Here is a 72,089-nt window from a genome sequence, read left to right as displayed (position 1 = left end):
ACCCCAAACTGCTAACCCTAACACTAACAGATAACCCTAAGACTAACCATTAAACATTACCCTATTGCTAAACCCTAAATGCTACCATGACCATTACACCTAAACCTAATACTTAACACTAACCCTAACCCTAACACTAAACCGAACCCTAACACCTAACACTAACCCTAAACCTAAACCTATCTCTAACTACAAGCATAACTAGAACACTAATCCTAATCCAAACTCCAACCCTAACCCCAACCTTAACCCACTAGCACTAACCCTAACCCTAATCTTTACTGCTAATCCTAAACCTAACACAACTCTAACACTAACACTAAACCTAACCTAACCTTATCATAACCCTAAACGCTAACCTTAACAGTAACCCTAACCCTAAACCCTAACACCAACCATAATCTGAACCCTAACCCTAACCCTAAACGTCAGCCTAAGCCTAAACCTAACACTAACCCTAACCATAACACTAACGCTAAACCCTAACCATAATGCTAATCCTGACACAAAACCCTAACCTGAACCTAACCTAACCCTAACCCTAAACACTAACTGCAAGCCTAACTTTAAAAGTAACCCTTAACTCTAAACCTACCCCCCTAACACTAACCCTAACCCTCACCTCTAACCCTAAACCTAACACAACCCTAACCCTAACCATAACCTTAACACTAACCCCTAACCCTAAACCAAAACCCTAACCCTAACCCTAAACCCTAACCATAACCCTAAGCCATAAACCTAACCCTAAGCCTAAACAATAACCCTCACCCTAACCCTAATTCTAAACCCAGACCCTAACCCTAAACCAAACCATAACCCTAACCCTAACCCCTAATGGCTAACCCTAACCCTAACCCTAACACTAACCTCTAAACCCTAACCCTAAATGTAACACGAACACTAACTCCTAACCCTTACCCTAACCCTAACCCCTAACCCTAACCCCAACCCTAGCCCTAACCCCTAACCCTAACCCTAACACTAGACCTAACATTAACCCTCACATTAACCCTAGTCCTAGCCCAAAACCTAACTCTAACCTTAGCCCTAAACCTAGCCCTAATTCTAACATTATCCATAAGCCTAATAACCCTAACCCCTAATACTAACAATGACACTAACCCTAACCATTATCCTAATCCTAAAAGCCCTTACCCCTAAACATAACTGTAACACTAACCCTAATGCTAAACCAAACCCTAACCCCTAACCCTAACCACTAACCCTAATCTTAATTCTAACCTTAACCCTAAACATAAACCTAGCCCTAACCCTAACCATAACATTTTCCCTAACTCTAACCATAACCCCTAACCCTAACCCTTACCCTAAACCTTACCCCTAAACCTAACACTAACCCCTAACACTAACCATAAATCTAACCCTAACCATAACACTAAACCTAACCCCAAACACTAACCCAAACCCAAACCCAAATCCTAACAACCATAACCCCTAACCCATACCCCTAAACCTAACCCTAACATTAACCACTCACCCTAACCCTCACCCTAGCCCCTAACACTACCCCTAACCTTAGCCCATAACCCTAATTCTAACCCTAACCATAACCCTAAACCTAACCCCAAACCCTAATGCTAACACTAACCATAACTTCAAACACTTACTGGAACCCTAAACCTAACCCTTAAGCTTAATCTTAACCATAACCCTAACACTAACCCATTACCCTAACACTACCCCTAACCCTAAAACTAACCCTATCCCATACCCCTAAACCTAACACTAAACCCATAACCCGGACACTAACCCCAAATCCCTAACCTTAACACAAACCCTATCCACTAACCCCAAACTTCTAACCCTAACCCTAACAGTTAACCCTAAGATTAAACGTTAAGCGTTACCCTACCCTAACTCTAAATCTAACCACTAACTCTAACAGTAATTCTAACCCTAACCCTAAACCTAAACCTAACCCTAGCCCCTAACCCTAACTCTAGACCCTAATCCTAACACTAAATCTAATGCCAGCCCTAACCATAAACCCTAACCCTAACACTAACCTCTAAGCCTAACCATAACCCTAACCACTAAGCCTAAACCATCCCCTAACCTTAACCCTAACCCCAAAACCTAACATTTACGCTAACCGTGTCTCCTAACCCTAACCCTAACACTATCCCCTGACTGTAATCCTAACCCTAACCCGTAACCCTAAACTTAAACCAAGTCCTAACTCTACCCCTATTTCTAAACCTAGCCCTAGCCCTAGCCTTAACCCAAGACGTGACGCTAGCCCTACCACTAGCCCTAGCCCTATTCATAGCCCTAGCCCTGACACTAACACTAACCCTAAACCTAACCCTAGCCCTAGCTCTAGTCCTAAACCTAGCCCTAGCCCAAACCTAGCACTATTCATATCCCTAAACCTAACCCTAACAACGCTAACTTCTTACACTAACCCTAACCCCAACCCTAACCAAAACCCTAACCCTAACAGCTCTAACCACTAACCCTAAAGTTATGCCATCACCCTCAACTTAACACTAACCCCAAACCTTAAAACTAACCCTAAACCTAACCGCTAACACTAACCCGAAAACTTACCCCTAACCCTAACCCTAACCCCTAACACTCACCCTAATTCTAACGCTAAACCTAAACATTAACCTAATGGTAACCCATAACCCTAATCCTAATTCCTAATCCTAACCCTAAACCTAACGCTAATCCTAATCATAACCCTAACTCTAACCCTAATCCTAATCCCTAACCCTAAACCTAAACCTAAGCCTAAATCACAGCCTTAACCCTAACCCTAACTCTAACCCCTAACCCTAACACTAAACCTAAATGTAACGCTCACCCGAAACCCTAAGCCTAACACTAACCCTAAACCTAACCCTAACCCCTAACCGCTAACCATCACACCTAACCCTAACCGTAACAGTAACCCCTAACTCAAAACCTAACTCTAACCCTAACCCCTAACCCTAACCTGAACCCTAACACTAACACCTATACCTAACACTTACCGTAAACCTAACCACTAACAATAACCCTAAGCCCTAACAGAAACACTAGCCCTAACCCCTAACTGTAACCCTAGACCTAACTCTAACCCTTACACTAACCCTAGCCCTAGCCCAAACCCAAACCCTGACCATAACCCTAACCCTAACCCAAGCCCTAGCCCTAAACTTAACGCTATCCCTTGCCCTAGCCATAGACCTAGCCCTAACCCAAGCACTAGCCCTAACCCTAACATTATGCCTAAACCTAACCTTAACCCTAATAAGTCTAACCCCTAATACTAACCCTAACACTAACCCTAACCCTAACCATAACCATAAAAGCCCTAACCTGTAACCCTAATCCTGACCCTACCCTAATCATAAACCCTAACCCTAAACATAAACCTAAACGATAACCATAATCCTAATGCCTACCCTAACCCTAAACATAAACCTAGCCCTAATCTCTAACCCTAAACCTAACCCTAACATTAACTCTAGCCCTAACCCTAATACTAACACTAACCTCTTACCATAACCCTAACCCCCAACACTAACTTTAACCCTAAACATAACCCCTAACCCTAACACTTACCCTAACCCTAACCCCTAATGATAACCCCAACACTTGTCCCTAACATTTACCCGAACCCTAGACCTCACACTTAAACTTAATCTTAACCATAACCCTAACCCTAGCCCCTAAACCTAACAGTAACCCTTAACCCTAAACCTAAGCCTATCCTTTACCCCTAAACCGAACACTAAACCCCTAACCGTAACACTAACCTTAAATACAAACCCCAAACCCCTAACATTAACACAAACCCTATCCCCTAACCCCAAACCTCTAACCCTAACAAAACAGTTTACCCTAAGAATAACTGTTATACCTTACCCTAACCCTAACTCTTAACCTAACCACTAATCCTAACCCTAATTCTAACCCTAACCTTAAACCTAAACCTAACCCTAACCCCTAACCATAACCATAACCCCTAATCGTAACACTAACCCTAACGCTAATCCTAACCAGAAACCCTAACACTAACAATAACCGCTAACCCTAACCCTAACCCTAACACATAACCCTAACAAATAACCTTAACCCTAACCCTAACCTTAACCTTAACCCCAAAACCTAACACTTACCCTAACTGTGTCCCCTAACACTAAACTTAACCATATCCCCTAACCCTAACGCTAACCCCTAATCCTAACCCTAACCGAAGCCCTAACTCAAAATCTAGCTCTAACGCTAGCCATAGCCTTATCCCTAGCCCTAGCCCTAGACTTCACACTAGGCCAAGCCCTAGCCCTAACCCTGACACTAACCCTAACCCTAAACCTAACCATAGCCCTAGCCCTAACCCTAGTCATAACCCAAAACCTAACACTATCCCTAACCTAACCCTAAAAACCCTAACCTCTTATACTAACCCTAGCCCTAACCATAACCATAACCCTAACGCTAACAGCCCTAACCACTAACCCTAACTCTAATGGCTAACCCTGACCCTAACCCTAACCCTGACCCCTAAAACTACCCCTAACCTTAACCGCTAACCCAAACCCTAATGTTAAACCTAAACCTTACCCCTAACCCTAACTGCTAACCCTAACCCTAACGCTAACCTTAAATCTTCCCCTAACCCTAAACCTAACCCCTAACCCTAACCCTAATTCTAACACTAACCCTAAACTTAAACATAACGCTAACCCCTAATCCTAAACTTAAGCCCTAATCCTATCCCTAATCCTTATGTTAACCCAAACTGTGACCCTAACCCTAAACCTTAACACTAACCCTAACCTTACCCCTAACCCTAACACTAACCTAAACCTAACCCTAATCCTAACACTAGCCCGTAACCCTAAGCTGAATCCTAAACCTAACCGTTAACCATAATCTTAACCATAAACCTAACCCTAACCCCTAACACTAACACTAACACCGAACCCTAAACCTAACTCTATCCCTTACTCCTAAACCTAACACTAACCCCAAACAATAACACCTAAGCCCTAACGTTAACAGTAACACTAACCCCTAACCACAAACTTCAAACACTCACCTTAACATTTAAACCTAAGACTAACTGACAAACCTTATGTAACCCTGATCCTAGGCCTAACCCCTAACCCTAATCTTACTTCTAAACCTAACCTGAAATCTAAACCTAACCCTTGCCCCTCACCCTAACCCTAACTATAACCCCTATTCCTAACACTATCCCTAACGCTCACTCTACCCATAAACCCTAACCGTAACCCTAAACCCTAAACCTAACCCTAACCCTAAGCCCAAACATTAATCCTAACCCTAACTCACCCTAATCCGTACCCTAGCCATAACTCTAACCCTAGCTCTAAACTAGCCCTAGCCCTAAACCTAGCCCTAGACCTCAACCTAGCCCTAGCCCTAGGTCTAGCCCTAACCATAGTCCTAGCCCTAGCCCTGGCACTAACCCTAACCTTAAACCTAACCCTAGCCCTAGGCCTAGCCCAGGACCTTGCCCTATCACTAACCCTAGCCCCACCCTAACACTAACACTATGCCTAACCCTGACCCTAACACTAACAACACTAAGCCCTTACACTAACCTTAACCCTAACCATAAACATAACCCTAACCCTAACAGCTCTAACCCCTAACCCCAACTGAAAACCCTAACACTAACACTAAACCTAACCCTAACTGATAAGCCTAACCCTAACGTTAACACAAAACCTAAACCTAATTCCTAACCCTAACATTAACAATAACACTCACCCCTATCCCTAACCATAATTCTAACACTAACCGTAAATCTAAACCTAACCCTAAACCCTAACCCTAAACATGACCCCTAATCCTAACTCTAAACCAAATCCTAAGCCTAAACCTAACTCCTAACTATATCACTAACCTGAACTATTACTCCTGTCCCTAACCCTAATGCTAATTCTAATCTCTAACCATAACCCAAGCCCCCTAACTGTAACCCTATAACACTAACCCTAACACCTAACACTAACCCTAATCCTAACCTGTAACCCTAAACCTAACACTAACCATGAACCTAAACCTAACCCCAAATCCTAACCCTAACCCTTACCCGAAACCTAACAACCCTAACCCCTAACCCTAATACTAACCCAAACACTAACCCCTAACCCTAACCCTAAACATAACACCTACCCCTATCCCTACTTCTAACCCTAACCCTAATCCTAAACCTAACCCTTACCCTTAACCTTAACCCTAACCCATAACCCTAACCCTAACCCTAACACTAACACTAACAACTAACCCTAAACCTAATCTAATACCTTACCACTAAACCTAAAACTAAATTTCTAAGTCAAACACTAACCCTAAACCCTAACCCATAACCCTTAACTTTAACACTATCCCTTACGCTGAACAACAAACCGCTAACCCTAACCCTAACAGTTAACCCTAAGACTAACCATTAAACATTACCCTAATGCTAAACCCTAAACGCTACCCTGACCATTAACCCAAAACCTAACACTTAACACCAACACTAACCCTAACACTAAACCGAACCCTAACACCTAACACTAACACTAAACCTAACCCTACCCTAACCATAACCCTAACAAGAACACTAACCCTAACCATAACTCCAACCCTAACCCTAAGCTTAACCCACTAACCCTAACCCTAACGCTAACCCTAAGCCTAACCCTAATACTAACCCTAACCGTAACCCTAACCCTAACCCTAAACTAACCCTATCATAACCCTAAACCCTAACGCAAACCCTAACCCTAATCCCATAACACAACCCTAACACTACAACTAACCCTAAGCAGAAGACTAAGCCTATCCTTAACACTAACCATAACCATAACCCTAACCCTAAACCCTAACACTAACCCTAATCTTAACCCTAACCCTAACAATAAACCCTAAACATAAAATTAACCTAACCCTAACCCTAAACACTAACTGTAACCCTTATCCTAAAAGTAACGGTTAACTTTAAACCTAACCCGCTAACGCTAAACCTAAAGCTCAACACTAACCCTAACACTAACCCTACCCCTAACACAACCTGAAACCTAATAATAACCCTAATTCTAACGGCTAACACTAACCCTAATCCTAAACCCTAACCCTAACCCTAAACCCTAATCATAAATCTAATCCCTAACCCTAACACTAAACCGTAACCCTCATCATAACCCTAACTCTAAACGCTAACCTTAAACCTAACCATAATGCTAACCCTAACCCCTAAGCCTAACACTAACCCCACTCTAACCCTAACTCTAAACACTAATCTTAACCCTAAACCTAATCGTAACGCTAACCCCAACCCCTATCCCTAACCTAACCAATAAACCTAACCCTAATCCTAACCCCTAACCCTAAACCTTACTGTAACCCTAACCACTAATGCTAACCCTAACTCCTAACCCTAACACTAGACCTTACACTAACCCTCACACTAACCCTAGCCCTAGCCCAAACCCTAACCCTAACCCTAGCCCTAACCCTAACATTATCCCTAACCCTAACCCTAACACTAACAACCCTAACACATAATACCAACAATGACACTAACCCTAAACATTACCTTAACTGTAAAAGCCATAACCCCTACCCCTAAACCTAACGCTAACCACTAACCCTAATCCTAACCCCTAACCTTAACCCTAACCCTAACAGCAAACCCTAATCCTAATTCTAACCTTAACCCTAAACATAAACCTAGACCTAACCCCTAACCCTAACATTAACCCTAACTCTAAACCTAACCCCTAACACTACACTTATCCCTAACCATAATCCCTCACCGTAACCCTTACCCTAACCCTAACCCCTAACGCTAACACTAACCCCTAACACTAACACAAAACCTAACCCTAACCACTAACACTAACCCCTACCTTAACACTAACCCCTAAGCCTAACTCTAACCCTAACCCCTATCCCTAACCCTAACGCTAAACCTAACGCCAAACCCTAACCCAAACACCAGCCCTACCTTAAAACTATCTCTAAACCTAACCCCTAAAGCTAATGCTAACCCTAACCGTAACACTAAAATTAAACCCCAAATACTAACCCTAATCCAAACCCTAACTGGAACCCTAAACCTAACCCTTAACTTTAATCTTATCCACAACACTAACACTAACCCATAACCCTAACACTGAACCCTAACCCTAAACCTAATCCTAAACCCCGAACCCTAACACTATCCCCCAAAACTAACCCCAAACAGCTAAACTCAACACAACCCCTATCCCCTAACTGCAAACCTATACCTTAAATCCAAATAGTTAATCCTAAGACTAACCATTAAACCTTACCCTAACCCTAACCCTAAACCTAACCACTAACCCTAATCATAAGTCTAATCTTAACCCTAAACCTAAACCTATAACTAAACCTTAACCCTAACCCTAACTCCTAAACCTAAACCTAACCATAACGGTAACCCAAAAATAAAACCTAATGCTAACCCTAACCCCTAACCCTAAACCTAAGCCCTAACTCTAAACTTAACCCTAACCCTAACACCAAAAGCTAACCTTTACCCTAACAGTGTCTCCAACCCTACACAAACCCTATCTCCTAACACTAACCATAACCCTATACCTAACCCTAATGCTATCCCCTAAGCATAAACCTAATACTAACCATAAACCCAAATCTGACCCAAACCCTAACCCTAACACTAACCTGAACCCTAAAAACCCTAACCCCTAATCCCTAACCCTAACCCTAACCTGAACACTAACCCCTAACCCTAAACCTAAAAGTAACACCTATCCCTAACCCTACTTCTAACCCTAACCCTAAACATAAACCTAACACTTACACTTAAATTTAACCCTAACTCATAACCCTAACCATAACCCTAACACTGACACTTACCCCTAACCCTAATCCTAACCTTATCCTTTAACCTTAAACCTAAAACTAAATGCCTAACCCTAACAGTAATCCCAATCCCTAACCTGTAACCCCTAACCTTAACACTATCCCTAACCCTGAACCCCAAATGGCTAACCTTGACCCTAACAGTTAACCCTAAGACTAACCATTAAACATTACCCTAACACTACACCCTAAATGCTACCTCGTCCATTTACCCTAAACCTAACAATTAACACTAACTGCAAACCTAAAAGTAAACCGAACCCAACCCCTAACCCTAAGCCTAATCCTAAACAATAACCCTAACCCTAACCCTACCCTAAACCCTAACCATAACCCTAATCCCTAACCCTACCCTAACCCTAAACCTTAACCCTAACCCTAACCCTAACTCTAAACCATAACCCTAAACTTAAACCTAACCGTAATGCTAACCATAATCCATAAGCCTAATGCTAAGCCTAACCGCTAACGGCTAACTCTAACCCTAAACATAACACAAAACCGTAACCCCTAACCCTAACCCTAACAATACCAGAACACTAAACCTTAACCCTAAACCTAACCCTAACCCTAAACCCTAACAGTAACCTCTAACCCTAACCCTAACACCTGTCCCTAACCATTACCATAACCCTAACCACTAACTCTAACCCTAACATCTAACCTTAACCCTAGCCCTAAACCCTAACCCTAACCCTAGACCTAACACTAACCCTCACACTAACACTAGCCCTAACCCAAATCCTAACCCTAGCCCTAGCCCTAGCCCTAAACCTAACCATAGCCCTTGCCCTAGCCCTAACCCTAGCCCTAGCCCTAACCCTAACATTATCCCTAAACCTAACCTTAACCTTAACAACCCTAAGCCTTAATACTAGCCATAACACTAACCCTAACCTTTACCTTATCCCTAAAAGCCCTCATCTATAACCCTAACCCTACCCCTAACCCAACACTAACCCTAACCCTAACCCTACCACCTAACACTAACTCTAACCCTAATCACTAACCTTAATCTGAATTCTAACCCTAAACCTAAACATAAACCTAGCTCTAACTCCTAACCTTAATCCTGATCACTAACCCTAACCCTAACCTCAATCCTAACCTTAACCGTAATGCGAAACCTAACCATAAAACCTAGCCCTAACCGTAATCGCTAACCCAAACCTTAACCCTAACACCTAACCCTAACCCTAACATTAACCCTTACCCCAAAATCTAACCCTTACCCTGTGTCCCCTAATATTAACGTTAACCCTATCCCCTAACCCTAACCCTAACGCTAACCCCTAATCCTAACCCTAACCTAAGCCCTAACTCTAAATCTAGCTCTAATGCTAGCCGTAGCCCTAGCCCTAGCCCTAGCCCTACACCTCACCCTAGGCGTAGACCTAGCCCTGACACTAACTCTAAGCCTAAACCTCAGCATAGCCCTATCCCTAACCCTAGCCCTAACCCAAAACCTAACACTATCCCTAACCTTAACCCTAACCCTAAATCCCTAACCTCTTATACTAACCCTAGCCCTAACCATAACCATAACCCTAACGCTAACAGCCCTAACTGCAAACCCAAAGGCTAACCCCCAACCCTAACCCTAACCCCAAACTCTAAAACTAACCCTAACCTTAACTGCTAACCCTAACACTAAGACTAAACCTTACCCCTAAACCTAAACCTAACCCTACACCTAATTCTAACACTAACCCTAAACTTAAAACTAATGCTAACCACTAACCCTAACCCTAACCCCTAATCCTATCCCTAACCTTAACGTTAACCCAAACAGTAACCCTAACCCTAAAACCCTAACACTAACCCTAACCTTAACCCTAACCCTAACAATAAACCCTAAACCTAACCCTAACGCTAATCACGACCCTAAACCTAACCTTTAACCACAATCTTAACCATAAACCTAACCCTAACCCATAACACTAACACTAACACCTAACCCTAAACCTAACACTATCCCTTACCCCTAAATCTAACACTAAACCCCTAACCCTAACACTACCCCAAACACTAACCCCTAACTCATAACATTAACAGTAACACTAACCCCTAACCCCAAATCTCAAATCCTAACCCTAACAGTTAACCCTAAGATTAACTAATAAACCTTACCCTAACCCTGACACTAGGCCTAAGCTCTAACCCTAACCTTAATTCTAAACCAAAACTGAAACCTAAACCTAACCCTATCCCCTAACGCTAACCCTAACCCCTATCCCTAACGCTAACCCTACCCATAAAACCTAACCTTAACCCTAATCCCTAGCCCTAACCCTAACCCGAAGCCCAAACCCTAACCCTAACCCTAACTCACCCTAATCCATACCCTAGCCCTAACTCTAAGCCTAGCTCTAACCTAGCCCTAGCCCTAAACCTAGATCTAGACCTCACCTTAGCCCTAGCCCTAGGCCTAGCCCTAACCATAGTTCCAGCCCTAGCCCTGGCACTAACCCTAACCCTAAACTTAACCCTAGCCCTAGCCCTAGCCCTAGCCCTTGCCTTATCACTAACCCTAGCCCTACCCTAACACTAACAGTATCCCTAACCCTGACCCTAACACTATCAACACTAAGTCCTTACACTAACCCTAACACTAACCATAAACATAACCCTAATCCTAACAGCCATAACCCCTAACCCTAACCAAAAACCCTAACACTATTGCTAAACCTAAGCCTAACCCTAACGCTAACACAAACCCTAAACCTAATTCCTAACCCTAACCATAACTCTAACCCTAACCCCTATCCCTAACCATAACTCTAACACTAGCCCTAAACCTAAACCTAACCCTAACCCCTAACCCTAAACATAACTCCTAATCCTAACCATCAGGCTAAGCCTAAACCTAAATCCTAACCAGATCGCTAACCCGAACCCTAATGCCTAACCCTAACCCTAACACTAACTCTAACTCCTAACCCTAACCCTAACCCCCCTAAGCGTAACCCTAACGCCTAACCCAAACCCTAACACTAACCTTAACACCAACCCTATCCCTAACCCTAATCCTAACCTTTAACCCTAAACCTAACACTAACTGTAAACATAAACCTAATCCCAAATCCTAACCCGAAACCTAACAACCCTAACCCCTAACCCTAACCCTAGCCTAACCCGAACACTAACCCCTAACCCTAACCCTAAACCTAACACCTATCCCTAACCCTACTTCTAACCCTAACCCTAAACCTAAACCTAATCCTTACCCTTAACCTTAAACCTAACCCTAAACCTAATACCTAATCCTAAACCTAAATCTTATCCCTTACTCCTAAACCCAAAACTAAATCCCCAACCCTAACACTAAACTCAAACCCTAACCCCTAACCTTAACACTATCCCTTACCCTGAACAACAAACCACTAACCCTAACCCTAACAGTTAACCCTAAGGGTAACATTAAACATTACCCTAATGCTAAACCCTAAATGCTATCCTGCCCATTAACCCTAAACCTAACATGTAACACCAACCCTAACCCTAACACTTAACCGAACCCTAACACCTGACACTAACCCTAAACCTAACCAGATCCCTAACCATAACCCTAACAAGAACACTAAACCTAATCCTAAATCCAACCCTAAACCGAACCTTAACCTACTAACACTAACCCTAAACCTAATCCCTAAACCTAACCGTAACCCTAAACCTAATACAACACTAACACTAACCCTAACCCTAACCTAACCCTATAACTCTAAAACCTAACCCTAACCCTAATGCTAACTCCTAAACCCAACCCTAACCCTAACCTTAACCCTAAGCAGATGCCTAAGTCTATCCTTAACACCAACCCTAACTGTAATCCTAACCCTAAACCCTAACACTAACCCTAAACTTAACCCTAAACCTAACACTATACAGTAAACATAAAATTAACCTAACCCTAACCCTAAACACTAACCATAACTATAACCCTAAAAGTAACCCTTAACTCTGAACCTAACCCCCTAACACTACCCCTAATGCTCACCACTACCCTAACACTAACCTGAACCCTAACACAACCTGAAACCTTACAATAATCCTAACCCTAACGCCTAACACTAACCATAAACCTAAACCCAAACCCTAATCCTAGCCCTAAACCCTAACCATAACCCTACTCCCTAAACCTAACACTAAGCCCTAACCCTCACCATAACCCTAACTCTAAACCCTAACCCTAAATTACCAATAATGCTAAAAGTAACCCCTACGTCTAACCTTAACCTGCACCCAAGCCCTAACTCTAAACCCTAATCCTAACCCTAAAACTAATCGTAATGCTAACCCTACCCCTATCCCTAACCCTAACCCCTAATCCTAACCCTAACCCTTACCCCTATCCCTAAACCTTAATGTACCCCTAACCACTAACTCTAACCCTATCCCCTAACCCTAACACTAGCCCTAACCCCTAACCCTAACCCTAACTCTACCTCTAACCACTAACCCAAACCCTAACCGCTGATCCTAACCCTAACAATTAGCCCTAACCCTAGCCCTACCCGTAACCCTATCCCTAGACCTAATCTAACCCTCACACTAAACCCTAATCCTAAACCTAACCCTATCCCTTACCCCTAAACCTAACATGAAACCCCTACCCGAACACTAACCCCAAACACCTAACCTTAATAAAAACCCTATCTCCTAACCCAAAAACCTCTAACTCTAACCCTAACAGTTAACCCTAAGTCTAACCATTAAATCCTACCCTAACCCTAACCCTAACCCTAACTCTAACCACTAACCCTAACCCTAATTCTAACACTAACCTTAACCCTAAACCTAACCCTAACCCCTAACCCTAACACTAAATCCAAATCCTAACCCTAACCCTAGCCACTAACCCTAACCTTAACCATAACCATGAACCTAACCCCAGAAACCTAACCCTTACCCTAACCGTGGCCCCTAACCCTAACACTCATCCTAACCCCTACCCTAAACCTAACCCTAACCACTAACTCTAACCATAACCGAAGCCCTAACACTAACCCTAGCTCTAACCCTATCCCTATCCCTAGTACTAGCCCTAGACCTCACCCTGCCCTAGCCCTAGCCCTAACCATAGCCCTAGTGGTAGCCCTGACAGTAACCCTAACCCTAAATCTATCCCCAGAGCTAGCCCTAGCCATAGCCCTAGCACAACCCTAGCCCTAGCCCAAACCCTAACACTATCCTTATCCCTAACCCTAACCCTAAAAACCCTAACTTCTTACACTAACTCGAATCCTAACCATAACCCTAACCCTAACCCTAACCGTAACTCCAAATTCTAAAACTAACCCTAAACCTAACCGCTTACCCTAACCCTACTGATAACCCTAACCCTTACCCCTAACATTAACCCTAACTGTAACACCGAACCCTAACCCTAATTCTAACCATAACACTAAACGAAACCTAACGCTAATGCCTAACACGAGTCCTAACCCCTAATCCTAACCCTAACACTAATGCTAACCCTAACCCTAAACCATAACCCTAACCTTAATCGTAAAGCTAACCTCTAACACTAACCCTAATCATATCCCTAACCCCTAACCTTAAACCTAATGCTAGCACCTAACCCCTAACCCTAACCCTAACCCTAACCTCTAAACCTAACTATAACCATAACCCTGGCCCTTGCCCTAAACTTAACACTAACCCTAGCCCTAACCCTCAACCTAACCCTAGTCGTACCTGTAGCCCTAGCCCGAGTCCTAACCTTAAACTTAAATCTAAACCTAGACCTAACCCTAAACCTAACTCTAAGCCTAGCCCTAAATTTAACCACATTCCTAAACCTAAATCTAGGCCTAGCCATAACCCTAGCCCTAGCCCTAACACTAACTCTATCCCTAACCCTAAACCTAACCATAACCTTAGCACTAGCAATAATCCTAGCCCTTGCGCTAGCTTTAAACCTAAACCCAAACCAAACACTAACCCTAGCCCTAAACCTAGCCCTAACCCTAGCCCTAGCTCTAGCCCTAGCCCTAACCCTAACCCTAGCCCTAAGCCTAACACAATCCCCTAACCCTAACAACCCTAGATGCTAACACTAAACCTAACGCTAATCCTAACCATAACCCTAACACTAACAGCCCTAACAACTAAATCTAACCCTAACCCTATCCCATAACCCTAATCCTAACCTCAAACCCTAACACTAACAGTAACTCTAACCCCTAACCTTAACTCTAACGTTAACCCTAACACTAACACCTAACCCTAACACTAATCCTAAACCTAACCCCTAAACCAAATTCTAAATCTAACCCTAAACCTAAACCTATCCCCTAACCATAACCCTAAACCCTAATCCTAAGTGTAACCCTAAAACCTAACCTTAACCCTAAACCTAACCTCTAACCTTAATCCTAACCTTAACCCGTAGACCCTAACACTAACCCTAACCCCTAACCCTAACACTAACCCTAAAGCTAAGAATAACCCTAACACTATCCTTAACCCCTAATCCATAACAGTAAACCTAACCCTAACCCTAACCATAGCCCTAAACCTAGCCCTAGACCTAGCGCCAACACTACCACTAACCCTATCCCTAACCCCAACCCTAACACTAATCCTAAACCTAACCCCTAAACCAAATTCTAATTCTAACCCTAAACCTAACCTCTAACCTTAATCCTAACCCTAACCCATACACCCTAACCCCTAAACTGTAACACTAACCATAACCCTAACACTAACACTATCTCTTAACCCTAACCCTAACCCTAAAGCTGAGACTAACCCTAACATTATCTTTAACCCCTAATCCGTAATCCTAACCCTAACCCTAACCCTAGATCTAGACCTAGCCCTAGCCCTTACTCTAACTTTAATTCTAGCCCTAGCACTAACCCTAACCCTAGCCCTAATCCTAGCCCTAGCCCTAACCCTAACTCTAACCATACCTCTAACCCTAACCCTAACATTGAAACCTAATCCTAAGCCTAACCATTAACCCTAATCTTAACCCTTTACCCTAACCCCAACTTCTAACCATAACACTAACCCCTAACCGTAAACCTAACCCTAACCCTAACTGCTAAATCTAACACTTAACCCCTTAACCCTAAAACTAACCCAAAACTCTAACCTCTCACCCCTACCCTTAACATTAACAGTATCCCCTATCACCAAACCCCTAACCCTAACCCTAACAATTAACCCTAAGCCTAACCATTAAACCTCACCTTAACACTTAAACCTAACACTTAACCCTAAACTTATCCCTAACCCTTAACCCTAACTGTAACCTTAACCCTAACCCTTAACCCTAAACCCTGCCCTAACCGTTAAATCTAACCTTAACCCTTAACCCTAACCCTAACCCTTAACCCTAATACTCACCCTTAACCGTGACCACAAACCCTAACCCTAACGCTTAACCATAAACCTATCCTTAACCGTTAAGCCTAACCCTAACAAAAACACTTAACCGTAATACTAACCCTCAACCATAACCCTAACCTTACCCTTAACCCTAATTCTAAATCTTCACACCTAACCCTAACCGTAAACCTTACCCCTAACTCTAACCAACACTCACCGTAGCCCTTAACACTCACCCTAACCATAACACTTAAACCTAACCCGAATAATTAACCATAACTGTAACTCTAACCCTTAACCCTAATCCTAACCCTTACCCCTAACCCTAACCTAACCCCTAGTCCTAACCCTAACATTAACCCCTAGCCCTAAACCTAACCACAAACCCCTAACCCTAACCCTAACACTTAACCCTAAGGCTAATCATTAAACCTTTTCCTAACACTTAACCCTAATCCTAACCCTAACCTTAAACATTAAAGCTAACCTTGCCCCTTAACCCTAACCCTAACCCAACCCCCTAACCCTAACCATAAGCCCTAATCATAATCCTAACCATGAACCCTAAACCTAACTCTAACACCTAAACCTACAAATAACCCTTAACCCTAACCCTAATGCTAACCCAAAAAATTATCCCTTACACTAAACTCTAACCCTAACACTTAACCCCAACCCTAACCCTTAATCCTAACCCTAGTCCTAACCCTAACACTTTACCCTACCCCTAAACCAAACTCCTAACCTTAACCGTAAACCTTGCCCTTAACCCTAAATTTAACTGTAAACTTTAACCATAACACTAAACTTTAAGCCTAACGTTAATCCTAACCCTTAAATCTAATCTTCTTAACCCTAACCCTAAACCCTAACGCTAACACTAAACACTAAACCTAATCCTAACCCTAAGCCTATGCCCTACACTAACACTTAAACCCTAACCCTGACATAAACCCCAAACCTTAACCACTAACCCCTTACCCTAACAATAACCCTAACCCCTAATCCCAAACCCTTAATCCTAACCCTAAATGTTAACACTCACCCTTACCCTTAACGCTAACCCTAACCCTCACATTTAAACCTAAGACTGTTAACCCTAACCCTAACCCTGAAGCCTAACTCTAACACTTAACCCTAATCTTAACCCTAACCGTTAACCCTAACACTAATCCTTAACCCTAAACCTAACCCTAACCATTAACCTTAACCCTAAACCTTAACCCTAACACTAACCCTAACCCTAAACCCTAATACTATCCTTTAAACCTAACCCTTTATCCTAATCGTAACCCTTAACCCTAACCACTAACACTAACTCTAACCCTTAACACTTACCCTAACCGTTAACACTCACCCTAAACCTTAATTCTAACCCTAACCCTATCACTTAACCCTAAGCCTTAACCCTAACCCTAACACCTACTGCCTTAACCTAACACTAACCCTAACCCTTAACCTCTAAACCCTAATGCTAACACTAACCCTAACTCCCTAACAGCAAACCCCTAACCGTAACCATAAACCATAATTCTCACACTTCTTCTATTCTCAGAGTTAAGCAAACCTACAATCATTCCATGCCATGCGTGAAAGGAGGCTCTGTCACTGTGTCTTGCATGAAACCCACGGGGCCATATCCAGTGTAGAATAGATGGGGTTCCTGGCGACAATCCCAGTCCCGTAACCCAACACCCTAGTGCAGCCAGGACCAGTGCCTTAAGCATAAACACTACGCCTAACCCATAACCCTACCCCCAAACCTAACATGTAACCCTAAATCTGTTGCTCACCGTAACTCCTAAACCCTAACCCCAATAACGTAGCTTTTTCTAAACTGTAGTTTGGAAGAAGTTCGAGAGTCATATATAGGAACGATTTCATTCATTCAGAGAAAGTAATTACAGGGAGTTTATTTCTAGGCTTGCTAAGCTCTACTTTGGAGGAAGTCAAGAGTCATATATAGGAAGGCTTACATTCACAGAAAGCATCTATGCGGGCGTGATTTCTAAGCTTCCTAAACTCTAGTTTGGAAAAAGGGGAAAGTCATTTATAGGAACGCTTACATTCACTTAGAGGAAGGAAGTATCTGCGGGGATTTGCAGTATTGCTAAAATCTTAGATTGGAAAAATTGCGGGAGTCATATATAGGAATGTTAACATTCACTTAATGAAAGTAACTATCAGGGGGTGGTTTCCAGGTTTGCTATACTCTAGTTTGGAAGAAGTGCGACAGTCTTATATAGGAAGGCTTACATTCACTAAGAGAAAGCAAATATGGGTGGGTGCATTGTAGACATGCTGAACTCTAGTTTCGAAAACTTTTGAGACCCATGTATAGGAAAGCTTACAGTCACGTAGAGAAAGCAACTACCGGGGGTGGAGTGTAGGCTTGCTAAACTCTAGTTTGGAAGAAAGGTCATAGTCATATACAGAGAGGCTTAAATTTATTCAGAGAAAGCAGCTGTCGGGGATTGGTTTGTAGCCTTCCCGAACTCTAGTTTGGAGGAAGTGCGAGAGTCATATATAGGAAGGTTTACATTGACTCAGAGAAAGCTACTATGGCGGTGCTTTGTAAACATGCAAAACAATAGCTTGTAAAGCATGTGACAGTCATACATAGAAATACTTAAGGCCGGGAGCGGTGGCTCACGCCTGTAATCCTAGCTCTGGGAGGCCGAGGCGGGTGGATCGCTCGAGGTCAGGAGTTCGAGACCAGCCTGAGCAAGAGTGAGACCCCGTCTCTACTAGAAATAGAAAGAAATTATCTGGCCAACTAAAAATATATATACAAAAAAATTAGCCGGGCATGGTGGCTCATGCCTGTAGTCCCAGCTACTCGGGAGGCTGAGGCAGTAGGATCGCTTAAGCCCAGGAGTCTGAGGTTGCTGTGAGCTAGGCTGATGCCACGGCACTCACTCTAGCCCGGGCAACAAAGTGAGACTCTGTCTCAAAAAAAAAAAAAAGAAATGCTTAAATTCACTCAGAAAAAGCAAGTACGGGAAGGGTGTTTGTAGGCATGCTAATCTCTACTTTGGAAGAAGTTCGAGAGTCACATGCACGAAGGCTTATATTCACTCAGAGAAAGCAACTATGGGGGGTGTTATTTTGGCATGCGAAAGTCTAGTTTGGAAGGAGAACGAGAGTCATATAGTTACGCTTACATTCACGCAGAGAAAGAAACTACAGGGTGGTGTTAGGTAGGCATGTTAAATACTAGTCTGGGAGAAGTTCCAGAGTCCTATGTAGGAAAGTTAACAGCCACTTAGAAAAAGCCAGTGTGGGTGGGTGGTTTGCAAGCCTGCTAAACTATATTTTCAATGAAGTGTATGTGTCACATATGGGACCGCTTGGTTTCACTCACAGAAAGCAATGTTGGGGTCGTCGCTTGTAGGCAGACTAAATTGTAGTTGGGAAGAAGTACGGGAGTGATACATAGACACACTTACATTCACGGAGAGAAGGCATCTATGGGGTGGTTTTTTTGTAAGAATGCTAATTTCTAGTTTGGAAGATGTTCAAGAGTAATATATAGGAAAGCTTACACTCATTTAGAGAAAGCAACTCTCAGGGGGTGATTTGTAGGCCAGCTAAACTCTGCTTTGGAATAAATGCCAGAGTCATATATGGGAACGCTTACATTCACTCAGAAAAGCAATGATGGGGTGGAGGTTTGTAGGCACAATAAACTGTAGTTTAGAAGAAGTACGAAAGTCATGTATAGGGACGGTTACATTCACGCAGAGAAAGCAACTGTGCGGTGGTGTTTTCTAGGTATTCTAAACTCTAGTTTGGATGAAGTGTGAGAGTCATATATAGGAAAGCTTAGAGTTACTTAGAGAAAGCAACTGTCGGGGTGTGGAATGCAGGCCTGCTAAACTCTATTTTGGTTTAAGTGTGAGAGTCATATTTGGGAAAGCTTACATTCACTCAGTGAAAACAAAGATGAGGTGGTGGTTTGTAGGCATACTGAACTGTAATTTGGAAGACGTATGCGAGTCATAGGTAGGAATTCTTACATTGACGCAGAGAAAGCAACTATATGGTATTGTTTGCACGCATGTTAATTACAGCTTTGAGAAATTTCGAGAGTCATATCTAGGGAAGCTTACAGTGACTTCGAAAAAGGAACTCTAGCGGAGGGGTTTCTAGTCCTGCTAAGCTATTTTCCATGAAATGTAAGAATCATATATGGGAATGCTTACATTCACCCATATAAAGCAACGTAGGAGTGGTGGTTTTTAGGCACACTGATCTGTAGTTTGGAAAAGGTAGGAGAATCTTATATAGCAATGCTTACATTAATGCAGAGAATTCAACTATGCGGTGGTGTTTTGTAGGCATGCTAAACTGTAGTTTGGAAGAAGTTCGAGAGTCTTATATAGGAAAGATTACAGTCACCTAGAGAAAACAAAACTCTGGAGGTGGTTTGCAGGCCTGCTAAACTCTAATTTGGATAAAGTTTGAGCGTCATACGTGGAAACGCTTATATTCACTCAGAGAAAGGAACGTCGGGTAGTGGTGTGTGGCCATGCTAAAGTCTAGTTTGGATGAAATGTGAGAGTCATATATGGGAATGCTTACATTCACTCTGACAAAGCAACCATGGGGTGGAGTTAGGTAAGCAGGCAAACTGCTAGTTTGGAAGAAGTTCAAGAGTAATATATAGGAAAATTTCAGTCACTTAGATTAAGGAACTCACAGTGGGTCCTTCGTAGCTCTTCTCACTTCTATTTTGGAAGAAGTGTGAGAATCTTATATGGGAACTCTTACATTCATTTAGAGAAAGGAACTATGCGGTGGTGTTTAGTAAGCGTGCTAATCTCTAGTTTGGAAGAAGGTCAAGAGTAATATACAGGAAAGCTTACAGTCACTTAGAGAAAGCAACTCTCATGGGGTGGTTTGTAATCCTGATAAAGTCTACCTTGGAAGAAGTGCGAGAGTCATATAGTGCTTACATTCACTCAGAGAAAGCAATGATGGGGTGGTGTTTCGTAGGCTCAGTAAACAGTTGTTCTGAAGAAGTATGTGAGTCATATATTGGAACCCTTACATTCACGCTGAGAAAGCAACTGTGGGGTGGTGTTTTCTAGGCATTCTAAACTCTTGTTTGGATGAAGTGTGAGAGTCATATATAGGAAAGTGTAGAGTTACTTAGAGAAATTAGCTCTAGGGGTGTGGAATGCAGGCCTGCTAAACTCTTTCTGGTTTAAATGTGAGTCTCATATATGGGAACGCTCACATTCACTTAGAGAATGCAATGATGGGGTGGTGTTATTTAGGAAATAACAGGCAGTTAGAGAAAGGAAGTGTCGGCTGGTGGTTTGTACGCCTGCAAAACTCTATTTTGGTTGTAGTGGGAGTCATATAAGGGAATGCTTACATTCACCCACAGGAAGCAACGATGGAGTGGTCTTTTGTAGGCATACTAAACTCCAGTTTGGAAGACGTACTAGTCATCTATAGGAAAGCTTACATTTATGCAGAGTATTCAACTATGGGGTGGCGTTTCTAGGTATGTTAAAGTGTAGTTTGGAAGAAGTTCTAGAGTCTCATATAGGATAGATTACAGCAACATAGAGAAAGCAACTCTAAGGGTGGTTTGCAGGTCTGCTAAACTCTTCTTTAGAAGAAGTGCGAGAGTCATGTATGGGAATGCTTACATTCACTCAGAGAAAGCAACGATGCAGTGGTTTTTTTGTAGGCATACTAAATTCTAGTTTGGAAGACGTACGAGTCATATATGCCAACGCTTACATTCACGCAGAGAAAGCAAATTTGTAGTGGTGTTTTCTAGGCATCCAAACTCTAGTTTGGATGAAGTGTCAGAGTCATGTATAAGAAAGCTTAGAGTTACTTAGAGAAAGCAACTCCCGGTGGCAGGAATGCAGGCCTGCTAAACTCTATTTTGGATTAAGTGTGAGGACTCATCTATGGGAACGCCTGCATTCACCGTAGAGAAAGCAATGAGGGGTGGTGGTTTGTAGGCATACTGCTCTGTAGTTTGGAAGAAGTACGAGAGTCATATATAGGAGCCCTTTATTCACGCAGAGAAAGCAACTATGGGGTAGTGTTTGTACACATGATATACTATAGTTTGGAGAAATTTCGAAAGTCATATCCAGGGCTGCTTACAGTGACTTAGAGAAAGAAACTTTTGGAGAGTGGTTTCTAGTCCCACGAAACTCTTTCAATGAAATGCAAGAGTCATACATGGGAATACTTACATTCACTCAGTTAAAGCAAGGTTGGATGGTGCTTTTTAGGCATATTGAACAGTAGTTTGGTAAAAGTAGGAGAATCATATATAGGAACGCTTATATTCATGGAGAGAATTCAACTATGGGGTGGTGTTTTGCAGGCATACTAAAATGTAGTTTGGAAGAAGTTCGAGAGTCTTATATAGGAAAGATTACAGTCAACTAGAGAAAGCAACTCTCTGGAGGTGGTTTGCAGGCCTGCTAAACTCTACTTTGGATGAAGTGTGAGAGTCATATATGGGAACACTAACATCCACTCAGAGAAAGCAACGATGCAGTGGTTTTTTTGTAGGCATACTAAACTCTAGTTTGGAAGACGTACGAGTCATATATAGGAATGCTAACATTTACGCAGAGAATTCAACTATGGGGTGGGTTTTTTCTAGCATCCTAATCTGTAGTTTGAAAGACGTTCAAGAGTAATATATAGGAAGGCTTACAGTCACTTAGAGAAAGCAACTCTCGGGGTCATTTGCAGGCCTGCTAAACTCTTCTTTGGAAGAAGTGCGAAAGTCATATATGCGAATGCTTACATTCACACAGAGAAAGCAATACTTAGTGGTGTTTTCTAGGCATTCTAAACTCTAGTTTGGATGAAGGGTTAGAGTCATATATAAGAAAACTTGGTGTTATAGAAAGCAACTCCCGGCGTCTGGAAGGCAGGCCTTCTATACTCTATTTTGGTTTAAGTGTGACTCACATATGGTAACGCTTACATTCACTTAGAGAAAGCAATGATGAGGTGGTGGTTTGTAGACATAGTGAACTGTAATTTGCAAGAAGTAAGAGAGTCATATACAGGAACGCTTATATTCACACATAGAAAGGAACTATGTGGTAGTGTTTGTACACATGCTAAACTATAGTTTGGAGAAATTTCGAAAGTCATATCTAAGGCTGCTTACAGTGACGTAGAGAAAGAAACTCTCGGAGAGAGGTCTGTAGCAACTAAGGAGTGATGTTTTTAAGCATGCTAATCTCCAGTTTGGAAGAAGTTCAAGAATAATATATAGAAAAGCTTACGGTCACTTAGAGAAAGCAACTCTCGGGGGGTGGTTTGTAGTTTTCTAAACTCTACTTTGGAAAAAGTGCGAGAGTCATATATAGGAATGCTTACATTCACTCAGAGAAAGCAACGATGGGGTGGTGGTTTGCAGGCACACTAACTTGCAGATCGGAAGAAGTACAAGTGTCATACATAGGAAAGCATACATTCAGGCAGAGAAAGCAACGGTGCGGTGGTGTTTTCTAGGCACTCTAAACTCCAGTTTGGATGAAGTGTGTGGGTCATATATAAGAAACCTTAGAGTTACTTAGAGAAAGCAACTCTCAGGGTGTGGAATGCAGGCCTACTGAACTCTATTTTGGTCTAAGTGTGCGACTCATATATGGGAACGCTTACATTCACTTAGAGAAAGCAATGATCGGGTGGTGGTATTCAGGAGAGATATCAGCCACTATGAAAATGGAAGTTACGGCGGGTCGTTTGTAGGGCTGCAAAACTCTATTTTGGTAGAAGTGTGCATCATATGTGGGAACGCTTACATTCACAGAGAAAGCAATGATGGGGTGGTGTTTTTGTAGGCTTACTGAACTGCAGTTTGGAGGAAGTACGAGCGTCATATGTAGGAAAGTTTACATTCACGCAGAGAAAGCAACTATGTGGTAGTGTTTGTATGCATGCGAAACTGTAGCTTGGAGAAATTTCGACAGTCATATCTAAGAAAGCTTCAAGTGACATAGAGAAAGGACCTCTCGGAGAGTGTTTTCTAGGCCAGCTAAACTGAATTTTCAATGAAATGTAAGATTCATATAGGGGAACGCTTACATTCACTCTGAGAAAGCAGCTATGGGGTGGTGTTCAATAGGCAGGCAAATCGCTAGTTTGGAAGACGTTCAAGAGTAATAGATAGGAAAGCTTGAGTAACGTAGATTAAGGAACTCACAGGGGGCACTTAGTAGGTCTCAATTCTATTTTGGAAGAAGTGTGAGCGTCGTATACGGGAACTCATATTAATGCAGAGAAAGCAACGGTCCCGTGGTGTTTAGCAAGCGTCCTAATCTCTAGTTTGGAAGAGGTTCAATAGTAATATATAGGAACGCTTACAGTCACTTAGAGAAAGCCACTCTCAGGGAGTGGTTTGTAGGCTTGTTAAACTCTACTTTGGAAGAAGTGCGAGAGTCATATATGGAAACGCTTACATTCACTCAGAGAAATCAACGATGGTGTGTTGGTTGGTAGGCATCCTAAACTCTAGCTTGGAAGAAGTACGAGTCGTATATAGGAACGCTTACATTCATGGAGAAAAAGCAACTTTCTCTGAGTGAATATACCAGTTGTCATATATGAGTCCTACACTTCATTGAATATAGAGTTTAGCAGGCCTACAAACCACCGCCCGAGAGTTGCTTTCTCTAAGTGACTGTAAGCTTTCCTATATATTACTCTTGAAATTCTTCCAAACTAGAGATTAGCATGCCTACAATACAACATCCCATAACTGCTTTCTCTGCGTGAATGTAAGGGTTCCTACATAATGACACTCGTACTTCCTCCAAACAACAATCCAGTATGCCTTCAAACCACCACCTGAACTTTGCTTTCTCTGAGTGAATGTAAGCATTCCTATATATGATTCTCTCACTTCCTCCAAAATAGAGTTTACCAGGCCTACAAACCATCCCCCAAGAGTTGCTTTTTCTAAGTGACTGTAAGTTTTCCTACATATGACTCTTGAACTTCCAAACTAGAGTTTAGAATACCTAGAAAACACCATCCCACAGTTGCTTTCTCTGCGTGAATGTAAGCGTTCCCATACATGACTCTCATACTTCTTCCAAAGATAGAATTCAGAAGACCTACCAAGGAACCGCGAGAGTTGCTTTCTCTAAGTGACTCAAGCTTTCCTATATATTACTCTTGAATTTCTTACAAACTAGAGATTTGCATGCCTACCAAACACCACCCCATAGTTGCTTTCTCTGACTGAATGTAAGCCTTCCCTTGTATGGCTGCGACAATTCATCTGAACTAGACTTTAGTACACCTACTAACCACCACCCCGACTTTGCTTTCTCCGAGTGAATATAAGCCGTCCCATGTATGACTCTCACACTTCATCCAAATTAGAGATTAGCAGGCCTACAAACCACCTCCAGAGGCTTGCTTTCTCTAGGTGACCGTAATCTTTCCTATATAAGACTCTCGTACTTCGTCCAAACTACCCTTCAGCATGCCTACAAAACACCACCCCATAGTTGAATTCTCTGCGTGAAAGTAAGCCTTCCTATATATGATTCTTCTACATTTTCCAAACTACAGTTTAGAATGCCTACAAACCACCGCCCCATCGTTGCTTTATCTGAGTGAATGTAAGCATTCCCCTATATAACTCTTAAACTTCATTGAAAACAGAGTTTAGCAGGCCTACAAACCACCCCGAGAGTTGTTTTCTCTGTCACTGTAGGCTTCCCTAGACAAGACTCCCGAAATTCCTCCAAACTATTGTTTAACATGCATAAAAACACTACCCCATAGTTGATTTCTCTGTGTGAATGTAGGCGTTTCTATATACGACTCGTACTTTTTTCCAAACTAGAGTTTAGTATGCCTACAAACCACGACCCCAAAGTTGCTTTCTCTGAGTGAATATAATTGTTCCCGTAAATGACACATACACTTCAATAGAGTTTCGCAGGCCTACAAAGCACCCGCCGACACTTGCTTTTCCTAAGTGCCTGTTACTTTTCCTAAATAGGACTCTGCAACTTCTCCAAGAAAGAGTTTAGCATACCTACCTAACACCACCCCATAGTTGCTTTCTCTGCGTGAATGTAAGCGTTCCTATATTTGACTCTCGTTCTCCTTCCAAACTAGAATTTACCATGCCAAAATTACACCCCCCCATAGTTACTGTCTTTGAGTGAATATAAGCCTTCCTATGTGTGACTCGAATTTCTTCCAAAGTAGAGATTAGCCTGCCTACAAACATCCTGCCCATAGTTGCTTTTTCTGAGTGAATTTAAGCATTCCTATGTATGACTGACGCACGCATTACAACCTTGAGTTTCGCATGCTTACAAATCACCCCCATAGTTGCTTTCTCTGAGTGACTGTAAACCTTCCTATGTATGACTCTCGCAGTTCTTCCACACTAGAGTTGAGTAAGCCTACAAACCAATCCCCGACAGCTGCTTTCTCTGAATGAATTTAAGCATTTCTGTATGACTATGGCCTTTCTTCCAAACTAGAGTTTAGCAAGCCTACACACCACCCCCGGTTGTTGCTTTCTCTATGTGACTGTAAGCTTTACTATACATGGCTCTCAAAATTTTTCGCAACTACAGTTTAGCATGCCTACAATGCACCCACCCATAATTGCATTCTCTCAGTGAATGTAAGCCTTCCTATATATGACTGTCGCACTTCTTCCAAACTAGAATATAGCAGACCTGGAAACCACCTCCTGATAGTTGCTTTCATTAAGTGAATGTTAACATTCCTACATATCACTCCCACGATTTTTCCAATCTAAGATTTTAGCAATACTGCAAATCCCCGCAGATACTTCCTTCCTCTAAGTGAATGTAAGCGTTCCTATACATGACTTTCCCCTTTTTCCAAACTAGAGTTTAGGAAGCCAAGAAACCACTCCTCATAGGTGCTTTATGTGAATGTAAGCCTTCCTGTATATGACTCTTGACTTCCTCCAAAGTAGAGCTTAGCAAGCGTACAAATATACTCGGTATAATTGCTTTCTCTGAATGAATGAAATCGTTCCTATATATGACTCTCGAACTTCTTCCAAACTAGAGTTTAGCAAGCCAAAAAGCAGCCCCCATAGATGCTCCCTCTAACTCAATGCTAACGTTCCTGTATAGGACTCACCCACTTCATCCAAACTAGAGTAAGGCAAGCCTACAAAGCACACATAGTTGCTTCCTATAAGGATTTGTAAGCATTTCCTATAAGGAAATGTAAGCAACCCTATATATGACTATTTCAAGTCTTCCAAACTGGAGTTTAGCAAGCCTACATACCCACGGACCCCACTCCATCGTACTATGGGCATGGGCCTGTTACGCAGGACTCAGGCAGAGCGTCATCTCACACATGGCATGGCTGCAGTGTAGGCTTCCTTAACTCTGAGAATGGAAGAAGAGTGAGAATTAGGGATAGGGTTAGGGGTCGGGTTTGGTATAGGGTTAGGGTTAGTGTGAGGGTTAGGGGTTAGGTGTTAAGGTTGCGTTTAGGGTTTGGGTTAGTGTTAGGGTTAGGGTTAAGAGTTAGGATTAGGCTTAAAAGTTAGGGTTAGGGTTAAGGGTTAGGGTTAGGGTCAAGGTTAAAGGTTAGGGTGAAGGTTAACCGTTAGGGTGAGGGTTAAGTGTTAGCATTAGTTTTAAGGGTTACTGATAGGTTTAGGATTAACAGTTAGGGTTAGGTTTAGGGTTAAGGGATAGGGTTAGGGTTTGTGGTTTAGTTTTAGGGTTACGGCTAAGAGTTCGGTTTAGGGTTAGTGTTAGAGCTAAGGGTTATGGTTAGTGTTAGGGGTTAGGGTTAGGATGAGGGTTCCAGGTTATTGTTAGGGTAAGGGGTTAGGGTTAGGGTTATGGGTTAGGTTTAGGTTTAGGCTTAGGTCTAGGCTTTAGGGTAAGGGTTAGGGTTTAGGTGTTACGTTTATGAGTAGGAGTTAGGGTTACAATTGTGGGATAGGGGCTGTTGTCAGGGTAAGTCATGCATTAATGTAAATTTAAAGTTAGGGTTATGTTTGTGTGTTATGGTGAGCAATAGATTTGGGGTTAGTTGTTATGTTTAGGGGTAGGGTTATGGGTTAGGGGTAGTGTTTATGCTTAGGACATGTGTCCTGCCTGCATTAGGGTGATGGTTTATGTGGCTGGGATTGTCACCGGGAACCCCCTCTACTGTACACTGGGTATGGGCCAGTGGGTTTCATGCAGGACACAGCGGTAGAGCCTCCCTTCACTCATGGCATGGGATGATTGCAGGTGTACTTAACTCTGAGAATGGAAGAAGTGTGATAATTATGGTTATGGTTAGGGTTAGGTGTTTGTGGTTAGGGATTAGGGTCAGTGTTAGTGTTAGGGGTTAGAGGTTAAGGGTTAGAGTTAGTGTTAGGTTTAGGCGGTAGGTGTTAGGGTTAGGGTTAAGGATTAGGGTTAAGTGATAGGTTTAGTATTAGGGTTAAGGTTTAGGGTGAGTGTTAATGGTTAGGGTTAGGGTTAAGTGTTGGGGTTAGAGCTAATTGTTAGTGTTAAGATTTGGATTAGCGTGAAAGAGTAAGGTTAGAGTTAAGGGATAGTATTAGGGTTAAGTGTTAGGGTTAGTGCTAGGGTTAAGGTTTAGGGTCCTAACCCTAAACCCTTATTGGTTAGGGTTAAGGTTTAGGGTTAGGGTTATTGGTTAGGGTGAGGTTTAGCATTAAGTGTTAGGGTTAGGATTAAGGTTAACGGTTAAGGTTAGGGGTTAGGGTTAGGCTTAAGGGTTAGGGTTAGGGTTAAAACTTAGACTTAGGGTTAAGTGTTAGGGTTAGGGTTAGGCTTAAGCGTAAGGGTGAGTGTTAACAGTTAGGATTAGGGTGAGGGGTTGGGTTACTGTTAGGGTTAAGGGTTAGTGTTTGAGGTTAGTGTTAGGGTTGGTGGTTAAGTGTTAGGTTTAGGACATAGTGTTAGGGTTAGGATTAGGTTTAGGGTTTAGTGTTAGTGTTAGTGGTTAGGGTTAGGATTAAGGGTGAAGATTAGATTTAGGGGGTATGGTTAACATTAGGTTTAAAGGTTAGTGTTAGGGTTACCATTTGCCGTTAGGTTTAGGGTTAAGGGTGAGGGCTAGGATTAATATTAGGGGTTTGGTTTAGGGGTAGGATAAAGTGTTAGGGTTAGGACTAGGTTTAGGGTTAAGGGTTAGTGTGAGGGTTAATGGTTAGTCTTAGGGTTAAGTGTTAGGTTTAGGGTTGGGGTTTGTGGTTACGTGTTAAGTTTAGTGTGAGGATTAGGGGCTAGGTGTTAGGATTAGGGTTAGCATTTAGGGTTAGGTTTATGGCTAGGGATTAGTGTTAGGGATAGGACTAGTGTTAGGGATAGGACTAGGTTAGTGTTAGGGTTAGGGGTAAGGGTTAGAATTAGGATTAAGGGTTAGTGTTAGGGTTACAGTTAAGTGTTAAGGGTAGGTTGAAGTGTTAGGGTTAGGGTGAGTGTTAATGGCTAGGGTGAATGTTAAGGGTTAGGGTCAGAGGTAAGGTTAACGGTTAGGGTTAGGGGTTAAGGTTTAGGATTAGGCTTAAGGGTAAGGTTAGGGTTAGTTTTAAGTGTTTGTTTTAACATTAAGTGTTTGTGTTAGGGCTAGGCTTAACGGTTAGGGATAGCTTTATGGTTAAGTGTCAGGGTTAGGGTTTGTGGTTATGGTTAAGGGTGAGGATTAGGGTTAAGGGTTAGGGTTAGGGTTAAGGGTTATGTTTAGGGTTAAGGGTTAGTATTAGGGTTAAGGTTTAGGGTTAGATTTAGGGTTAAGGGTTAGGGTTAGGTTTAACAGTTAGGGTAGGGTTTAGGGTTAAGGGTTAGGGTTAAGTTTACAGTTAGGGTTAATGGTTAGGGTTAAGTGTTATGTTTAAGGATTAGGGTGAGGTTTAACAGTTAGTCTTAGTGTTAATTTTTAAGGTTATGGTTAGCGGTTTGTTGATAGGGCATAGGGTTAGTGTTAAGGGTAGGGGTTAGGGGTTACAGTTTTGGGTTAGTTAGGTTTAAGGGTTAGAATTAGGATTAGGTTTAGGGGTAGGGGTTAGTGTTAGGGTTAGGGGTTAGGGTTAGGGTAAAGGGTTTAGATTAGGGTTAAGGATTAGGGATAGGTTTAAATGTTAGGGTTAGGGTTAGGGTTAGAGGTAGGGTTAGAGTTAGGTTTAGGGCTAGAGCTAGGGCTAGGGCTAGGGTTAGGGTTAGGTCTAGGGCTAGGGCTAGGGTTTGGGCTAGGGCTAGGTTTAAGGTTAGGGTTAGTATTAGGCCTAGTGTTAGGGTTAGGGTTAGGTTTAGGGCTAGGGTTAGGTTTAGGTTTAATGTTAGGGCTAGGACTAGTGCTAGAGCTACGGGTAGGGTTAGAGTGAGGGTTATGGCTAGGGTTGGGTTAGGAATAGGGCTAGGGCCAGGCGTAGGTTTAGGTTTAGGTTTAGGTTTAGAGGTTGGGGTTAGGGTTAGTGGTTAGAGTTAGGTTTAGTGTTAGAGTTAGTGCTAGGGCAAGCAATACAGCCAGAGCTAGTATTAGATTTCAGGTTAGTTTTAGTGTCGGAGCTAGGGCTAGGGTTATGGTTAGGTCTAGGTCTAGGGCTAGGGCTAGAGTTATGTCTAGGTGTAGGGCTATGGCAAGGGCTAGGGTTAGAGGTAGGGTTAGAGTTAGTGCTAGGGTTATGGTTAGTTTTAGGTGTTAGGGTTAGGTTTAGGGTTAGGGTTAGGTTTTAGGGTTAGGGTAAGTGTTACCGTTTGGGGATAGGGTTAAGGTTAGGGTTAGGGGTTAGGTTTAGGGTTAGGGGTTAGGTTAAGGGTTTTGGGTTAGGGTGAGCGTTAGGGTAAGGGTTAGGATTAGGGGGTAGGCTTAGGTTTAGGGGATAGGGTTGGGTTTAGGTTTAAGCTTAGGGTTAAAATTAAGGTTGGGGTTAGGTGTTATGGCTAGGGTTAGTGTTAGGGTAAGGCTTAACAGTTAGTCTTAGGGTTAACTGTTAGGGTTAGGATGTGAAGTTTGGGGTTAGGGGTAAGGGTTAGCGCTAAGGTTAGGGGTTAGGATTTGGTGTTACTGTTAGGGTTAGGGGTTTAGTGTTAGTTTCAGGGATAAGGGATTGGGTTAAGTTTAGGGTTAGTGGTTAGTGTGGGGTTTAGTGGTTAGGGTTAGGTTTTTGGTTAAGATTAGGGTTAAAGGTTAGGGTTAGGGTTCGGGTTAGGCTTAGGGGCAAATGTTAGTTGTTAGGGTGAGGGTTAAGGGTTAGGATTAGGGTTAGGGTAGAAATAGGGGTTAGAGTTAGGGTTAAGGGTTAGAATTTTGTTTATGTTTAGGATTAGGGTTAAAATTAGTGTTAAGGATAGTGGTTAGGGTTAGGGTTATGGTTAGGGGTTAGGGTTAAGCTTAGAGTTAGCATTAGGTGTTAGCAGTTAGTGTTAGGGTTAGTCTTAGCGTTACGGTTAGGATTAGGTTTAGGGTGTTGTTTTAGTGTTAGGGTTAAGGTTAAGGTTACGGGTTAGGGTTAGGATTAAGGTTAGGCGTTAGGGTTAGGGTTAATGTTTGGGATTAGGGATTAGGGTTAGGGTTAGCAGTTAGAGTTAGAGTTAGGGTTATGGTTTGGGGTTAGGTTTATTGTTAGGGTTAGGGGTTCTGGTTGTTAGGGTTAAGGTTATGGTTAGGGATAGTGTTAGGGTTAGTGTTAGGGCTAGGGTTAGGGCTAGGGCTATAGCTAGGGCTAGGGTTAGGTCTAGGTCTAGGGTTAGGGCTAGGGTTAGGTTTAGGGCTGGGGTTAGGGTTAGGGTGAGGGTTAGGGTTAGGGGTTAGTGGTAGTTTTAGGGTTAGGGTTTAATGTTAGGACTAGGATTAGTTTTAGGTTTAGGAATAGGGGTTAGGGTTAGGGTTTAGTGTTAGGTTTATATTTATGGTTAGGGTTAGAATTATGATTAGGTTTAGGGGTTAGGGTTAGGGTTTGGGGTTATGGTAAGTTTAGTTTAGGGTTAGGGTTAGGGTTAGTGTAAGGGTTGTGTTAGGTTTAGGGTTAGGGTTAGGGTTAGGGATTAGGTGTAGGTTTAATGTTAGGGAGTTAGGCTTATGTTTGGGGTTAGGGGTTAGGGTTAAGTTTAGTGTTCTGCTTAGTGTTATGGTTAGGGTTGGGTTAGGTTTAGCATTAGGGTTAGGTGTCAGGGTTATATTTAGAGTTAGTGTTAGGGCTAGGGATAGGGCTATGATAAGGGCTAGGGCTAATGCTATGGCTAGGGCAAGTGTTAGGTCCAGGTTTGGGTTAGATCTAGGGTTAGGCTTAGGCCTGGGGTTAGGGCTAGGATTAGGCATTAGGGTTATGGGTAAGGTTGAGGTTAGTGTTATGTTTAGGGTAAGGGGTTAGGGTTAGGTTAAGGGTTAGGGTTAGGCCTTATGGATAGGGTTAGGTTAGTGTTAGGGATTAGGATTAGGGTTAGAGGTTAGGGTTGGGTTTAGGGTTACGGTTAGGGGTTAGTGTTAGGGTTAGGGTTAGGGTTTAGTGTTAGGGCTAAGGTTAGTGTTAGGGTTAGGATTACGGGTTAGGGTTAAAGTTTAGTGTTAGGTTTATATTCAGGGTTAGTGTTAGAATTAGGATTGGGTTTAGGGGTAGTGTTCGGGTTTGGGTTAGGGTTAGGTCTTAGAGTTATGGTAGATTTAGGTTAGGGTTAGGGTTAGGGTTAGGGTTAGTGTAAGAGTTGTGTTAGGTTTAGGGTTAGGATTAGGGTTAGGGATTATGGGTATGTTTATTGTCAGAGGATTAGTGTTAGGGTTCGGGTTAGGGGTTAAGGTTAGGGTTAGTGTTCTGGTTAAGGATAGGGTTAGTGTTCTGGTTAAGGATAGGGTTAGGGTTAGGTGTTAGGGTTAGGTTTAGGGTTAGTGTTAGGTTTAGGATTAATGGTTAGGGTAGCGTTTTGGTTTATGGGTTAGCGTAAGGTTTAAACTTTAGTCTTAGGGTTAACTGTTATGGTTAGTGGTTTGGGGTTCAGGGTTAAGGATAGCGTAAGGTTAGGTGTTAGGGGTTAAAGTTTGGGGTTAGTGTTAGGGTTAAGGGTTTAGTTTTAGGTTTAGGGGTATAGGATAGGGTTTCGTTTAGTGTTAGGGGTAAATGTTAGTGTTCAGGTTTGGGTTAGGGTTATGGATTAGGGTTAAGTTTAAGGGCAACTGTTAGGTTTATGTTTATGATTAAGGTTAGAAGTAGGGTTAGGAATAGGTGTAAGGTTTAGGGCTAGGGCTAGGTCTAGTGGTAGGATTAGGGCTAGGTCTATGGTTACGGTTAGTGCTAGGTTTAGGGTTAGTGTTAAGGTTAGGGCTAGGGTTAGGGCTAGGTTTAATGTTAGGCTTAGGTTTAGGGTTAGGGTTAGGTTTAAGTGTTAGGGTTAGTGGTTAGGGTTAGGGTTTGGATTAAGATTAGGGGTTAGGATTAGGGTTAGGGTTAGGTTAGGGATAGGGTTACGTTAGGGTTATGGTTATGGTTATGTGTTAGGCCTATGGTTTGGTATTAGTGTTAGTGTTATGTGTTAAGTGTTAGGTTTACTGGTTAGGGTTAGGGTTATGTTTAGGGCTAGAGGTTAATGTTAGCATTAGGGTTTAGGGTTAGTGTTAAGGTTTAAGATTAGGGTTAAGAGTTAGTGTTATTGCTAGGTTTAAAGGTTGGTGTTAAGGTTAATGTTTACGGTTAGATTTAGGGTTAAGGGTAAGGTTTAGGTTTAAGGTTAGGGTTTAGGATTACGGTTAGGGTTAAGTGTTAGGGTCAGGGTTAGGTTTAGGGTTAGGGGTTAGGGTTAGGGATAGGGTTAAGGGTTAGGGTTAGGGTTAAGGGTTAAGGGTTAAGGGTTAGGGTGAGGGTTAGGGTTAGGGTTAAGGGTTAGGTGTTAGGGTTAGGGTTAGGGTTAAGGGTTAGGGTTAGGGTTAGGGTTAGTGTTAGTGTCAGGGTCAGGGTCAGGGTCAGGGTTAGGGTTAGGGTCAGGGTCAGGGTCAGGGTTAGGGTTAGGGTTAGGGTCAGGGTTAGGTTTAGGGTTAGGGTCAGGGTTAGGGTCAATGTCAGGGTTAGGGTCAGGGTCTGGGTCAGGGTCAGGGTCAGTGTCAGGGTCAGGGTCAGGGTCAGGGTCAGGGTCAGTGTCAGGGTCAGGGTCAGGGTTAGGGTCAGGGTCAGGGTCAGGGTCAGGGTTTAGGGTTAGGTTTAGGATTAGATTTAGGGGTTAGGGTTACGATTAGGGTTAGGGGTTAGGGTTTGGTTTTAGGTTTAGAGTTAGGGTTAGTTCTTAGTGTTAGAGTTAGTGTTAGGTGTTAGTGTTAGGGTTAGGGGTTCTGGTTAGGGTTAGGGTTAGAGGTAAGTTCAGGGTTACGTTTAGGGTTAAGGGTTAGGATTAGGGTTAGGTTTAAGTGTTAGGGTTAGCGTTAGGGTTTGGGGTTAGGGTTAAGCTTAGGGTTTGGGATTATCATTAGGGTTAAAGTTTAGGATTAAGGGTGGGGTTAGGGTTCGGGGTTATGTTTGGGGTTAAGTTTAGGGTATAGTTAAGGTTATGGTTACGCATTAGTGTTACAACTTTGCAATATGGTTTAGAGTTAGGGTAAAGTTTAGTGTTAGCTTTAGGGTTAAGTGTTAAGGGTTAGGGGTTAGGGGTTATGGTTATGGTTAGAGCTAGTGTTAGGTGTTACAATTAGGGTTAGGGTTAGGGTTATGTGTTAGTGATAGTTTTAGGGTTAGGGTTAGGTGTTAGGGTTAGGGTTAGAGTTAGCAGTTAGGTTTACGGTTTGGGGTTAGCGTTAGGGTTAGGGTTAAGGTTTAGTCTTAGAGTTAGGGTTAGGTTAGGGGTTATGGGTTCTTGTTGGGGTTAGTGTTAGGGTTAGGTTAGGGTTAGGATGAGGGTTAGGGGTTAGTATTATGGTTAGGTTTAGGCGTTACAGTTAGGATTAGGTTTTGGGGTTAGGGTTATAGTTAGGGTTAGGGGTTAGTGTTAGGGTTCAAGGTTAAGATAAGGGTTAGGATTAAGGGTTACGGTGAGGTTTAACAGTTAATGTTATGGTTAAGTTTTAGGGTTAGGGGTTTTGGTGAGGGTTATGTTTTCAGGTTAGGATTAGGTTTAGAGTTAAGTGTGTTGGTTCTGGATAGGGGTTTAAGGTTAGGTTTAGGTTTCAGGGTTAGTGTTAGGTTTAGGGGTAAGGTTAGGGTTAGCGTTAGTATTTAGGTTTAGCATTATGGTTAGAGCTTAGTGTTAGTGTTCAGGGTTAGGGTTAGGCTTAGGTTTAGGGCTAGGCATTAGGGTAAGGGTTAGGGTTAGGGTTAAGTATTAGGGTTAGTTTTAAGTGTTAGGCTTAGGATTAGGGTTTAATGTTTGTGTTAGGGTAGGGTGTAGTGTTAGGGTTAATGGTTAAGGGTTAGGTTTAGGTCTAAGCATCAGGGTTAGCGTTAGCTTTTAGGGTTAAGTTTAGTGTTTAGAGTTAGTGTTGGAGGTTGGCTTCAGGGGTTAGGTTTAGGATTTGGGTTTAAAGTTAGTGTTAGGGCTTAGATTTAGCAGTTAGTTGGAGGGCCCAGGACCTGTATAATCTATGTTGAGAGGGGTCCAGACAGGGTCACTGTGACACCACACCATCATACACTGGGCCTTGGACCCTAACTGTCATGTAGCACTCAGGTGGAGCCTGATCTCACGCTTGGCATGGATGGATTCTAGGCATGCTTAACTCTGAGAATGGAATAAATAAATAGGGTTAGAGTTAGGGTGAGGGGTTAGGGGTTAGGTTTAGGGTTAGGGTTAGGTGTTAGGGTTATCATTAGGGTTAGGTCTAGGTGTTATTTTTAGGGTTAGGGTGAGGGATTAGGCTTTCAGATTCAGGTTAAGACATGGGCCCTATATGAGCTATCAGTGGTGGGGAACTGGGAAGACCGCCTGGGCCCCACTCCATTGTACACATGGGCATGAGCCTCAGCCTTTCCTGTAGGACTCAGGGACAGAGCCTCATCTCATGTATGGCATGGGTGGATTGTAGGCTTCCTTAACTTTTGAAATTGAAGAAGTCTGAGAATTAGATTTAGGGTTAGGGTAAGGGGTTAGGATTAAGGTTAGGGTTAGGTGTTAGGGACTAGGATTAGGTTTAGGGGTTACAGTTAGAGGTTAGAATTAGGGTTAGTGTTACTGTTAACCTTAGGGATTAGGACTATGTTTAGTGGTTAGGTTTAGGTTTAGGGTGAGGGTTTATGGTTAGGGTTAGGGATTAGGTTTAATGTTAGCAGTTAGACTCATGGGTTATTTTTAGGGCTAGGGATTTGGGTTAGTGTTAGGATTAGGGCCTATGTTTACTGATTAGTGTTAGGGCAAGGGCCCTGTCTAATCTATGGGGCACTGGCGGTGTGGAGCATGGCTGCGTCCCCACTCCATTGTACCCTAGGCCTTAGGTTCTGACTGTCACGCAGGAATCAGGCAGAGCCTCATCTCATGCATGGCATGGCTACATTGTAGGTTTGCTTAACTCCTAGAATGGAAGAAGTGTGAGCAATAGATTTAGGGTTAGGATTAAGGTTAGGGTTTAGGATTAGGTTTAGTGTTAGGGTAAAGGGATAAAGTTAGGAATATGGTTAGGGTTTGGGGCTAACGTCAGTGTTACGGCTAGGGTTTTGGGTTAGGGGTTAGGGTTAGGGTCGTTATTTGGTTAGAGTTAAGGTTAGGTTCATTGTAAGGGGCAAGGTTCAGGTTAGGGTTGTAGTTAGGGTTAGGGTGAGCATTAGCATTTTAGGGTTAGTGTTAGTGGTTAAGTATTACACTTTTGGTTACGGGGTTGTGTTAGAGTTAGGGGTTTGTGGTTAGGAATAGTGTTAGAGTTAGGGATGAGTGTTAGTTTGAGAGGTTAGGGTTAAGCTTAGTGTTAGGTTTAGCCTTAGGGTTAGAGTTAGGGGTTAGAGTTAGGCCTTAGGGTTAAGGCATGGGACCTATATGCTCTATGCAGAGTTGGGACAGGGAGCATGGCCTGTAACCCACTACTTTGAACCCAGGTCATGAGACGCTGGCTCTCATGTGTGATACGGGGGTGGAGCATCATCTCATGCATGGCATGTGTTGGTTGTATTCTTGTTTATCTTTGCTAATGAAAGAAGTGTGAGAATTACATTTAGGGTTAGGGTAATGGGTTAAAATTATGGTTAGGGATAGGTTCTGTGGTTAGGGTTAAGGTTAGGGTTTAGAGTTAGTGTTAGGGGTTAAGGTCAGGGGTTAAGTTTAGGGTTAGGGTTTAGGGTTAGTGTTAGGGCTTAGATATAGTGGTTAGTTTAAGAGCAGAGGACCTGTATACTCTATGGTGTAACGGATGCGGACAGGATCACCGAGACACCACACCATCATACACTGAGCCTTTGGCCCTGACCCTCATGCATGACTCAGGCAGAATCTAATCTCATGCATGGCATGGCTGGGTTGTAGGCTTGCTTAATTCTGAGAATGGAAGAAGTGTGAGAATTAGGGTTAGGGTTAGGGCTTTGGGGTTGGGGTTAGAGTTAGTGTTAGAGTTAGGGGACAGGGGTTAAGGGTTGGGGTTAGTGTCAGGGTTAGGAGTTAGGTGTTAGGTTTGGGGGTTAGGGTTAGGGTTAGGTTTAGGGTTAGGGGGTTAGTGTTAGGGTTAGGGTTAGTGTTAAGGGTTAGGATTAGGGGTAAGGGTTAGGGATAAGGTTAGGTTTAAAACTTAGGGTTAGGGTTAACAGTTATGGATAGTTTTAGGGTTAAGTGTTAGGGATACGGTTAGGGTAAAGGGTTAGGGTGAGTGTTAACAGTTAAGGTTAGGTTTAAAAGTTAAGGTTAGGGTTAGTTGTTACGGTTAAGGATGAGAATTAGGTTTAAGGGTTAGGGTTAGCATTAGGGTTAAGCGTTAGTATTAGAGTTAAGGCTTAGCTTTAGGGTTAGGATTAAGGGTTAGGCTTAGGGTTAACGGTTAGTGTTCAGTTTAGGGGTAAGGTTTTGGGCATAGGGTTAGAGTTAGGGTTAACGGTTATGGTTAGTTTAGGGTCAAAGTTTAGGGTTAGGGTTTGGTTTAACAGTTAGGGTTAAGTGTTAGGTTTAGATTTAGTGGTTTGGGGTTAGGGATTAGTGTTATTGTTAGGGTTTGCAGTTAGAGGTTAAGGTTCAGGGTTAGTGTTTTGTTTAGGGGTTGTGTTAGGTTTACGAGTTATGGTTAGGGTTAGGTTTAGGTTTAGTGGTTAGTGTTAGTGTTAGTGGTTAGGTGTTAGTGTTAGGGTTAAGGGTTAATGTTCCGCTTAAGGGTTAGAGTTGGGATTATGTTTAAAGTTTAGGGTTAGGTTTAGGGTTAAGGGTGATGTTTAGGGTTAAGGTTAGAGGGTAAGGTTAGGTTTTGGGTTAATTGTTCCGGTTAGGATTAGGGTTAGGTTTAAGTCTTAGGGTGAGGCTTAACATTTAGGGTTGGGGTTAAGGTTTTGATTTATCGTTAGGGTTGGTGTTAAATGTTATTTTTAGGGTTAGATATTAGGGTTAAGTTTAGGGTTCGGGTTAGGGTTAGGGTTAGGGGTTAGGATTAGGGTTAGCGTTAAGGGTCAGGGTTAGATATAATGGTTTGGGTTGGGGTTAGGGTTAAGATCTAGTGTGACATTTAATGGTTAGTCTTAGGTAAGTGTTTGGGTTAGGGTTAGCGGTTTGAGGTTAGGAGTTAGGATTAGTGTGAGGGTTAGAGGTTATGTGTTAGGGTTAGGGTTAGGTTTAGGGTTAGCAGTTAGTGTTAGGGTTAGGACTAGGGGTTAATGTTAGGTTTAGGTGTAAGAGTTAGGATTAGAGTTAAGAGTTAGTGTTAGGGTAACGGTTTAGTGTTAGGGTTATGGTTAAGGTTTAGGGTTAGGGTCAGGGTTATGGTTTAGGGTGAGTGTTAGCGGTTAGGGTTAGAGGTAAGTGTTAGGGTTAGGATTAGTGGTTAGGGTTAAGGATTAGGATTAGCGTTAAGGGTTAAGGTTAGGTTTAGGGATAAGGGTTAGTATTAAGGTAAAGGTTTTGCGTTAGGGTTAGAGTTAAGGGTTAGTGTTAGGGTTAATGGTTATGGTTAGCTTTAGGATTAAGGGTTAGGGTTAGGATTTGTGGTTTAGTTTTAGGGTTAGGTTTAAGCATTCAGTTTAGGCTTAGTGTTAGAGTTAAGTGTAGTTGTTAGGCTTAGCGGTTAGGGTTAAGATCAGGGTTCAGGGTTAGTGTTAGGGTAAGAGCTTAGCATTACAGGTGGGGTTTATGGTTAAGGTTAGGGTTAGGTCTAGGCTTTAGGGCAAGGTTTAGGGTTTGGTTGTTACAATTATATCAGGAGTTCTGGTTAGAATTATGCGCTAAGGGTTGTTGTCATTGTAAGTGTTATGCATTATAGTTAGGTTAAGCAGTTAAAGTGACGCTTACTGTTGGGTTTACTTGTTAAGGTGAGAAATAGGGTTAGGGTAAGGTGTTATGTTTAGGGTTAGCGTTATGGGTTAGGGGTAGTGATTATGCTTAGGGCATGGGCTCTGTCTGCACTAGGGGTGGTTAGGGTGCTGGGATTGTCACCAGGAATCCACTCTACCATACTCTGGGTATGAGCTCCTGGGTCTCATGCAGAACACAGTAGCACAGCCTCCTTTCATGCATGGCATGGGAGGATTGTAGGCTTTCTTAACTCTGAGAATCAAGAAGTCTGAGAATTAGATTTAGGGTTAGGATTATTGTTAGGGTTAAGGATTAAGTTTAGTGTTAGGGTGAGGGTCTGAGGTTAGTGGTTAGGGTTAGGATTAGGGTACTTGTTTCTTTAGGGTTCAGGCTAGAGATGTTGTAAGTGGTAGTGTTAGGCTTAGGGTTGTCATTAGGCTTAGGGTTAGTGTTTTACAATTAGTGTTATGGTTTAGGTACCGTTATGGTTATGGGTTAGGGTTAGATTTGGGGGTTAGTGGTTGGGTTTAGCATTAGGGTTAGGGTTAGGGTTAGCAATAGGGTTAGAGTTAGGTGTTATGGTTAGGGTAAGGGGTAGCGGTTAAGTTTAGGGATAAGGGTTAACGCATGGGTCTTATCTGCTCTACGCAGGGTGTGGAACAGGGAGGATCAAAGGGACCCCACTCCATTGTACCCAGGGCATGGGACCCTGCCTCTCACTTGGGATACTGGGGTGGAGCCTCATTCTCACGCACGGCTTGGGTTGGTTGTAGGCTTGCTTATGTCTCGAATGGAAGAAGTGTGAGAATTACATTTAGGATAATGGTAAGGGGTTAAGATTATGGTTAGGATTAGGGATTAGGAGTAGGTTTAGGGGTTAAGGTTAGGGTTAGGGGTTACAGTTAAGGTTAGGGGTTAGAGTTAAGGTTAGGGATTAGAGTTAGGTTTGGCTGTTAGAGTCAGGGTTTAGGTTTAGGGTTAGGTGTTAGGGTTAGTGTTAGGGCTTTGATTTAGCAGTTAGTTTAAGGGCACAGGACCTGTCTATCTATGGTGAGAGGGGGGTGGGCAGGGTCACTGCGACACCACTCCATCGTACCCTGGGCCTAGGGCCCTGACTGTCATGCAGCACTCAGGTGGAGTCTCATCTCATGCATGGCATGGCTGGATTGCAGGCTTGCTTAGCTCTGAGAATGGAAGAAGTGTGAGAAACAGGGTTAGGGTTAGGGTTAAGGGTTAGGAATTAGGGGTTAGGGTTAGTGTTAGTGTTAGGGGTTAGGGGTCGTGGTTTGCATTAAGGTTAGGGTTTAGGGGTAGGGTTAGTTTTAGGGGTAGGGTTAGGATTAGGGTCATTGGTTAGGGTTACCATTAGATGTTAGGTTTAGCATTAGGGTTAGGGTTGGGTTTAGGGCTAGAGTCAGGGATTAGGTTTACGGATTCGGCTTAGGACATGGGCCCTATATGACCTATCAGGGGTGTTGAAATGGGAAGATCGCTGGGGTTCCACTCCATTGTACCCTGGACCTTGGGCCCAGACCTACATGCAATACATGGAGCCTCATCTCACGCATGGCATGGCTGTATTGTAGGCTTCCTTAACTCTGAGAAGGGAAGAAGTGAGAGAATTAGGGTTAGGGTTATGATTAGGGGTTTGAGGTTAGGGGTCAGGGTTGGTGTTAGGGTTAGTGGTTAGGGGTTAGGGATTGGGGTTAGTGTTCGGGTTTGGGGTTAGGTTTTAGTTTTAGGGGTATGGTTAGGGTCAGGTTAAGGCGTTAGTGTTAGGGTTAGGTTTAGGGCTTAAAGTTAGGGTTAGGGTTAAGGGCTAGGATTAGGGTTTAGAGTTAAGGTTAGCATTAAGTTTAAACGTTAGTGTTAGGGTTGATGGTTACTGTTAGGTTTAGAAGATAGCTGGGGCCCCACTTCATCATATCCTGGGCCTTGGGCCCAGACCTACATGCAAGAATACATGGAGCCTCATCTCACACATGGCATGGCTGGATTCTAGGCATGCTTAACTCTGAGAACGGAATAAGTGTGAGAAATAGGGTTAGGGTTAGGGGTTAGGGGTTAGGGTTAGTGTTAGGGTTAGGGGTTAGGGTTTATGTTTCGCATTAGGATTAGGGTTTAGGTTTAGGGTCAGGTTTACGGGTAGGGTTAGGGTTAGGGTTAGTGTTAGGGTAAGGTGTTAGGGTTAGCATTAGGTTTTTTGGTTAGCGTTAGAGTTAGGATTAGGTGTTATTTTTAGGGTTAGGGTGAGGGATTAGGGTTTCAGATTCAGGTTAAGACATGGGCCCTATATGAATTATCTGGGATGGGGAACTGGGAAGATCGTCTGGGTCCCACTCCATTGCACACAGGGCATGGGCCCCAGCCTTTCATATAGGACACAGGGGCAGAGCCTCATCTCATGCATGGCATGGGTGGATTGTAGTCTTCCTTAACTTTTCGAATTGAAGAAGTCTGAGAATTAGATTTGGGGTTAGAGTAAGATGTTAGGATTAAGGTTAGGGTTAGGTGTTAGGGACTAGGATTAGGTTTAGGGGTTATGGTTAGAGGTTAGAATTAGGGTTAGTGTTACTGTTAAGCTTAGGGATTAGGACTATGTTTAGTGGTTAGGTTTAGGTTTAGGATGAGGGTCTATAGTGAGGGTTAGGTCTTAGGGTTACTGTTAGGAGTTAGGCTCATGGGTTATGGTCGGGGCTAGGGGTTCGGGTTAGTGTTGGGGTTAGGGCTCAGTTCTACTGATTAGTGTTATGGCAAGTGCCCTGTCTAATCTGTAAGGCATTGGCGGTGTGGCTGCGTCCACACTCCATTGTACCCTGGGACTTAGGCTCTGACTGTCACGTAAGACTCAGGCAGAGCCTCATCTCACGCGTGGCATGGCTAGATTGTAGGTTTGCTTAACTCCTAGAATGGAAGAAGTGTGAGCATTAGGTTTATGGTTAGGATTAGGGTTAGGGTTTAGGATTATGCTTAGTGTTAGGGTAACGGGATAGTGTTAGGAATATGGTTAGGGTTTGGGGCTAACATTAGTGTTAGGGCTAGGGTTTTGGGTTATGGGTTAGGGTTAGGGTCATTGTTTGGTTAGGGTTAGGGCTAGGTTCATTGTAAGGTGTAGGGTTCAGGTTAGGGTAGTGTTTAGGGTTAGGGTGAGGGTTAGCGTTTTAGTGTTAGTGTTAGTGGTTACGCTTTTGGTTACGGGTTTGTGTTAGAGTTAAGGGTTTGGGGTTGGGATTAGTGTTAGGGATAGGGTTAAGTGTTAGTTTGAGAGCTTAGGCTTAAGCTTAGGGTTAGGTATAGGGGGTTGGTTTAGCCTTAGGGTTAGAGTTAGGGTTAGAGTTATAGATTAGGGTTAAAGCATGGGCCCTATCTGCTCTATGCGGTGTCGGGACTTGGAGCATGGCCGGGAAACACTCCTTTGTACCCAGGTCATGGGACCCTGGCTCTCATGTGGGATACAGGGGCAGAGCGTCATCTCAGGCATGTGATGTGTTGGATGCAAGCTTGCTTATTTCTTTGAATGGAAGAAGTGTGAGAATTACATTTAGGGTTAGGGTAACTGGGATTATGGTTAGCGATAGGGTCTCCGGTTAGGGTTAAGGTTAAGGTTTAGGGTTAGTGTTGGGTGTTAGGGTCAGAGGTTAAATTTAGAGTTAGGGTTTAGGGTTAGTGTTAGGGCTTAGATTTAGTGGTTAGTTTAAGGGCACAGGACTTGTCTAATCTAAGTGAGAGGGATATGCGGACAGGATCACCACGACACCACACCATAGTACCCTGAGCTTTTGGCCCTGACCCTGATGCATGACTCAGGTGGAGTCTAATCTCTCGCATAGCATTGCTGGGCTGTAGGTTTGCTTAACTCTGAGAATGAAAGAAGTGTGAGAATTAGGGTTAGGGGTTTGAGGTTCGGGGTTAGGGTTAGGGGTTAGGGGTTGGGGTTAGTGTTAGGGTAAGGGTGGTTGTTTGGTTAGGGTTAGGGCTAGAGATGTTATAAGTGGTAGGGTTAGGCTTAAGGTTGTCATTAGGGTTATGGTTAGGGTTAGTGTTTTATAGTTAGTGTTATGGTTTCGGTACTACAGATATGGTTATGGATTAGGGTTAGAGTTAGGGATTAGAGGTTTAGTTTAGTGCTAGCGTTAGTGTTAGTGTTAGCAATAGGGTTAGGTTTAGGTGTTATGGTTAGGGTTGGGGTAGCGGTTAGGGTTAGAGATTAGGGTTAACGCAAGTGCCGTATCTGCTCTATACTGGGTTGGGAACAGGGAGCATCACCGGGACCCCATTCCATTGTACCCAGGGCATGGGACCCTGACTGACTTGGGATACTAGGGCAGAGCCTCATCTCACACATGGCTTGGGGTGGTTGTAGGCTTGTTTATATCTGCGAATGGAAAAAGTGTTAAACTTACATTTAAGATAAGGGTAAGGGGTTGGGATTATGGTTAAGATGAAGGATTAGGAAGAGGTTTAGGGGTTAGGGTAAGGGTTAGGGGTTAGGGTTAACATTAGTGTTTAGAGATACTGTTTGGGGTTACGGTCAGGGGTTAAGATTTGGGTTAGGTGTTAGTGTTAGGACTTAGATTTAGCGGTTAGTTTAAAGGCACAGGACCTGTTTATCTATGGTGACAGGGGGGCGGGCAGGGATGCTGTGACACCACTCCATCGTACACTGGGCCTAAGGCCCTGACTGTCATGCAGCACTCAGACAGATCCTCATCTCATGCATGGCATGTCTGGATTGCAGGCTTCTCTAACTCTGAGAATGGAAGAAGTGTGAGAATTAGATTTAGGGTTATAGTTAGGGTTAGGGGTTGGGTTAGGGTTAGGGTTTAGGGTTCGGGTTAGGGTTAGTGTCAGGGGTTAAGGGTAGCATTAGGGTTATGGTTAGGTGTTATGTTTAGAGTCAGAGTCAGGGTTTAGTGTTACGAATTCGGGTTAGGACATGGGCCCTATCTGATTTATCAGTGGTGGGGAACTGGGAAGATCGCCAGGGCCCCACTCCATTGTAGCCAGGTCATGGGCCCCTGCCTTTCATGTAGGACACAGGGGCAGAGCCTCATCTCACACATGGTACGGGTGGATTGTAGGCATTCTTATCTTTTCAAACTGAGGAAGTCTGAGAATTGGATTTGGGGTTAGAGTAAGGGGTTAGGATTAAGGTTAGGGTTAGGTTTTCAGGACTAGGATTAGGTTTAGGGGTTACGGTTAGAGGTTAAAATTAGTGTTAGCATTATAGTTACGGTTAGGGATTAGGATTATGTTTTCTAGTTAGGTTTACATTTAGGGTGAGGGGTGATGGTTAGATTTAGGAATTAGGGTTACTGTTTGGAATTAGGTTGATGGGTGTCAGTCAGGGTTTGGAGTTCGGGTTAGTGTTAGCTTAGATTTACTGATTAGTGTCAGGGCACAGGCCCTGTCTAATCTATGGGGCACTGGGTGTGTGGAGCTTGATTTCATCCCTACTCCATTGTACCCTGGGCCTTGGGCTCTGACTGTCTCACAGGACTCAAGCAGAGCCTCCTCTTACACATGGCATGACTAGATTGTAGGCTTGTTTGACTACTATTATGAAAGAAGTGTGAGAATTTGATTTATGGTTAAGATTAGGATTAGAGTTTAGGATTAGTTATAAGGTTAGTGTAAAGGGTTAGGGTTAGGAATATGGTTAGGGTTTGGGGATAAGGTTAGTGTTAGGGCTAGGGTTTAGGGTTAGGGGTTAGGGTTAGGGTCGGTGTTTGGTTAGCGTTAGGGCTAGGTTCATTGTAATAGGTAGGGTTAGGAGTAGGGTTGTGGTTAGGGTTATGGTGAGGTTTAGCTTTTCAGGGTTAGTGTTAGTGTTTAGGTATTACGTTTTGGTTATGCGTTTGTGTTAGGGTTACGAGTTAGTGATTGGGGTTAGGGTTACTGTTAGGGATGAGGGTTAGTTTGAGAGGTTAATGTTAAGCTTAGTGTTAGGTTTAGGAGTAGGTTTAGCAATAGGTTTAGGGTTAGGGGTTAGAGTTAGGGATTAGGGTTAAGGCATGGGCCCTGTCTGCTCTATGCAGCGTCGGGACTGGGAGCGTCACTGGGACCCCACTCCATTGTACCCAGGTCATGCGATCCTGGCTGTCATGTGGGACACAAGGGCAGAGCGTCCTGTCACGCATGGCATTTGCTGTTTGTAGGTTTGGTTATTCCAGTGAATGAAAGAAGTGTGAGAATTACATTTAGGTTTAGGGTAGTGGGTTAGAATTATCGTGAGGGATAGAGTCTGTGGTTAGGGTTAAGGTTAGGGTTTAGAGTTAGTGTTGGGGGTTAGGTTCAGGGATTAGGTTGAGGGTTAGGTGTTAGGGTTAGTGTTAGCGCTTAGATTTAGCAGTTAGTTTAAGGGCAGAGGACCTGTCTAATCTATGGTGAGAGGGATGTGGAAAGGGTCACCATGACAGCACACCATCATACACTGGGTCTTGGGCCCTGACCTTCATGCAGGACTCAGGTGGAGTCTAATTCCACGCATGGCATGGCTGGATTGTAAGCTTGCTTAACTCTGAGAATGGAAGAAGTGTGAGAATTAGGGTCAGGGTTAGGGTTAGGGGTTAAGGGTTGGGGTTAGTGTTAGGGTTAAGGTTAGGTGTTAGGGTTAGGTTTAAGGTTAGTGGTTAGTGTTAGGGTTAGGGTTGGGGTTAACGTTAGAGTTAAGGGTTAGGATTAGGGTTAGGGTTAAGTGTTATGGTGAGGGTTAACCGTAAGGGTTAAGGATACCTGTTAGGGTTAGGTTTTATGGTTAGGGTTAAGGGTTCAGGTTAGCATTAGGGTTAGAGTTAAGGGTTATAGTTAGGATTAAGGGGTTAGAGTTAGGTTTAGGGTTCATAGTTAAGGTTAGGGTTAGGGGTTAGTGTTAGGTTTAGAGGCAGTGTTAGGTCTAGGTTTTAAGGTAAGGGTTAGGTTTAGGGTTAAGTGTTTGGGTTAGGTTTAAGGGTTAGGGTTAGGATTAGGTTTAAGTGTTAGTGTTACACTTAGGGTTTAGGGTTTAGGGTTAGGGTTAAGGGTTAAGGGTTAGAGTTAGGGTTAGGGTTTAGGGTTAGCATTAAGGTTAAAGTTAGGGTTAAGTTTAGGGTTTTTCTTAGGGTTATGTTTAGGGTAATCAGTTTCGGTTAGATTTAGGGTTTAGCAGTTACAGTTATGGCTAGAATGTAAGGTTAGTGTTATGAGATAGGGTTTGTTGTTAGCGTAAGGGTTATACACTAACGTTAGGTTAAGGGGTTAGGGTTAGGGTTATGGTTAGGGTTATGTTTTAAGGTGACCCAGAGGGTTACAGTTAGGTGGTACGTTTAGAGTTAGGGTTATGAGTTAGGGGTAGTGTTTATGCTTAGGGCACGGGCCCTGTCTACACAAGGTTGGTGGGTTAGGGAGCTGGGATTATCGCTGGGAACCCCTTCTATTGTATGCTGTGTATGGGCCCATAGGTTTCATGCAGCACACAGTGGCAGGGCCTCCTTTCATGCATGGCATGGGAGGATTGTAGTCTTGCTTAACTCTCAGAATGGAAGAACTGTGAGAATTATGGCTATGGTTTGGGTTAGGGGTTTGGGATTAGGGGTTAGGATTAGTGTTAGTGTTAGGGGTTAAGGGTTAAGGTTAGTGTTAGGGTTAGGGGGTTAGGTGTTAGGGTTAGGGTTAAGGGTTAGGGGGTTAGGTGTTATGGTTAGGGTTAAGGGTTAGGTTTAGGGTTAATGGTTAGGGTTAGTTTTAAGTTTAAGGGATAGGGTTAGGGGTTAGGGTTAGGGTTAGTGTTAAGTGTTCAGGTTACGTTAGAGTTAAGATTTATGGTTAGGGTTAGCGGTTAGGGTTAGGATCAGGGTTCAGTGTTAGTGTTAGGGTAAGGGTTTAGGTTTGGATTTAGGGGTTAGGGTTAGGTTTAGGGTTAGGTCTAGGCTTTAGAGTAAGGTTTAGGAAATAGGTTTTATGGTTATGGCTAGGAGGTAGGGTTAGAATTATGGGATAGGGGTTCTTCTCAGGGTAAGTGTTATGCATTAAGGTTAGTTTAAGGGGTTAAAGTTAGGGTTACAGTTAGGTTTACATGTTACAGTGAGCAACAGATTTAGGGTTAGGTGTTATGTTTAGGGTTAGGGATACGGGTTAGGGGTAGTGTTTATGCTTAGGACATGGGCTTTGTCTGCACTAGGGGGGCACGTTAGGAGGCTGGGATTGTCGCTGGGAAGCCCCTGTATCCTACGCTGGGTATGGGCCCCTGTGTTCCATGCAGGGCACAGTGGCAGAGCTTTCTTTCTCACATGGCATGGGAGGTTAAGGGTAAGCTTTCTTAATTCTGAGAAAGCAAGAAGTCTGAGAATTAGATTTAGGGTTAGGATTATGGTTGGGGTTAGGGATTAAGATTAGTGTTGGGGTGAATGCTTAGTGTTAGGGGTTACAGTTAGGACTAGGGTTAAGTTTTGGGTTCATGGTTATGGTTAGGGACACGGGTTAGGGTTACAGTTAGTGGTTAGGGTTAGGGTCAGGGATAGGTCTAGGCATTGGGGTAAGGGTTAGGGTGAGGGTTAGGGTTAAGGTTTATGGATACCGTTAGGTATTAGGATTATTGCTAAGGGTTAGGGTTAGGCTTAGGTTTTAGGGTTATGGTTTAAGGTTAGGTTTAGAGTTTTTTGTAGGGTTAAGGTTAGGATTAGCGGTTTAGGGTTAGGGTTAGGGTTTAGGTGTTACGGTTATGGCTAGGAGGTAGGGTTAGAGTTATGGAATAGTGGCAGTTTTTAGGGTAAGGGTTATGCATTAAGGTTAGGTTAAGGGTTGGGTTAGGGTTAGGGTTATGGTTAGGTTTATGTGTTAAGGTGAGCAATAGGGTTAGGGTTAGATGTTATGTTTATGGTTTGGGTTATGGGTTAAATGTCGTGTCTATGCTTAGGGCACTGGCCCTGTCTGCACTAGGGGCATGGGTTAGGGTGCTTGGATTGATGCCAGGAACCCACTCTATCGTATGCTGGATATGGGCCCTTGGGTTTCATTTAGGACACAGTGGCAGAGCATCCTTTCACGCATGGCATGGGATGATTGTAGGCTTTCTTAACTCTAAGAATGGAAGAAGTCTGAGAATTAGATTTAGGTTTAGGATTATGGATAGGGTTATGGATTAATGTTAGTGTTAGCGTGAGGGTGTAGGTATAGAGGTTAGGGTTACGGTTAGGGTGGTTGGTTAGGGTTAGGGCTAGAGATGTTATAAGTGGTAGGGTTAAGCTTAGGGTTATCATTAGGGTTAGGGTTAGGGTTAGTGTTTTACAGTTAGTGTTATGGATTAGGTTATGGTTACGGGTAAGGGTTAGAGTTAGGGTTTAGAGGTCGAGTTCAGTGTTAGGGTTAGGGTTAGTAATAGGGTTAGGGTTAGGTGTTATTCTTAGGGTTAGGGATAGCGGTTAGGCTTAGGGATTAGGGTTAACGCATGGGTCCTATCTGCTCTATGCGGGGTCGGGAACAGGGAGCATCACCGGGATCCCACTCCATTGTACCCAGGGCAAGGGACCCTGCCTCTCACTTGGGATACTGGGGCAGAGCCTCATCTCACGCATGGCTCGGGTTGGTTGTAGGCTTGCTTATCTCTGTGAATGGAAGAAGTGTGAGAATTACATTTAGGATAATGATAAGGGTTTAAGATTATGGTTTTGGTTAGGGATTAGGAGTACGTTTAGGGGTTAGTGTTAGGATAAGGGGTTAGGGTTAAGGTTGGGGTTTAGAGTTAGTGTTGGGGGTTAGGGTCCTGGGTTAGGTTTAGGGTGAGCTGTCAAAGTTAGTGTTAAGGCTTAGATTTAGCGGTTAGTTTAAGGGCACAGGACCTGTCTATGTATTGTGAGAGGCGGGCAGACAGGGTCGCTGTGACACCAATCCATCGTACCCTGGATCTAAAGCCCTGACTGTCATGCAACCTTCAGGTGGAGCCTCATCTCACGCATAGCACGGCTTGATTGTAGGTTTGTTTAACTCTGAGAATGGAAGAAGTGTGAGAATTAGACTTAAGATTAGGGTTAAGGCTAGTGTGTTAGTGTTAGGGTTAAGGAAGTATGAGAATTAGACTTAAGGTTAGGGTTAAGGTTAGGGTTAAGGTTTAGGGTTTAGGGTTTGGGTTAGGGTTAGGGTCAGGGGTTAGGGTTAGCATGACGTGTTAGAGTTAGGGGATTCAGGTTAGGACATGGGCACTATGTGATCTATCAGGAGATAAGGAAATGGGAAGATCGCCAGTGCCCCACTCCACCATACCCAAGGCATGGGCCCCTGAGTTTCATGTAGGACACAGAGGCAGAGCCTCATCTCACGCATGGCATGGGTGGATTGCAGTCTTCCTTAACCTTTCAAACTGAAGAAGTTTGAGAATTACATTTGGGGTTAGGGTAAGGGGTTAGGATTAAGGTTAGCATTGGGTGTTAGGGACTAGGATTAGGTTTAGGGGTTATGGTTAGAGATTACAATTAGGGTTAGGGTTACTGTTAGGGTTAGGGATTAGGACTATGTTTAGTAGTTAGGTTTAGGTTTAGGGTGAGTGGTTATGTTTAGGTTTCAGGATTAGGGGTTACTGTTAGGATTTAGGTTCCTGGGTTACAGTTTGGGCTAGGGGTTTAGGTTAGTGTTAGCTTAGGTTTAATGATTAGCTTAATGATTAGCGTTAGGGGTTAGGGTTAGGTTTAGGGTTTTTCATTGGGTTAACGTTCAGGTTACTGGTTTAGGGTTAAGGTTAGGCTTTAGGTGTTATGGTTATGGCTAGGAGGTAAGGTTAAAGATATGGGATAGGTATTTTTGTTAGGGTAAGGTTTATGGATGAAGGTTAAGGGGGTAGGATTAGGGTAACATTTAGGTTTATGTGTTAAGGTGAGCAGTAGGGTTAGGGTGAGGTTTTATTTTTAGGGTTAGGGTTATGGGTTAGGGGTAGTGTTGATGCTTACGGCACCGGCCCAGTCTGCAGTAGAAGGGTGGGTTAGGGGGCTGGGATTGTCGCCGGGAAGCCTCTCTATCATATGCTGAGTATGGGACCGTGGGTTTCATGCAGGACACAGTGGCAGAGCCTCCTTTCACGCATGGCATGGGAGGATTGTAGGCTTGCTTAATTCTGAGAATGGAAGAAGTGTGAGAATTAGATTTAGGGTTAGGGTGAAGGGTAGGGTTAAGGTTAGGGTTTAAAGTTTGGGTTAGGGTTAGGGTCAGGGTTTAGGGTTAGCATTATGTGTTAGGGTTAGCATTAGGGTTAGGGTTAGGTGTTATATTTAGGGTTAGAGTCCGTGGTTAGGGTTACAGATTTGGGTTAGGACATAGGCCCTATCTGATCTATCAGCGATGGGGAAAAGGGAAGATAGCTGGGGCCCCACTCCATTGTACTCAGGGCATGGGCCCCTGCCTTTCATGTAGGACACAGGGGCAGAGCCTCATCTCACACATGGCATGGGTGGATTATAGGCTTCCCTAACTCTGCAAACTGAAGAAGTCTGTGATTTACATTTGGCGTTAGCGTAAGGGTTAGGATCAAGGTTAGCACTGGATGTTAGGGACTAGGATTAGTCTTAGGGGTTACGGTTAGAGGTTAGAAATAGGGATAGATTTACACTTATGGTTAGAGATTCAGATTATGTTTAGTAGTTAGGTTTATGTTTAGGGTGAGGGCTATGTTTAGGTTTCGGGATTAGTGTTACTGTTAGGAGTTAGGTTTCTGGGTTACTATTAGGGCTAGGTGTTCGGGTTATTATTAGCTTAGGTTTAATTATTAGTGTCAGGGCACAGGCATGTCTAATCAATGGGGCACCAGGGGTGTGGAGAGTGGTTGCATCCCCACTGCACCATACCCTGGGCCTTGGCTCTGACTGTCACGCAGGACTCAGACAGAGCCTCATTTCACGTATGGCATGGCTAGATTGTAGGCTTGCTTAACTCCTAGAATGGAAGAAGTGTGAGAATTAGATTTAGGGTTAGGATTAGGGTTATGGTTTAGGTTTAGGGTAAAAGGTTATGGTTAGAAATATCAGGGTTAGGGGCTAACGTTCGTGTTAGGGCTGGGTTTAGGGTTAGGGTCATTGTTTGATTAAAGTTAGGGCTAGGTTCATTGTACGGGATTGGGTTAGGGTTAGGGTTATGGTTAGGGTAAGGGTTAAGGATAGCGTTGGGGTTAGTTTTAGTGGTTAGGTATTATGGTTTTGGTTATGGGTTCATGTTAGAGTTAGAGGTTGTGGTTAGGGCTAGAGTTAGGGATGAAGGTTAGTTTGAGACGTTAGGGTTAAGCTTATGGTTAGGTTTAGGGGGTTGGTTTAGCATTAGGCTTGGGTTATGGGTTAGAGTCAGGGATTAGCGTTAAGGCATGGGCCCTATCTGCTCTATTCGGGGTTGACACTGGGAGCATCACTGAGTCCCCACTCCGTTGTACCCAGGTCATGGGACCCTGGATCTCATGTGGGACACAGGGGCAGATCATCATCTGACACATGGCATGGGTTGGTTGTAGGCTTGCTTATTTCTGCGAATGGAAGAAGTGTGAGAATTACATTTAGGGTTAGGATAATGGGTTAGGATTATGGTTAGGGATACGGTCTGTGGTTACTGTTAAGGTTAGGGTTCAAAGTTCGTGTTGGTGGTTAGGTTCAGGGGTTAGGTTTAGGTTTAGGGGTTAGGGTTAGTGTTATGGCTTGGATTTAGTGGTTAGTTTAAGGGCACAGGACCAGTCTAATCTATGGTGAGAGGGGTGTGAAGAGGGTCACCGTGACACCACATGTTTGTACCCTTGCCTTGGGCCCAGACCTACTATGAAGGCTCAGGTGGAGCCTCATCTCACGCATGGCATGGCTGGATTTTAAGGTTGCTTAACTCTGAGAATGGAAGAAGTGTGAGAATTAGGGTTACGGTTAAAGTTACGGGTTGGGGTTGAGGTTGAGTTTAGGATTGTTCTTAGGGTTCGGGTTAGGGGTTAGGTTTAGTGTTAGGGGTTAGGGTTAGGGTTAGGGTTTAGTGTTAGGGTTAAGGTTAGGGTTAATAGTTAGGGGTAGAGTTTAGGGGTAGGGGTAGGGTAAGGTTAGGGTTATTGTTTAGTTTTACTGTTAGGGTCATTGTTATGGTTAGGGTTAATCCTAATGGGTTAAGGATAAGGTTAGTGGTTTTGATAGTGTTAGGGTGAGAGTTTTTGAGTTAGTGTTAGAGTTTAGGTGTTACGGTTATAAATAGGGGTTAGTGTTAGTGTTAAGGGGTAGGGTTTGGGCTTAAGGTTAGGGTTACTTTTAGGGTTAGGTTTAGGGTTTGGTGTTAGCATTAGGGTTAGGATTAGGTGGTATGGGTAGGATTAGAGTGATGGGTGAGAGCTAGGGTTTAGGGTTAGGGAATGGACACTATCTGCTCTATGGGGGGGGAGTCAGGAACTGGGAGCATTTCTGGTACCTGACTACATCGTATGGAGGGCAAGGGTCCCTGCCTTTCATGTGAACATAAGGGTGCAGTTTCATTTCACGCTTGGCATGAGGGTATTGTAGGCTTGCTTAACTCTGATAATGGAAGAAGTATGAGATTTAGATTTAGGGTTAGGGTTAGGGGTTAGGATTTGGGTTAAGAATAGAGTTAGGTGTTAGGGTTAGGGTTAGGAATTAGGATTAGTTTTAGGAGTTAGGGTTAGGGTGACCAATTACTGTTAGGATTAGTGCTTAAGTTTAGTGTTAGGGGTTAGAGTCAGTGGTTTGGTGAGGATTATGTTTAGGGTTAGTGCTTAGGTTTAACGTTTATGTTTAGGCTCGAGCCCTGTCTACTCTATGAGGGCTCGGGGGCAGAGAGCGTCACAGGGATCCCAATCCAGCGTACCCTAGCTATGAGGCCCTGACTGTCACGCAGGACATGGGCAGAGCTTCATCTCACAAATAGCATGGCTGGATTGTAGTCTTGCTTAACTCTGAGAGTGGAAGAAGTGTGAGAGGTTCTGTCAAACACAATGAAGAAAGAGTCATTTCATAGGAAGAGGGTAACTCTTAGCTTGAGAGGAGTCATGAACCAGAACCCTTACATTCACGGAGAGAAAGCCACTATAAAGAGGTGGATTGTGGGATTGACCTGATGCCTAACACTAACCCTAACCCCAACCCCTAATTTGAACCCTAACCCCAATCCCAACCTACACCCGGACTCCAACCCCTAACCCTAACCCTAACCCAAACCCCAACCCTATCCCCAACCACAACTCTAACTTTAACCCTAACCCTTACCCTAACCCCAAACCCCATCCTAATGCTAAACTTAACTGTAACCCCTAACACTAATCCTAACTGTAACCCTACTTCCTAGCCATAACCGTAACACCTAAACCCTAACCCTAAACCATTAACCCTAACCACAACCCTACAAACAACCCTAACCCTAACTCTCACCCCTAGCCCTAACACTAACCCCTAAACCCTAAACCTAAACCCAACCCTAACCCTCACCCTAACACTATTCCTAACCCTAACATTAACCCTAACCATTAATCCCTAACCCCTAACCCTACCACTAACCCTAATCCCTAATCCCAATCCCCTAACCCTAACTCTAACCCTAATTCTCACACTTCTTCCATTCTAAGAATTAAGCAAGTCTAAAATCCAGCCATACCATGCATGAGATGAGGCTGCACCTGAGTCTTGCATGTAGGTCTGGGCCCAATGCAGGGGTAAAATGGGGTGGTGTCGTGGTGATCCTCTCCATACCCCTCTCACCATAGATTAGACAGGTCCTGTGCTCTTAAACTAACCACTAAATCTGAGCCCTAACACTAACCTTAACCCATAACCCTGAACTTAACCCCTGACCCTAACCCCAACACTAACTCTAAACCCTAACCTTAACCCTAACGACAGACCCTATCCCTAACCATAATCCTAACCGGTTACCCTAACCCTAAATTTAATTCTCACACTTCTTCCATTCGCAGAGGTAAACAAGCCTACCACCAACACATGCAATGTGTGAGATGACGCTCCACCCCTGTATCCCACATGAGAGCCAAGGTCCCATGAACTGGGCACAACCAAGTGAGGTCCCGGCGATGATCCCAGTCCCGACCCCACATAGAGCATATAGGGCCCATGCCTTCATCCTAATTCGTCACTCTAACCCCTAACCCTAAGCCTAAAGCTAAACCTAAGAACTAAACCTAACCCTCAGCTTAACCCTAACCTCTCAAACTAAACCTCATCCCTAACCCTAACCCCAACCCCTAACCCCTAACACTGACACGAAGCCATAGCCAAAACTGTAATACATAAACAATAACACTAACCGTAAAACGCTATCCCTAACTCTTACCCTAACCACATCCCTAACCCTACCCCTACCCCTTACAATGAACCTAAACCTAACCCTAACCGAACAACGACCCTCACTCTAACCCCTAACCCTAAACCCTAGCACTAACACTAACTTTAGCCCCTAACCCTAATGATATTCCTACCCTAACCCTTTACCCTAAACCTAAACCTAAACCCTAACCCTAATCCTAACCCAAAATATAACTTTCACACTTCTCCCATTCTAGAATTTAAGCAAACCTACAATCTAGCCATGCCATGCATGAGATGAGGCTCTGCCTGAGTCCTGCATGACAATCAGACACAAGACCCATGGTATGATGAAGGGGAGACGCACCCACGCTGCACACCCCCAGTGCCCCATAGATTAGACAGGGCCTGTGCACTGTCACTAATCATTAAACCTAAGCTAACACTAACACGAATCCCTAGCCCTAACAGTAACCCATGAACCTAAATCCTAAAAGTAACCCTAATCCTTAACCCTAACCATAACCCCTCACCCTAAACCTAAGCCTAACTACTAAACATAATTCTAATCCTTGACTGTAACTGTAACCTTAACCCTAATTCTAACCTCTAACCATAACCCCTAAATCTAATCCTAGTCCTGAACACCTAACCCTAACCTTAATCCTTAACCTATTACCCTAACCCCAAATGTAACTCTCAAACTTCTTCAATTTGAAAAGTTAAGGAAGCCTACAATCCACCCATGCCATGCGTGAGATGAAGCTCTGACCCTGTAGCCTACATGAAAGGCAGGGGCCCATGCCCTGTGTACAATGGAGTGGGGCCCAGGCGATCTTCCCAGTTGCCCACCACTGATAGACCAGATAGGGCCCATGTCCTAACCTGAATCCATAACCCTAAACCCTGACCCTAACCCTAAACATAACACCTAACCATAATCCTAATGCTAACACTAACACCTAATGCTACCCCTAACCCCTGACCCTGACCCAAACCCGAAGCCTTAACCCTAACCCTAACCTTAACCCTAACCCTAAATCTAATTCTCACACTTCTTCCATTCTCAGAGTTAGACAAGCCTGCAATCTAGCCATGCCATGCATGAGACTAGGATATGCCTGAGTGCTGCATGACAGTCAGGGTCTTTGGCCCAGTGTACGATGGAGTGGTGTCACAGCGACTCTGCCTGCCCCCCTCTCACCATAGATAGACAGGTCCTGTGTCCTTAAACTAACCGCTAAATCTAAGCCCTAACATTAACCCTAACACCTAACCCTAAACCTAACCCCTGTGCCTAACCCCCAACACTAACTCTAAACCCTACCTTAACACTAACCTCTAACCTTAACCCTAACACCTAAACCTACTCCTAATCCCTAACTCTAGCCATATTCTTAATCCCTTATGCTTATCCTAAACGTAATTCTCACACTTCTTCCATTCGCAGAGATAAGCAAGCCTACAACCAACCCAAGCCATGCGTGAGATGATATCCACCCCAGTATCCCAAGTCAGTCAGGGTCCCATGCCCTGGGTACAATGGAGTGGGGTCCCGGTGATACTCCCTGTTCCCAACCCAGCATAGAGCAGATAGGGCACATGCATTAACCCTAATCCCTAAGCCTAATCACTACCCCTAACCCTAACCATAATATATAACCTAACCCTACTGCTAACACTAATTATAACCCTAACACTAAACCAAACCTCTAATCTCTTACTCTAACCCTAACCTGTAACCATAACCATAGTACCTAAACCATAACACTAACTGTAAAACACTAACCACAACCCTAACCCTAATGACAACCCTAAGCCTAACACTACCACTTACAACATCTCTAGCCCTAACCCTAACCAAACAACCACCCTAACCCTAACACTAACCCCTAACACTAAGCTCTCACCCTAACACTAACGTTAATCCCTAACCCTAAACATAATCGTAACCCTAAATATAATTCTCAGACTTCTTCCATTCTAAGAGTTAAGCAAGCCTACAATCCTCCCATGTCATGCGTGAATGGAGGCTCTGTCACTGTGTCCTGCATGAAACCCACGGGCCTGTATCCAGTGTATGATACAGTACGTTCCTGACGACAATCCCGGCCCCCCAACTCACCACCCTAGTTCAGCTAGGGCTCATGCCCTAAGTATAAACACTACCCCTAACCCATAACCCTACCCGTAAACATAACACCTAACTCTAAAGCTCACCATAACATATAAACGTAACCCTAACCCTAACATTAATCCCGTAAACTAAACTTAATGCATAAGACTTACCCTGAAATCTACCCCTATCCCATAACTCTAACACTAACTCCTACCCATAAACGTAACACCTAATCTCTAAACCTTACCCTAAGGCCTAGACCTAAACGTAAACCTAACCCTAACACCTAATCCTAACCCTAACCTCTTACACTAACTTTGAACCCTGATCCTAACCCTAACTGCTAAGCCTAACCATAATCCTTAACTATAACACTAACCCTAACCTGAACCCTTAAACCTAACGCTAAAACTAAACCACAAACCCTAATCCTAACCCTTAACCCTAAACCTAACCCTAACCATTAACCCTAAACTTAACCCTCAAACCTAACACTAACACAAACCCTTAACACTAATACTAACCCTTAACCTTAACCTTAACCCTGAATCCTAATCCTAACCCTTAACCCTAATGCTTACCCCAAGCCTAACCATTAACACTGACCCTAACCGTTAACCCTGACCCTAACCCTAAACCTTAACGCTAACACTTAGCCGTAACTCTAACCCTAACTCTTAACCCTAATCCTAACCCTTACACCTAACCATAACGCTAACCCCTAGTCCTAACCCAAACACTAACCGCTAACCCTAAACCTAACCCCTAACCCTCATACTAACCCTAACCCTTAACTCCTAACCCCTAACCCTAACCGTAACCCTGTTTCTCACACTTCTTCCATTCTCAGAATTAAGCAAGCCTACAATCCAGCCATGCCATGCGTGAGATGAGGCTCTGCCTGAGTGCTGCATGACAATCAGGGCCCTAGGCCCAGGGTACGATGGAGTGGTGTTGCAGCGACCCTGCCCGCCCTCCTCTCACTATAGATAGACAGGTCCTGTGCCCTTAAACTAACCTCTTAATCTAAGCCATAACACTAACCCTAACACCTAACCCTAAAGCTATCCCTGGACCATAAACCCCAACCCTAACTCTAAACCCTAACCTTAACCCTAACCCCTAACTCTTACATTAACCCCTAAACCTAGTCCTAATCCCTAACCCTAACGGTAATCCTAACCCCTTATTCTTATCCTAAATGTAATTCTCACACTTCCATTCTCAGACATAAGGAATCCTACAACCAACCCAAGCCATGCATGAGATGAGGCTCTGCCTCAGTATCCCAAGTGAGAGGCAGGGTCCCATGCCCTGGGTACAATGGAGTGGGGTCCCGGTGATGCTTCCTGTTCCTGACCCGTCATACAGCAGATAGGGCCCATGCATTAACCCTAATCCCTAATATTAACCGCTACCCCTAAACCTAACCTTAACACCTAAGTCTAACCCTATTGCTAACCCTAACCTTAACCCTAACCCTAACACTAAACCCAATCTCTAACCCCTAAATCTAACCCTAACTCATAAGCATAACAGTAGTACCTAAACCATAACACTAACTGTAAAACACTAACCCTAACCCTAACCCTAATGACAGCTGTAAGCCTAACACTACCACTTACAACATCTCTAGCCCTAACCCTAACCAAACAAGTCCCCTAACCCTAACCCTAACCACTAACCTAAGCCCTCACCCTAACACTAACGTTAATCCCTAGTCCTAACCATAATTCTAACCCTAAATCTAATTCTCAGACTTCTTGCTTTCTCAGAGTTAAGAAAGCCTACAATCCTCACATGCCATCCGTGAAAGGAGGCTCTGTCAGTGTGTCCTGCAGGAAACCCAGGGACTCATACCCAGGGTATGATAGACTGGGTTCCCGGCGACAATCCCAGCACCCTAACCACTCCCAGTGCAGAGAGAGCCCATGGCCTAAGCATAATCACTACCCCTAACCCATACCCTAACCCTAAATATAACACCTAATCTAACCCTATTTGTCACCTTAACACGTAAACCTAATAATAACCCTAACTTTAACCCCTTAACCTAACCGTAATGCATAACAATTACATTGACAACAACGCGTATCCCATGATTCTAAACCTAACTCCAAGTTATAACCATAACAACTAAACCCTAAACCTTACCCTAAAGCCTAGACCTAACTGTAACCCTAACCCTAAATCCTAAACCTAACCTTAACCTCTTACCCTAACACTAACCGTGAACCCTGATCCTAATCTTAGCCACTAAGCCTAACCATAACACTTAACTCTAACACTAAGCATAACCTGAAACCTTAAAGCTAACCCTAAAACTAAACCACAAACCCTAACCCTAACCCTAACTCTTAAACCTAAAGCTAACCATAGCCGAAACCCTAACTCTAACATAGAACCTAACCCTAACACAAATACTTAACCCTAATACTAACCCTTAATCCTAATCCTAGCCTTAACCTTGAACCCTAATTCTAACCCTGAACCCTAACCCCTAAAACTAACACTAACGCTTACCCCCTGATCCTAACCCTAAACCTTAACCCTAACAGTAACATTTAACCATAACCCTAACACTAACTCTTAACCCTAATCCTAACTCTAAGACCTAACCCGAACATTAACCCCTAGTCCTAACCCTAACACTAACCGAGAACGCTAAACCGAACCCTAAGCCATAACCCTAACCCTAACACCTAAACCCTAACAACACCTAAACCCTAACGCTCACACTAACCCTAACTCCTAACCCAAACCCCTAATCCTAACCTTAACACTTAACCCTAAGACTAACCATTAAACCTCAGTCTAACCCTTAGCCCTAATCGTAACACAAACCATTATACCTAACCCTGACCCTGAACCCTAACCCTAACCCCTAACCCTAAACCTAACCATGAACCCTAAACCTAATCCTAATATCTAACCCTAAAATTAACCCTTAATGCCAAATCTAATGCTAACCCGAAACCTTAACACTAACCCTAAACTCCAAACCTAACCCTTAACCCTAGTCCTAACCATTAACCCTCACCATAAGCTTTAATCCTAACCCTAATCCTAACCCTAACAATTAACCCGAAACCTAAACATAACCTCTAACCTTAACCCTAAAACTCACCCTTAACCCTAAACCTAACCGTAAACTTCAACCCTAACACTAAACTTTAAACCTAACCCCAACCCTAACCCTTATCCAGAATATTAACCCTTAACCCTAACCCTAACACCTAACCTGAGCACTAACCCATAAACCTAACAAATAACCTGTAAACCTAACACTAACCCCAAAGCCTAACCTCTAACACCTACCCCTAACAAAAACCCTAACCCAGTTCAGGGTTAGGGTTTGTGGTTAGTGTTAGGATTAGGGGTATAGTATTAGGTTTAGGGGTAAGGGATAGGGTTAGATTTAGGGTTAGGGGTTAATGTTAGGGTTAGGGTTTGGGTTAGGGTTAAGCTTAAGGGTAAGTGTTAGGTTTATGTTTAGGGTTAGGTTTAGAATTAGGGTTAGGGATAGGTGTTAGGTTTAGGGTTAGGGCTAAGGGTTAGTGTTCGGGTTAGGGTTAGGGTTGGGGTTAGGGTTAGGGTTAGGTTTAGGCGTTAGGGTTACAGTCAGCGTTAGCATTAGGTTTAGGGTTAGCGGTTAAGGTTATGATTAGGTATAGGGTTAGGTTTAGGCTGAGAGTTAGGGTTATGTTTAGTGTTAAGTGTTAGGTTTAGGGTTAATTGTTAGTGTAGAGTTTAGGGTTAAGCGTTAGGGTAAGGATTAATGATTAGTCTTAGGGTTAACTATTAGGGTTAGGGTTAGTGGTTTGGGGTTCTGGGTTAGGGATAGTGTTAAGATTAGGTGTTAGGGGTTAGGGTTTGGGGTTAGTGTTAGGGTTAGGGGTTTAGTTTTAGGTTTGTGGTAAGGGATAGAGTTAGGTTTAGTGTTAGGTGTTAGTGTTATGGTTAGGTTTAGGCTTAGGGCTATGGCTTAGGGTTAAGGTTAAGGGTAAGGGTGAATTTTATGTTTAGGGTTAGGGTTAGAAGTAGGGTTAGGGTTAGGTGTTAGGTTTAGGGTTAGGGTTAGGGGCCAGTGTTCAGGTTAGGGTTAGGGTTAGGGGTTATGGTGGTTAGTGTTCGGGTTTCGGTTAGGCATTAGAGTTATGGTTAGGGGTTAGAGTTAGGGTTAGTGTTAGGGTTTATTGTTAGTGTTAGGGTTAGGCATTAGGGTCAGGGTTAGTGATATGGTTAAGTTTTAGGTTTAGATTTAGCGTTAGGGTTAGGGTTAGGGTTAGGATTAGCTGTTAGGGCTCGGGTTAGGATTTAGGGTTAGGGTTAGGGGTTAGTGTTAGGGTTAGTGTTAGGGGTTAGGATTATGGTAAGGGTTAGCGTTAGGGGTTATGGATAGGGTTAGGGTTAGGGTTAGTGTTAGGGTTTAGGGTTAGTGTTAGAGTTAGGGTTAGGATTTAGTGTTAGAGTTAAGGTTACATTTAAGGGTTAGGGCTAGGGCTAGGGTTAGGGATAGGGCTACGGCTAGGGCTAGGACTAGGGCTAGGTTTAGGTTTAGGGTTAAGGGTAGTGTCAGGGCTAGGGCTAGGACTAGGGCTAGGGTTAGGTCTACATCTAAGGCTAGGGCTAGAGCTAGGGTTAGAGCTAGGGTTGAACTTAGGGCTTGGTTTAGTGTTAGGGTTAGGGTAATGGGTTAGGGTTAGGGTAAGGGTTAGGGTTTGAGGTTAGGATTAGGGTTAGTGTTACAGGTTAGTTTTAGGGTTAGGGGTTAGCGTTAGGGATAGGGTTTAGTGTTAGTGTTACGGTTTATGGTTAGGGTGAGTGTTAGGGTTAGGGTTAGGATTAGGGTTTAGGATTAGTGGTAGAGGATAGTGTTAGGTTTAGGTTTAGGCTGAAGTTTAGAATTAAGGTTAGGGTTAGGTTTTAGGGATAGAGTTATGGTTAGAGTAAGGTTTACCAGTTAGTCTTAGGGTTAACTGTTAGCATTAGGATGTGAGGTTTGGGTTTACAGCATAGGATTAGTGTTAAGGTTAGGGGTTAGTGTTTGGTGTTACTGTTAGGGTTAGGGGTTTAGTGTTAGGTTTAGGGGTAAGGGATAGGTTTAGCTTTAGGTTAGGTGTTATTGTTAGGGTTAGGGGTTAGGGTTAGGTTTATCGTAAAATTGGGGTTAAAGGTTAGGGTTAGGGTTCGTGTTAGGGTTAGGGGCTAAAGTTAGTGTTAGGGTTAGGGTTAGTGGTTAGGGTTATGGTTAGTGTTAGGAATTGGGGTTAGGGTTAAGGTTAAGGGTTAGGGTTTGGTTTAGGTTTAGGCTTAGGTTTAGAGTTAGGGTTATGTATAGTGGTTAATCTTAGGGTTATGGTTAGCAGTTAGGGTTAGGGTTAGAGTTAGCATTCAGTTACGGTTAGGGGTTAGAGTTAGTGTTAGAGTTATTCTTAGCATTAGGGTTAGGGTTAGGTTTAGAGTTTAGTGTTATTCTTAGGGTTAAGGTTAGCGTTAGGGGTTAGGGTTAGTGTTAGGGTTTAGGGTTAGGGTTAGTGTTAGGTTTTAGGGTTAGGTTTAGCTTTAGGGTTAGGATTAGGATTAGGGATTAGAGTTTGTATTAGGGGTTAGGGTTAGGTTTATGTTTAGGGTTACAGTTAAAATTAGGGTTAGGGTTAGGGGTTAGGGTTAGGGTTAGCATTACAGTTAGGATTAGCAGTTAGGGTTAGGGGTAGTGTTAGGGTTAGGGCTTGGGGTTAGGTTACTGTTAGAGTTAGGGTTTAGAGCTTGTAGGGTTAGGTGTAGGTTAGGGTTGTTAGGGCTATGGTTAGGGTTAGGGATAGTGTTCATCCTAGGGTTAGCGCTAGGGCTAGGGCTAGGGCTTGAACTAGGGTTAGGTTTAGGGTTAGGGTTAGTGTTAAGGCTAGGTCCCAGGTTATGATTAGGGCTATGGCTAGGGCTATCGCTAGGGCTAAGTTTAAGTCTAAGTGTAGTGTTAGAAGTAGGGTTAGGGTTATGGTTAGACGTTAGGGTTAGGGTTAGGATTAGGTTTAGGGGTTAGTGTTAGGGTCAGTGTCAGGGGTTAGGGTTAGGGTAACGGTTAGGCTTAGAAGTTATGGATTGTTTTAGGGTTAGTGTTTGGGATTAGTTTTAGGATTAGAGGTTACAGTTACGGTTAGGGTTAGGGTTTAGGGTTAGGTTTAAGTTTTGGGTTTAGGGATAGGGCTAGGGTTAGTGTTAGGGTTAGGATTCAGGGTTAGGGTTAGGTTTAAGATTTCGGGTTATGGTAGTTTTAGTTTAGGGTTAGGGTTAGGGTTAGTGTTAGGGTTAGTGTTCTGGTTACTGTTATGGTTAGGGATAGGGTTAGGTTTAGGGTTAAGTTTAGGTGTTAGGTTTAGGTTTAGTGTTAGAGTTAGGGTTAGGATTAGTGTTCAAGTTAGGTTTAGGGTTGATCGTTAGGGTAGCATTTAGGGTTAATGTCTAGGGTAAGATTTAACGGTTAGTCTTAGGGTTAACTGTTAGGGTTAGGGTTAGCGGTTTGTGGTTCGGGATTAGGATTTGTGTTAGGATTAGATATTTGGGGTTACTGTTTGGTGTTAGTGTTAGGGTTAGGAGTTTAGTTTTAGGTTTAGGGTTAAGGGATAGGGTTATGTTTAGATTTAGGTATTAGGGTTAGGGTTAGGGTTAGGGTTATGGGTAAGGGTTAAGGTTAAGGGTAAGGGTTAGTTTTATGTTAGGGTTAGGGTTAGAAGTAGGGTTAGGGATAGGTGTTAGGGTTAGGGTTAAGGTTAGGCGTTAGTGTTCGGGTTAGGGTTAGGGTTAGAGATTAGGGGTTAGCGTTTTTAGGGTTGGTTTTATGGTTAGGGTTAGCGTTTGGAGTTAGGTTTAGGGTTAGGGCTAGGGTTAGGTGTTAGAATTAGGGTTAGGGGCTAGGGTTAGGTTTATTGGTTAGGGTTAGGTTTAGGTGTTGGAATTACTGTTAGGGGTCAGGGTTAGTGTTAGGTTTAGGGGTTAGAGTTAGGGTTAGGGTTAGGTGTTAGGGTTACGGTTAGTGATAGGTTTAGGTTTTACGTTTAGGGTTAGCATTCGTGTCAGGCTTAGGATTAGCAGTTAGGGTTACAGTTAGGGGTCAGGGTTGTTTACATTTAGGGTTAGTTTTAGAATTATGGTTTTAGTTAGTGGGTAGGGTTTGGGTTATGGTTAGGCTTAGGGGTTAGGGTTAGTGTTAGGGTTAGGGTTAACGTTAGTGTTAGGGTTAGGTGTTAGGGGTAAGGTTATTGTTAATGTTATGGTTTGGGGTTAGGGTTAGTGGTTATGGCTGGTAGGGTTAGAGTTATAGTTATGGTTAGTGTTAGGGTTAATGTAAAGGCTTAGGGTTTTTAGGGTTAGGGTCAGGGTTAGGGATAGTGTTAGGGTTAGGGTTAGGGCTATGGTTAAGGATAGGGCTAGCACTAGGGCTAGGGCTAGGGTGAGGTTTAGGATTAGGTTTACAGTCAGGGCTAGGGCTAGGGCTATGGTTAGGTCTAGGGCTAGCGCTAGGGCTATGGCTAGGTTCAGAGCTAGGGTTAGATTTAGGGCTAGTGTTAGAGTTAGGGTTCATAGTTAAGGTTAAGCTTAGGGTTAGGATTAGAGGTCAGGATTAGGGGAAGTGTTAAGGTTTGGGGTGAGGGTTAGTGTTAAGGTTAGGGGTTACTTTTAGGGTTAGGGCTTAGGGTTATGGTTAGGATTAGGGGTTTGTGTTAGGGGATAGGGTTAGGTTTAGGTTACGGGTTAGGGTTAGAATTAAGGTTAGGGTTAGGGTTTAGAGCTAGGGCTAAATTTAGTGTAAGGTTTAATGTTTAGTCTTATTTTTAACTGTTATGGTTAGGATTTGAGGTTTGGATTTAGGAGTTAGGATTATTGTTAAGGTTAGGGGTTAGGATTTGGTGTTAGTGTTAGAGTTAGGGATTTAGTGTTAGGTTTAGGGGTAAGGGACAGGATAAGGTTTAAGGTTAGGGGTTAGTGTTAGGGTTAGGGGTTAGGGTGAGGTTTATGGTTAAGATTACGGTTAAGGGTTAGGGTTAGGGTTCAGGTTAGGGGTAGGGGCTAGTGTTAGGGTTAGGGTTAAGGGTTAGTGTTAGGGTTAGGGTTAGAGATAGGGGTTACGGTTAGGGTTAAGGATTAGGGTTAGGTTTAGGTTTAGGCTTAGGTATAGAATTAGTGTTAGGGATAGGGGTTAGGGTTATGGTTAGGGGTTAGGGTTACAGTTAGAGTTAGCCTTAGGGTGACGGTTAGGGGTTAGGCGTTAGAGTTATTGTTAGTCTGATCATTAGAGTTACAGTTTGTTTTCGACAGTAGGGTTAGTGTTATGGTTAGAGTTACGGTTTGGGGTTAGGGTTACGCATTAGGGTTAGGGATTCCAGTTAGGGTTAAGATTAGGGTTTAGTGTTAGATTTAGCATTAGGTTTAGAATTAGGATTGTGGTTTAGGGTTTCAATTAGGGGTTAGGGTTAGGTTTACATTTAGGGTTAAGGTTAGAATTAGAGTAAGTGTTAGGGATTAGTGGTAGGGTTAGTGTTAGTGTTTAGGGTTAAGGTTAGCGTTAGGCTTAGGGTTAGTGGTTCTGGTTAGTGTTAGGGTTAGGCTTAGGGTTAGGATTTGGAGTTAGGGTTAGTGTTAGGGTTAGGTGTTAGGGCCTTTAGGGTTAGGGTTATGGTTAGGGTTAATGTTAGTGTTAGTGTTAGGGTTTAGGGTGGTTAGAGTATGGTTAGGGTTAGGCATAGTGTTAGGGTTAGTGTTAGGGCTAGTGGAGGGTTAGTGTTAGGGATAGGGTTACGGCTAGGGCTAGGGCTAGGTTTACATTTAAGGTTATGGTTAGGATTAGGGTCAGGTTTAGGGGTTATGGTTAGGGTTAGGGTTAGGGGTAGGGTTTTGGGCTAGTGTTAGGGTTAGGGTTTAGGGTTAGTGTTAGGGTGAGGGTTAGGGTAGGGTTTAGGTGTAGGGTTAAGGGTTAGTGTTAGGGTTAGGGGTTAGGGTTAGGGTTGTTTGTAGGGTTATGGTTAGAGTTAGTGGTTTAGAATTAGGGTTAGGATTTAGGTGTCAGGTTTATGGCTAGGAGGTAGGGTTATGGTTAGGATTAGTGTTAGGGGTTAGGGTTAGGTTTAACGTTAGGGTTAGGGTTGGGTTTAAGGTTAAGGGTCAGAGTTAAAGTTAGGGTTGTGGTTGGGGTTAGGTTTAGGTTTGGGGTTAGGATTAGGGTTAGGATTGGGGATTGGGGTTCAGGTGTAGGTTGGGATTGGGGTTAGGGTTCAAATTAGGGGTTACAGTTAGTGTTAGGCGTTAGGTCAATTCTACAATCCACCCCTTTATAGTGGCTTTCTCTCTGTGAATGTAAGCGCTCCTGTTCATGACTCCTCTCTGGCTAAGTGATATCCTCTTTCTATGAAATGACTCTTTCTTAATTGTGTTTGACAGAAGCTGTCATACTTTTTCCACTCTCAGAGTTAAGCAAGACTACATCCAGTCATGCTATTTGTGACAAGAAGCTCCACCCATCTCCTGTGTGAGAGTCAAGGCCTCATGCACAGGGTACGATGGAGTGGGGTCCCTGTGATGCTCTCTGTCCCCGAGCCCTCATAGAGTAGACAGGGCCCAAGCCTAAACCTAACCATTAACCCTAAGCACTAACCCTAAACCTAATCCTCACCAAACCGCTGACCCTAATCCCTAACACTAAACCTAAGCACTAATCTTAACAGTAATTGCTCACCCTAACCCTAACTCCTAAAACTAATCCTAATTCCTAACACTAACCCTAACCCCTAACTCTATTCCTAACCCAAATACTAACCCCTAACCCTAACCCTAACCCTAAATCTAAATCTCATACTTCTTCAATTATCAGAGTTAAGCAAGCCTACAATACACCCATGCCAAGCGTGAGAAGAAGCTGCACCCTTGAGTTCCACGTGAAAGGAAGGGAACCCTGCCCTCCATAAGATGGAGTTGGGTCCTGGAAATGCTTCCAGTTCCTGACCCCCCCTTAGAGCACATAGCATCCATTCCCTAACCCTAAACCCTAGCTCAAACCCATCACTCTAATCCTACCCATACCACCTAATCCTAACCCTAATGCTAACATCAAATCCTAATCCTAATCCTAAAAATAACCATAACTTTAATCAGAAACCCTACCCCTTAACACTAACAGTAACCCCTATATATAACCGTAACACCTAAACCCTAACACTAACTCAAAAACTCTCACCCTAAGCCTAACACTATTGAAAACCCTAACCATATCCCTAACCCTAACAACCCTAACCCTAACAACGACCCTAACACTAACCCTAAACCATAACCCTAACCTTAACCCTACCACTAACCATAACCCCTACCCCTAACAGTGAACCCTAACCCTAACACTAACACTAACTCCTGACCCTAACCCTAACCCCTAACACTAACCATAACCTCTAACCCGAAGCCTAACCCCAATCCCAACCTCAACCCCAACCCCAACCCCTAACCTTAACCCTAACCCTAATTCTCACACTTCTTCCAATCTCAGAGTTAAGCAACCTTAAAATCCAGCCATGCCATGCATGAGATGAGGATCCACCAGCGCTGAGGTCTGGGCCCAAGGCAAGGGTACAATGGTGTGCTGTCATGGCGACCCTCTCCATAGCCCTTTCACCATAGATTAGACTAATCCTGTGCCCTTAAACTAACCACTAAATGTAAGTCATAACACTATCCCTAACCCCTAAACCTAAACCGAACACGTGACCCTAACCACCAACACTAACTCTGAACCCTAACCTTAACACTAACCACAGACCCTATCCCTCACCAAAATCCTAACCCATTATCTGAACCCTAAATGTAATTCTCACACTTCTTCCATTCGCAGAAATAAGCAAGCCTACAACCAACCCATGCCATGTGTCAGATGACGCTCCACCCCTGTGTTCCACATGAGAGTCAGGGTCCCATGACCTGGGTACAATGGAATGGGAACTCGGCAATGCTCCCAGTCCCAACCCTGAATAGAGCAGATAGGGCCCATATCTTAACCCTAATGCCTAACTCTAACCCCTAACCTTAACCCTAATGTGAAACCTATCAACTAAAAACTGGGAGCTTAACCCTAACCTCTCAAACTAACCCTCATCCCTAACCCTAATCCTAACCACAACCTCTAACTCTAACATGAACCCATAACCAAAACCATAATACTTAACCACTAACACTAACCCCAGGACCCTATCCTTAACCCTTACCCTAACCACAACCTTTACCCTAACCCTACCCCTTACAATGAACCTGGCCATAACCCCTATCAAACAACGACCCTAACCATAAAACCTAGCCCTACCACTAAAGGTTAGCCCCTAACCCTAATGATATCCTTAACCCTAACACTTTACCCTAAACCTAAACCTAAACCATAACCCTAATCCTAACCTAAAATATAATTCTCACACTTCTTCCATTCTAGGAGTTAAGCAAGCCTACAATCTATCCATGCCATGCGTGAGATGAGGCTGTGCCTGAGTCCTGCATGACAGTCAGAGCCAAGGCCCAGTGTATGATGGAGACACAACCACACTCCACACCCCTGGTGCCCCATAAATTAGACAGGGCATGTGCCTTGACACTAATAATTAAACCTAAGCTAATACTAACCCAAACAGCTATCCCTAACAGTAACCCAGGAACCTAACTCCTAACAGTAACTCTAATGCTGAAACCTAAACATAACCCCTCACCCTAAACATAAACCTAAAGACTAAACATAATCCGAATCTCTAACGATAACAGTAAATCTAACCCTAATTCTAACCTCTAATCGTAACCCCTAAACCTAATCCCAGTTCCTAACACCTAAAGCTAACCTTCATCCTAACCACTTACCCTAACCCCAAATGTAATTCTCAGACTTCTTCAGTTTGCAAAGTTAAGGAAACCTACAATCCACCCATGCCATGCATGAGAGTAGGCTCTGCCCCTGTGTCCTACATGAAAGGCAGGGGCCCATGCCCTGGGTATGATGGAGTGGGGCCCCAGGTATCTTCCCTTTTCCCCATCCCTGATAGATCAGATAGGGCCCATGTCCTAACCCAAATCCGGAACCCTAACCGCTGACTCTAACCCTAAATATAACACCTAACCCTAACCCTAATGCTAACCCTAACAACTAATGCTAACTATAACCCCTGACCCTAACCCTAACCCAAACCTTAAACCCTAACCCTAACCCTACCCTTAACCCTAACGTTAACCTTAACCCTAAATCGAATTCTCACACTTCTTCCATTCTGAGAGTTAAGCAAGCCTACAGTCCTCCCATGCCATGCGTGAAAGGAGGCTCTGCCACTGTATCCTGCATGAAACCCATGGGCTCACACTCAGCATATGATGGAAGTGCTTCCCAGCCACAATCCCAGCCCCCTAACCCAACAACCTACTGTAGACAGGGCCTGTGCTGTAAGCATAAACACTACCCCTAACCCATAACCCTAACTCTAAACATAACACCTAACCCTAACCCTATTGTTCACCTTAACACGTAAACCTAACCGTAACCCTAATTCTAACACCTTAACTTTAATCCATAACCCTTACCCTAACAAAAATCCCTATCCCATAACTTTAACCCTATTTCCTAGACATAACCATAACACCTAAAGCCTAACCCTACCCCTAAACCGGTAACCTGAACCTTAACTCTGCGAAATACCCTAAACCTAACCCTAAATCCTAACCCTAATCATTAACCAAATCATTAAACCTAAGCTAACACTAACCTGAATCCCTAGCCCAAACCGTAACCCAGGAGGCGAACTCCTAAAAGTAACCTTAATCCCTAACCCTAACAATAACCCCCCACTGTAAACCTAAACCTAACTACTAAACATAGTCCTAATCCCTAACCCTAACAGTAACCCTATCCCTAATTGTAACCTCTAACCGTAACCCCTAAATCTAATTCTAGTCCCTAACATCTAATGCTAACCTTAATCCTAACCCCTTACCCTAACCCCAAATGTAATTCTCAGACTTCTTCAGTTTGAAAAGTTAAGGAAGCCTACAATCCACCCATCCCATGTGTGAGAGGAGGCTCTGCCCCTGTGTCCTACATGAAACTCAGGGGTCCATGCCCTGGATACAATGGAGTGGGGCCCTGGCGATCTTCCCATTTCCCCACCTCTGATAGATCAGATAGGGCTTATGTCCTAACCTGAATCCACTACCCCTAACACCTAATGCTAACCCTAAACCTTGAACCTAACCCTACCGAAACCCTAAACCCTAACCCTAACCCTACACTTAACACTAACCTTAAACCTAATCCTAAGTCTAATTCTCACACTTCTTCCATTCTCAAAGTTAAGCAAACCTACAATCCAGGCATGCCATGCATGAGATGAGGATCCACCTGAGGGCTGCATGACAGTCAGGGCTTTAGGTCCAGGGTATGATGGAGTGGTGTCACAGTGACCCTGCCCGCCCCCCTCTCACCATAGATAGACAGGTCCTGTGCCCTTAAACTAACCACTAAATCTAAGCCTTAACATTATCCTTAACACTTAACCCTAAACATAACCCCTATGCCTAACCCCCAACACTAACTCTAAACCCTAACCTTAACCCTAACCCTTGAGCCTAACACTAAGCCCTAAACGTACTCCTAATCCCTAACCCTAACCATATTCCTAACCCCTTACCATTATCCTAAATGTAATTCTCACACTACTTCCATTCACAGAGATAAGCAAGTCTACAACCAACCCGAGCCATGTGTGAGATGAGGCTCCGCCCCAGTATCCCAGGTGAGAGGCAAGGTCCCATGCCCTGGGTACAATGGAGTGGGGTCCCGGTGATGCTCCCTATTCCCGACCCCACATAGAGCAGATAGGACCCATGCGTTAACCCTAATCCCTAAGCCCAACCTTTACCCTAACAATAACTTGTAACCCTTACCCTGTTACTAACCTTAACCCTAACACTGAACCCGACCTCTAACCCCTAACTCTAACCCTTACCTGTAACCATAATGGTAGTACCTAAACCATAACACTAACTGCAAAACACCAACCCTAACACTAACCTTAATGATAACCCTAAGCCTAACCCTACCACTTATAAAATCTCTAACCCTAACCCTAACCAAACAACCACCCTAACCCTAACCCTAACCCCTAAACATACACCCTCATGCTAACACTAACATTAATCCCTAAGCCTAACCATAATCCTAAACCTAAATCTAATTCTCAAACTTCTTCTATTCTTAGAGTTCAGAAAGCCTACAATCCTCCCGTGCCATGCGTGAAAGGATGCTCTGCCACTGTGTCCTACATGAAACCCAAAGGCCCATACCAAACATACGATAGAGTGGGTTCCTGGTGACAATCCCAGCACCTTAACCCATGCCCCTAGTGCAGACAGGGCCCGTGCCCTAAGCATAGACACTACATTTAACCCATAACCCTAACCCTAAACTTAACACCTAACCCTAACCCTATTGCACACCTTAACACATAAACCTAACCATAACCCTAAACCTACCCCTTAACCTAACCTTAATGCATGACCCTTACCCTATCAACATCCCCTATCCCATAACCCTAACCCTACCTCCTAGCCATAACCGTAACACCTAAACCCTAACCTCAACCCTAAACCACTAACCCTAACCTTAACCCTACAAACAACCCTAAAGCTAACCCTAAACCATAATCCTAAAACCTAAGCCTAACCCTAATCCTTAACACTAACCTTAACACATAACCGAATCCATAACCCTTAACCCTAACCCTAACACTTACCCTAATGCCTAGACCTATCCCTGACCCTAAACCTAACCACTAACCCTACCCCTAACCCGTATCCGTAACAGTAACCATGAACCCAAAACTTAACCCTAGTCGTAACTGTAACCCCTAATACTAAGCATTCACCCCAACACTAATCTTAATCCCTAACGCCAACCATAATCCTAACCCTAAATCTAATTCTCAGCCTTTTTTCTTTCTCTGAGTTAAGAAAGCCTACAATCCCCCCATGCCATCCGTGAAAGAAGGCTCTGCCAATGTGTCCTCCATGAAACTGAGGGGCCCATACCCAGCGTAGGATAGAGTGGGTTCCCGGCGACAATTACAGCCTCCT

The sequence above is a fragment of the Lemur catta genome, chromosome 19 (assembly GCF_020740605.2).
Source record: "Lemur catta isolate mLemCat1 chromosome 19, mLemCat1.pri, whole genome shotgun sequence".
Taxonomy (NCBI): Eukaryota; Metazoa; Chordata; class Mammalia; order Primates; family Lemuridae; genus Lemur; species Lemur catta.
Note: the sequence above shows the minus strand (reverse complement) of the source record.